The sequence below is a fragment of the Triticum aestivum genome, chromosome 1A (genome assembly GCF_018294505.1).
Source record: "Triticum aestivum cultivar Chinese Spring chromosome 1A, IWGSC CS RefSeq v2.1, whole genome shotgun sequence".
NCBI lineage: Eukaryota > Viridiplantae > Streptophyta > Magnoliopsida > Poales > Poaceae > Triticum > Triticum aestivum.
The window spans coordinates 303587572-303659660 of record NC_057794.1 but is presented as its reverse complement, the minus strand read 5'-3'; the positions used below and the strand labels follow the sequence as shown (position 1 = coordinate 303659660).

Here is a 72089-nt window from a genome sequence, read left to right as displayed (position 1 = left end):
ACATCAACTTCAGAACCATTTCCCACGTGCATCGTCACCTCGTCCTTAGCCAATCTTCGCTTAATCCGTAGCTGTAACGCCCCAAGACCGGAGCTTCAGATGCCTTCCAGGGTTTCCGGGTTTCGTCGTGTGATTTTTTTGGTTCTTTGCATTCATCATTGCATCATGTTGCATTTCATCATGTCATCATGTGCATTGTGTGTTTTTCATACATATTAAGTTGTTGCATGTTCCATGCATGAATCTTGCTTCATCACCTTCTCCTTCCCTCTACTTCCTTATTTTGGCAAGTGTCACGTTCCCTTCTCTTTTAATGTTCATCTTTGCCTCAATATTCTAACACCATGCACCTAGCCTCTATGTCAAATTTCATCTCTATTGAAATTGTTTTGGTTAGGGTTTAAAATGGTTCAAGTTTGAATTTAATTCAAACTTGAATTATTTTTACTTCCTTTAAAAATCTCCAAATCAATTTTGTTAAATAGAGCACATTTTCAGGATCACGAGTACATTTTTATATTTCTCTAGCTCCTCTCCTTTTTCTTGCTCTTTCCTTTTTGTTTTTCTGTCTGAAGAAATAGAAAAGCAGCAGCAGCAGCTACCTGGGCCTCGGCCACCCGGCCGGCCCATTAGCTCAGCCGGCCTATAGGCCCATTCAGCACCGGCCCACCTAACTCCTCCAAACCCTACCCGATCTCATCCTCCCTCTGCTCTCTCCTCGCGCCGCCAGGGAGAGTTTTGGCTCGATCCCATCTCCCTCTCCCTCTCGTCCTCAACCACCGCGCGACCCACCTCTCCCTCTCGCTCCCACATGCATAGCACCAGGGGCCCGATCCCATCTCCCCTGCCCCGCGCTATACCTCCCTCTTCTCCATGTCCGCGGCGCCGCCCAGGGTCTCCTTCGGCATCGGCCTCCTGCGTCGCTGGTCTGCCTCCCCTTCCTTGCCGGAGCAAGCTCGTCGTCCACCACCTCGCGCCCAAGGATGCACTATCCTCGACCTCCTCCTAGCTCCCGCCAACCACCTCTGCTCCATTCCCTCCACTACACCGCGGTCGGCCCTGCCTCCTTGTCGAGCTGCCGGAGCGGTAGTCGCCCGAGCTCTCCCTCGAGCGTGCCTTGCTCCATCGAGTCTTCTGCCCGAGCCCATTTGCCTGCTGTCACGGGATCGTCAAGATGCAGGTCAACCCCGTCCAGATCCCGGCTGGTTTTTGACCCCGGTGGCCCATCCCCGTCGGAGTTGACCTCCACCACAGTCCACCCGCCAAGCCGCAGAAGCAGTGCCGCTGCTACCTTGTTTCTGCATCGTCCACCAAGACCCGAGGCCTTTTTCTTGGTGTTGCTTCATTCTGGATGTGCTAGCCTTTCCGATAATTGTACGACAACACGTTGACGCGTCATGTACCTCTACCTTCGTATTCGGAATCGCCAAGAACGCCAAGTACCTCGACGCCTTATGCCTAGAACGACTACCGTCGCTGAAGACGCATGAACCAAAAACTTCAAGTTCAACTATGTCGCAAGAACGAGACCGGCGGGTCCGAAGACCCCAAGTACCACGACAACCCCGAAGGGATTCGAATACGTCAAGTTCACCTTCAAAACGTGTACCCCTACACCGCAACGAAATGCCGAGTTCCTCTCCAAACGTGTGTGCCCCTACTGTCGACCCCGTGGATGTCAACTTCCTCGTCGCGACCCCGATCCTCTACGGAGTGTGTAGGACTACGACCTGTGTATCTATACTTCCACGATGAAGTGAGTACAACTGCCGTCGACTTGCTTTGCACCAAGTACCACTACCATCGAACCCGAAGGGCTTGGGGTCATCAAGTACCTCTCCGAATGAACGTGGACCACTACTTCCTCTTCGAACTCGAACCGCTCTGAGAATGCTCCTTTGGAAGGTATAACCCCGAGACGACCGCCCGTGAACGAATGCACGTGTGATGTATGAAATGCTCGCATTTGCACCGTGCCTGACATGTTTCTTGCATGTTCCCCATTGTCATGTTGTCGTCTCGTGGGAACCCGATTACCGGGATCACCCCACCTTCTATCGCCTGTCACGCTCCCCTCACTTTTCCTTTTGTACCAGTATCTCCGTGAGCTACCGGAACCGATATGGTGCCGTGACATCATTTTCGGATTCGTCGCCGTGGCACCCTTTCTTTACACCACGGTGACAAATGCTTCATAATGTTCTTATCAACATTTTCATAAAAATTGCATAAACTTGATTCATGCCATCTGCATCATGATAACAACAATTAAAATGCTTAAAATTGTTGTTGCATTAAATTGCTAATGCATATGGGGATTTACCGGATTTGTTGTCTGGTATATCCGGTCCCATTTAAAAAAATTTAAATGGTATAGTTTTGTTATGCTACACCTCTTTCCATGTTAACCAACATTTAATATTGTTGAGTACCTAACCGAGAGAGAACTAAATAATTGATGTGGTGTTCCGTCAATATGCAACTCGTTGCATATTGAGCTCCACTTAACTTGTAGTTTTGTTTGTGCCCCTTGCCATGCCATGCATATTTAAACCGGACATGCATCATACTTGATTGTGCATCATGCCATGTTCATGTGCTTGGTTATTTACTACATTGTTTGCTTCTTTCCAGTGTTGCTTCTTTGGGTTTGGTTCCGATAACGTCGTGTTGTGAGGATCCGTTCGGCTACGTCTGTTTTCCTTCTTCATGGATTCGTTCTTCTTCCTTGCGGGATCTCAGGCAAGATGACATACCCTCGAAATCACTTTTATCTTTGCTTGCTAGTTGCTCGCTCTTTTGCTATGCCTATGCCGTGATACCTACCACTTGCTTATCATGCCTCCCATATTTTGAGCCAAGCCTCTAACCCACCTTGTCCTAGCAAACCGTTGTTTGGCTATGTTACCACTTTGCTCAGCCCCTCTTATAGCGTTGTTAGTTGCAGGTGAAGATTGGAGTTTGTTCCTTGTTGGAACATGGATATTTGTTGGGATATCACAATATCTCTTATTTAATTAATGCATCTATATACTTGGTAAAGGGTGGAAGGCTCGGCCTTATGCCTGGTGTTTTGTTCCACTCTTGCTGCCCTAGTTTCCGTCATATCGGTGTTATGTTCCCGGATTTTGCGTTCCTTACACGGTTGGGTTATAATGGGAACCCCTTGATAGTTCGCCTTGAATAAAACTCCTCCAGCAATGCCCAACATTGGTTTTACCATTCGCCACCTAGCCTTTTCTTTCCCTTGGGTTCTGCAGACTCAAGGGTCATCTTTATTTAAACCCCCCTAGGCCAGTGCTCCTCTGAGTGTTGGTCCGACCGAGTAGATTGTGGGGCCACCTCGGGGCAACTTGAGGGTTGGTTTTACTCGTAGGATGCCTCATCTGAGTGTGCCCTGAGAATGAGATATGTGCAGCTCCTATCGGGATTTGTCGGCACATTCGGGCAGTGTTGCTGGACTTGTTTTACCATCGTCGAGGATGTCTTGTAACCGGGATGCCGAGTCTGATCGGATTGTCTTGGGAGAAGGAATATCCTTCGTTGACCGTGAGAGCTTGTGATGGGCTAAGTTGGGACACCCCTGCAGGGATTGAACTTTCGAAAGCCGTGCCCGCGGTTATGGGCAGATGGGAATTTGTTAATGTCCTGTTGTAGAAAACCTAAAGTTGATCTTAATTAAAATACATCAACCGCGTGTGTAACTGTGATGGTCTCTTTCCGCCGGAGTCCGGGAAGTGAACACGGTGTTGGAGTAATGCTTGACGTAGGTTGTTCTAGGATCACTTCTTGATCACAGTTTCTCCACCGTGCTTTTGCCTTCTCTTCTCGCTCTCATTTGCATATGTTAGCCACCAAATATGCTAGTCGCTTGCTGCAGCTCCACCTCATACCTTTTACCCTCCTATAAGCTTAAATAGTCTTGATCGCGAGGGTGTGAGATTGCTGAGTCCCCGTGACTCACAGATACTTCCAAAACCAGTTTGCAGGTGCTGATGATACCGTGCAGACGACACAACCTGAGCTCATGGAGGAGTTCGATGAAGATCGTGTTTGTTATGTTGTTCCGTTTCCAGTTGATCAGTAGTGGAGCCCAGTTGGGACGATCGGGGATCTGTGTAGCATTTGGGGTAGTCTTCTTTTATTTTGGTTCCGTAGTCGGACCTTGATTGTATCTAGATGATGTAATGTTTTATTCATGTATTGTGTGAAGTGGCGATTGTAAGCCAACTACGTATCTCTTTCCTTATGTATTACATGGGTTGTGTGAAGATTACCTCACTTGCGACATTGCTTTCAATGCGGTTATGCCTCTAAGTCGTGCTTCGACACGTGGGAGATATAGCCGCATCGAGGGCGTTACAGTAGCCCATGTTTCGAGTTGCAAATATGAGCAACAAAACTAGTATCAAATACCAAGGCGCTATTGCGAGCATTAGTAAGGTACACATCAATAACATGTATATCAAATATACCTTTCACTTTTTCATCCTTCTTATCCACCAAATACTTGGGGCAGTTCCGCTTCCAGTGACCAGTCCCTTTGTAGTAGAAGCACTCAGTCTCAGGCTTAGGTCCAGACATGGGCCTCTTCACTTGAGCAGCAACTTGCTTTCCATTCCCTTCTTGCCTTTGCCCTTCTTCTTGAAACTAGTGGTCTTGTTGATCATCAACACTTGATGCTCCTTCTTGATTTCTACCTCCGTAGCGTTTAGCATTGCGAAGAGCTCGGGAATTGTCTTATCCATCCCTTGCATATTATAGTTCATCACAAAGCTTTTGTAGCTTGGTGGCCGTGATTGAAGAACTTTGTCAATGACACTATCATCAGGAAGATTAACTCTCAGTTGAGTCAAGTGGTTGTGGTACCCAGACATTCTGAGTATATGTTCACTGACAGAACTATTCTCCTCCATCTTGCAGCTATATAACTTATTGGAGACTTCATATCTCTCAATTCGGGCATTTGCTTGAAATATTAACTTCAACTCCTAGAACATCTCATATGCTCCATGACATTCCAAACATCGTTGAAGTCCCGATTCTAAGCCGTAAAGCATGGCACACTGAACTATCGAGTAGTCACCAGCTTTGCTCTGCCAGACATTCATAACATCTGGTGTTGCTCCTGCAGCGGGCTTTGCAGCTAGAGGTGCTTCTAGGACGTAATTCTTCTATGTAGCAATGAGGATAATCCTCAAGTTACGGACCCATCCGTGTAGTTTCTACCATCATCTTTCAACTTAGCTTTCTCTAGGAACGCATTAAAATTCAAAGGAACAGTAACACGGGCCATTTATCTACAACAACATAGACATGCAAAATACTATCAGGTACTAAGTTCATGATAAATTAAAGTTCAATTAATGATATTACTTAAGAACTCCCACTTAGATAGACATCCCTCTAATCATCTAAGTGATCACGTCATCCATATCAACTAAACCATGTCCGATCATCACGTGAGATGGAGTAGTTTTCAATGGTGAACATCACTATGTTGATCATATGTACTATACGATTCGCACTCAACCTTTCGGTCTCAGTGTTCCGAGGCCATAGTTGCATATGCTAGGCTCATCAAGTTTAACCCGAGTATTCTGCGTGTGCAAAACTGGCTTGCACCTGTTGTATGTGAACGTAGAGCTTATCACACCCGACCATCACGTGGTGTCTCGGCACGACGAACTGTAGCAACGGTGCATACTCAGGGAGAACACTTATACCTTGAAATTTAGTGAGAGATCATCTTATAATGCTACCGCCGTACTAAGCAAAATAAGATGCATAAAGGATAAACATCACATGCAATCAAAATAAGTGATATGATATGGCCATCATCATCTTGTGCCTTTGATCTTCATCTCCAAAGCACCGTCATGATCACCATCGTCACCGTCTTGACACCTTGATCTCCATCGTACCATCATTGTCGTCTCGCCGACTATTGCCTCTATGACTATCGCTACCGCATAGTGATAAAGTAAATCAATTACATGGCGATTGCATTTCATATAATAAAGCGACAACCATATGGCTCCTGCCAGTTGGCGATAACTGTTAGAAAACATGATCATTTCATACAACAATTTATATCATCACATCTTGACCATATCACATCACAACATGCCCTGCAAAAACAAGTTAGACGTCCTCTCCTTTGTTGTTGCAAGTTTTACGTGGCTACTATGGGCTTCTAGCAAGAACCGTTCTTACCTACGCATCAAAACCACAACGATTTTTCATCAAGTGTGTTGTTTTAACCTTCAACAAGGACCGGGCGTAGTCAAACTCGATTCAACTAAAGTTGGAGAAATAGACACCCACTAGCCACCTGTGTGTGAAGCACGTCGGTAGAACCAGTCTCATGAACATGTTCATGTAATGTCGGTCTGGGCCGCTTCATCCAACAATACCGCTGAATCAAAGTAAGACATGCTGGTAAGCAGTATGACTATTGTCACCCACAAGTCATTGTGTTCTACTCGTGCATATAACATCTATGCATAGACCTGGCTCAGATGCCACTGTTGGGGAACACAGTATTTCTAAATTTTACCTACGATCACGCAAGATCTATCTAGGAGATGCATAGCAACGAGAGGGAAGAGTGAGTCTACGTACCCTCATAGTCCGAAAGCGGAAGTGTTTAGTAACGTAGTTGATGTAGTCAAACGTCTTCACGATCCAACCGATCCAAGTACCGAACGCACGGCACCTCCGCGATCAGCACATGTTCAGCTTGATGATGTCCCTCGAACTCTTGATCCAGTTGAGGCCAAGGGAGAGTTCCGTCAGCAGATGGCGTGATGACAGTGATGATGAAGTTACCGACGCAGGGCTTCGCCTAAGCACTACAACAATATGACCGAGGTGTGTAACTGTGGAGGGGCGCACCGCACACGGCTAAAGGATCAACTTGTGTGTCTTTGGGGTGCCCCCTTGATACGTCTCCGCCGTATCTACTTTTCCAAACACTTTTGCCCTTGTTTTGGACTCTAACTTGCATGATTTGAATGGAACTAACCCGGACTGACGTTGTTTTCAGCAGAATTGCCATAGTGTTATTTTTGTAAAGAAATAGAAGTTCTCGGAATGACCTGAAAATCAACAGAGATTATTTTTGGAATATATAAAAAATATTGGAGAAAGAATCAAGGCCAGGGGGCCCACACCCTGTCCACGAGGGTGGGGGCGCGCCTGTTGGGGAACGTAGTAATTTCAAAAAAATTCCTACGCACACGCAGGATCATGGTGATGCATATCAACTAGAGGGGAGAGTGTCGTCCATGTACCCTCGTAGACCGTTAAGCGGAAGCGTTATGACAACACGGTTGATGTAGTCGTATGTCTTCATGATCGACCAATCCTCAGTACCGAACGTACGGCACCTCCGCGTTCAGCACACGTTCAGCTCGGTGATGTCCCGTGAACTCACGATCTAGTAGAGCTCAGGGAAGAGTTTCATCAGCACGACGACATGGTGACGATGTTGATGAAGCTACCACAGCAGGGCTTCGCCTAAACACCGCTACAGTATGACCGAGGTGGCTTATGGTGGAGGGGGGCACCGCACACGGCTGGGAGAGATCTTTGTGATCAACTTGTGTGTCTAGAGGTGCCCCCCTGCCCCTATATATAAAGGAGCAAGGGGGAGGGCGGCCGGCCCTTGTTGGCGCTCCAGGAGGAGGAACCCTCCTCCTAGTTGGAGTAGGATTCCTCCCTTTCATACCTCCTACTAGGAGGGGGAAAGGAAGGGAGAGAAAGAGAAGGAAAGGGGGGCGCCCCCCCCCCTCTCCTAGTCAAATTCGGACCAGAGGGAGGGGGCGCGCTGCCTGCCCTAGGCTGGCCCCTCTCTCTTTCCCTTATGGCCCAACAAGGCCCATCAGCTCCCGGGGGGTTCCGGTAACACCTCCGGTACTCCGGTAAAATCCCATTTTACCCGGAACTCTTCCGATGTCCAAATGTAGGCTTCCAATATATCAATCTTTATGTCTTGACCATTTAGAGACTCCTCGTCATGTCCGTGATCATATCTGGGACTCCGAACTACCTTCGGTACATCAAAACATATAAACTCATAAAACCGATCATCACAAAACTTTAAGCGTGCGGACCCTATGGGTTCGAGAACTATGTAGACATGACCGAGACATGTCTCCGGTCAATAACCAATAGCGGAACCTGGATGCTCATATTGGTTCCTGCATATTCTACGAAGATCTTTATCGGTCAAACCACATAACACTATACGGTGTTCTCTTTGTCATCGATATGTTACTTGCCCGAGATTCGATCGTCGGTATCCCAATACCTACTCCAATCTCGTTACCGGCAAGTCTCTTTACTCATTTCGTAATGCACTATCCCATAACTAACTCATTAGTTGCATTGCTTGCAAGGCTTATAGTGACGTGCATTACCGAGAGGGCCCAGCGATACCTCTCCGACAATCGTTGTGACAAATCCTAATCTTGATCTATGCCAACTCAACAAGTACCATCGGAGACACCTATAGAGCACCTTTATAATTACCCAGTTACGTTGTGACGTTTGGTAGAACACAAAGTGTTCCTTCGGTATTCGGGAGTGGCATAATCTCATAGTCATAAGAACATGTATAAGTCATGAAGAAAGCAATAGCAGTAAACAGAAACGATCAAGTGCTAAGCTAACGGAATGGGTCAAGTCAATCACATCATTCTCCTAATGATGTGATCCCATTGATCAAATAACAACTCATGTCTATGGTTTGGAAACTTAACCATCTTTGATCAATGAGCTAGTCAAGTAGAGGCATACTAGTGACACTATGTTTGTCTATGTATTCACACATGTATTATGTTTCCGGTTAATACAATTCTAGCATGAATAATAAACATTTATCATGAAATAACGAAAATAAATAATAACTTTATTATTGCCTCTAGGGCATATTTCCTTCAGTCTCGCACTTGCACTAGAGTCAATAATCTAGATTAAACAATAATGATTTTAACACCCATGGAGCCTTGGTGCTGATCATGTTTTGCTCGTGGAAGAGGCTTAGTCAACGGGTCTACAACATTCAGATCCGTATGTATCTTGCAAATCTCTATGTCTCCCACCTGGACTTGATCCCAGATGGAGTTGAAGCATCTCTTGATGTGCTTGGTTTTCTTGTGAAATCTGGATTCCTTTGCCAAGGCAATTGCACCAGTTTTGTCACAAAAGATTTTCATTGGACCCGATGCACTAGGTATGACACCTAGATCGGATATGAACTCCTTCATCCAGACTCCTTCATTTGCTGCTTCCGAAGCAGCAATGTACTCCGCTTCACATGTAGATCCCTCCATGACGCTCTGTTTAGAACTGCTCCAATTGACAGCTCCACCGTTCAATGTTAACACGTATCCGGTTTGCGATTTAGAATCATCTGGGTCAGTGTCAAAGCTTGCATCAACGTAACCATTTATGATGAGCTCTTTGTCACCTCCATAAACGAGAAACATATCCTTGGTCCTTTTCAGGTACTTCAGGATGTTCTTGACCGATGTCCAGTGAACCACTCCTGGATTACTTTGGTACCTCCCTGCTAGGCTAATAGCAAGGCACACATCTGGTCTGGTACACAGCATTGCATACATGATAGAGCCTATGGCTGAAGCATAGGGAACACTTTTCATTTTCTCTCTATCTTCTGCAATGGTCGGGCATTGAGTCTTACTCAACTTCACACCTTGTAACACAGGCAAGAACCCTTTCTTAGCTTGATCCATTCTGAACTTCTTCAAAACTTTATCAAGGTATGTGCTTTGTGAAAGTCCAATTAAGCGTCTTGATCTATCTCTATAGATCTTGATGCCCAATATATAAGCAGCTTCACCGAGGTCTTTCATTGGAAAACTCTTATTCAAGTATCCTTTTATGCTATCCAGAAATTCTATATCATTTCCAATCAACAATATGTCATCCACATATAATATTAGAAATGCTACAGAGCTCCCACTCCCTTTCTTGTAAATACAGGCTTCTCCAAAAGTCTGTATAAAACCATATGCTTTGATCACACTATCAAAACGTTTATTCCAACTCCGAGAGGCTTGCACCAGTCCATAAATGGATCGCTAGAGCTTGCACACTTTGTTAGCTCCCTTTGGATCGATAAAACCTTCAGGTTGCATCATATACAACTCTTCTTCCAGAAATCCATTCAGGAATGCAGTCTTTACATCCATTTGCCAAATTTCATAATCATAAAATGCGACAATTGCTAACATGATTCGGACGGACTTAAGCATCGCTATGGGTGAGAAGGTCTCATCGTAGTCAACTCCTTGAACTTGTAGAAAAGAAAACCTTTCACAACAAGTCGAGCTTTGTAGGCAGTAACATTACCGTCAGCGTCTGTCTTTTTCTTGAAGATCCATTTATTCTCGATGGCTTGCCGATCATCGGGCAAGTCAACCAAAGTCCACACTTTGTTCTCATACATGTATCCCATCTCAGATTTCATGGCCTCAAGCCATTTTGCGGAATCTGGGCTCATCATCGCTTCCTCATAGTTCGTAGGTTCGTCATGGTCAAGTAACATGACTTCCAGAAGAGGATTACCATACCACTCTGGTGCGGATCTTGCTCTGGTTGACCTACGAGGTTCGGTAGTAACTTGATCTAAAATTTCATGATCATCATAATTAGCTTCCTCACTAATTGGTGTAGGTGTCACAGGAACTGGTTTCTGTGATGAACTACTTTCCAATAAGGGAGCAGGTACAATTACCTCATCAAGTTCTACTTTCCTCCCACTCACTTCTTTCAAGAGAAACTCCTTCTCTAGAAAGGATCCATTCTTAGCAACGAATGTCTTGCCTTCGGATTTGTGATAGAAGGTGTACCCAACAGTTTCCTTTGGGTATCCTATGAAGACACATTTCTCTGATTTGGGTTCGAGTTTATCAGGTTGAAGCTTTTTCACATAAGCATCGCAGCCCCAAACTTTAAGAAACGACAACTTTGGTTTCTTGCCAAACCATAGTTCATAAGGCGTCGTTTCAATGGATTTTGATGGTGCCCTATTTAACGTGAATGCAGCTGTATCTAAAGCATAACCCCCAAATGATAGCGGTAAATCAGTAAGAGACATCATAGATCGCACCATATCTAGTAAAGTACGATTACGACGTTTGGACACACCATTACGCTGTGGTGTTCCGGGTGGCGTGAGTTGTGAAACTATTCCGCATTGTTTCAAATGTAGACCAAACTCATAACTCAAATATTCTCCTCCACGATCAGATCATAGAAACTTTATTTTCTTGTTACGATGATTTTCCACTTCACTCTGAAATTCTTTGAACTTTTCAAATGTTTGAGACTTATGTTTCATTAAGTAGATACACCCATATCTGCTTAAATCATCTGTGAAGGTGAGAAAATAACGATACCCACCGCGAGCCTCAATATTCATCGGTCCACATACATCAGTATGCATGATTTGCAACAAGTCTATTGCTCGCTCCATAGTTCCCGAGAACGGCATTTTAGTCATCTTGCCCATAAGGCATGGTTCGCAAGTACCAAGTGATTCATAATCAAGTGATTCCAAAAGTCCATCGGTATGGAGTTTCTTCATGCGCTTTATACCAATATGACCCAAAAGGCAGTGCCACAAATAAGTTGCACTATCATTATCAACTCTGCATCTTTTGGCTTCAACATTATGAATATGTGTATCACTACTATCAAGATTCAACAAAAATAGACCACTCTTTAAGGGTGCGACCATAAAAGATATTACTCATATAAATAGAACAACCATTATTCTCAGATTTAAATGAATAACCGTCTCGCATCAAACAAGATCCAGATATAGTGTTCATGCTTAACGCTGACACCAAATAACAATTATTTACGTCTAAAACTAATCCCGAAGGTAGATGTAGAGGTAGTGTGCCGACGACGATCACATCAACTTTGGAACCATTTCCCACGCGCATCGTCACCTCGTCCTTAGCCAGTCTTCGCTTAATCCATAGTCCCTATTTCAAGTTGGAAATATTAGCAACAGAACCAGTATCAAATACCCAGGTGCTACTGCGAGCCCTGGTAAGGTACACATCAATAACATGCATATCACATATACCTTTGTTCACCTTGCCATCCTGCTTATCCGCCAAATACTTGGGGCAGTTCCGCTTCCAGTGACCAGTATGTTTGCAGTAGAAGCACTCAGTCTCAGGCTTAGGTCCAGACTTGGGTTTCTTCTCCTGAACAGCAACTTGTTTTCTATTCTTCTTGAAGTTCCCCTTCTTCTTCCCTTTCCCCTTTTGTTGAAACTGGTGGTCTTGTTGACCATCAACACTTGATGCTCCTTCTTGATTTCTACCTCCGCAGCTTTTAGCATCACGAAGAGCTCGAGAATTGTCTTATTCATTCCTTGCATATTATAGTTCATCATGAAGCTTTTGTACCTTGGTGGCAGTGATTGAAGAACTCTGTCAATGACACTATCAACAGGAAGATTAACTCCCAGTTGAGTTAAGAGATTATGATACCTAGACATTTTGAGTATATGCTCACTGACAGAACTATTCTCCTCCATCTTGCAGCTATAGAACTTATTGGAGACTTCATATCTCTCAATCTGGGCATTTGCTTGAAATATTAACTTCAACTCCTGGAACATCGCATATGCTCCATGACGTTCAAAATGTTGTTGAAGTCCCGGTTCCAAGCCGTAAAGCATGGCACACTGAACTATCGAGTAGTCATCAGCTTTGCTCTGCCAGATGTTCATAACATCTGGTGTTGCTCCTGTAGCAGGTTTGGCACTTAGCGGTGCTTCCAGGACGTAATTCTTCTGTGTAGCAATGAGGATAATCCTCAAGTTACGGACCTAGTCCGTGTAATTGCTACCATCATCTTTCAACTTTGCTTTCTCAAGGAACGCATTAAAATTCAATGGAACAACAGCACGGGCCATCTATCTACAACAACAAAGATAAGCAAAATACTATCAGGTACTAAGTTCATGATACATTTAAGTTTAATTAATCATATTACGTAAGAACTCCCACTTAGATAGACAGCCCTCTAATCATCTAAGTGATCACGTGATCCATATCAACTAAACCATAACCGATCATCACGTGAAATGGAGTAGTTTTCAATGGTGAACATCACTATGTTGATCATATCTACTATATGATTCATGCTCGACCTTTCGGTCTCAGTGTTCCGAGGCCATATCTGCATATGCTAGGCTCGTCAAGTTTAACCCGAGTATTCTGCGTGAGCAAAACTGGCTTGCACCCGTTGTAGATGGACGTAGAGCTTATCACACCCGATCATCACGTGGTGTCTCGGCACAATGAACTTTGGCAATGGTGCATACTCAGGGAGAACACTTTTATCTTAAAATTTAGTGAGAGATCATCTTATAATGCTACTGTCAAACAAAGCAGAATAAGATGCATAAAGGATAAACATCACATGCAATCAATATAAGTGATATGATATGGCCATCATCATCTTGTGCTTGTGATCTCCATCTCTCAAGCACCGTCATGATCACCATCGTCACCGGCGCGACACCTTGATCTCCATCGTAGCATCGTTGTCGTCTCGCCAACTATTGCTTCTACGACCATCGCTACCGCTTAGTGATAAAGTAAAGCAATTACAGGGCGATTGCATTGCATACAATAAAGCGACAACCATATGGCTCCTGCAAATTGCCGATAACTCCATTAAAAACATGATCATCTCATACAATAAATATAGCATCATGTCTCGACCATATTACATCACAACATGCCCTACAAAAACAAGTTAGACATCCTCTACTTTGTTGTTGCAAGTTTTACGTGGCTGCTACGGGCTGAGCAAGAACCGTTCTTACCTACGCATCAAAACCACAATGATAGTTCGTCAAGTTAGTGTTCTTTTAACCTTCTCAAGGACCGAGCGTAGCCACACTCGGTTCAACTAAAGTTGGAGAAACTGACACCCGCCAGCCACCTATGTGTAAAGCACGTCGGTAGAACCAGTCTCGCGTAAGCGTACGCGTAATGTCGGTCCGGGCCGCTTTATCCAACAATACCGCTGAACCAAAGTATGACATGCTGGTAAGCAGTATGACTTGTATCGCCCACAACTCACTTGTGTTCTACTCGTGCATATAACATCTACGCATAAAACCAGGCTCGGATGCCACTGTTGGGGAACATAGTAATTTCAAAAAAAATCCTACGCACACGCAGGATCATGATGATGCATAGTGCTACCTCTTGAGCACTGCGTTGGTTTTCCCTGAAGAGGAAGGGATGATGCAGCAAAGTAGCGTAAGTATTTCCCTCAGTTTTTGAGAACCAAGGTATCAATCCAGTAGGAGGCTACGCGCGAGTCCCTCGTACCTACACAAAACAAATAAATCCTCGCAACCAACGCGGATAGGGGTTGTCAATCCCTACACGGCCACTTACGAGAGTGAGATCTGATAGATATGATAAGATATTATTTTTGGTATTTTTGTGATAAAGATGCAAAGTAAAATAAAGGCAAAGTAAAAAAGCAAAGGAAATAACTAAGTAGTAGGAGATTAATATGATCAAGATAGACCCGGGGCCCATAGGTTTCACTAGTGGCTTCTCTCGAGAGCATAAGTATTCTACGGTGGGTGAACAAATTATTGTTGAGCAATTGACAGAATTGAGCATAGTTATGAGAATATCTAGGTATGATCATGTATATAGGCATCACGTCCAAGACAAGTAGACCGACTCCTGCCTGCATCTACTACTATTACTCCACTCATCGACCGCTATCCAGCATGCATCTAGAGTATTAAGTTAAAAACAGAGTAACGCCTTAAGTAAGATGACATGATGTATAGGGATAGACTCATGCAATATGAAGACAACCCCATCTTGTTATCCTCGATGGCAACAATCCAATACATGCCTTGCTGCCCCTACTGTCACTGGGAAAGGACACCGCAAGATTGAACCCAAAGCTAAGCACTTCTCCCATTGCAAGAAAGATCAATTTAGTAGGCCAAACCAAACTGATAATTCGAAGAGACTTGCAAAGATAACCAATCATACATAAAAGAATTCAGAGAAGATTCAAATATTGTTCATAGATAAACTTGATTATAAACCCACAACTCATCATTCTCAACAAACACACCGCAAAAAGAAGATTACATCGAATAGTTCTCCACAAGAGAGGGGGAGAACATTGTATTGAGATCCAAAAAGAGAGAAGAAGCCATCTAGCTACTAACTATGGACCCGTAGGTCTGAGGTGAACTACTCACACTTCATCGGAGGGGCTATGGTGTTGATGTAGAAGCCCTCCGTGATCGATGCCCCCTCCGGCGGAGCTCCGGAACAGGCCCCAAGATGGGATCTCGTGGATACAGAAAGTTGCGGCGGTGGAATTAGGGTTTTGGCTCCGTATCTGATCGTTTGGGGGTATGTAGGTATCTATAGGAGGAAGGAGTATGTCGGTGGAGCAACAGGGGGCCCACGAGGGTGGAGGGCGCGCTTGGGAGGGGTAGGCACGCCCCCCTACCTCGTGGCCTCCTCTTTTGTGTCTTGACATAGGGTCCAAGTCTCGCGGGTCTTGTTTGTTGAGAAAATCACGTTCCCGAAGGTTTCATTCCGTTTGGACTCCGTTTGATATTCCTTTTCTTCAAAACCCTAAAACAGGCAAAAAAAACAGCAATTCTGGGTTGGGCCTCCGGTTAGTAGGTTAGTCCCAAAAATAATATAAAAGTGGATAATAAAGCCCAATAATGTCCAAAACAGTAGATAATATAGCATGGAGCAATCAAAAATTATAGATACGTTGGAGACGTATCAAGCATCCCCAAGCTTAATTCCTGCTCGTCCTCGAGTAGGTAAATGATAAAAATAGAATTGTTGATGTGGAGTGCTACTTGGCATAATTTTAATGTAATTCTTCTTAATTGTGGTATGAATATTTAGATCCGAAAGATTCTAGACGAAAGTTCATATTGACATAAAAATAATAATACTTCAAGCATACTAACTAAGCAATTATGTCTTCTCAAAATAACATGGCCAAAGAAAGTTCATCCCTACAAAATCATATAGTTTAGTCATGTTTCATTTTCATCACACAAGAATGCTCTCATCATGCACAACCCCGATGACAAGCCAAGCAATTGTTTCATACTTTAGTAATCTCAAAGCTATAAACTTTCACGCAATATATGAGCGCGGGCCATGGACATAGCACTATGGGTGGAATAGAATATAATGAGGGGGGTTATGTGGAGAAGACAAAAAAGAAGAAAGTCTCATATCAACGAGGCTAATCAATGGGCTATGGAGGTGCCCATCGATTGATGTTATTGCAAGGAGTAGGGATTGCCATGCAACGGATGCACTAGAGCTATAAATGTATGAAAGCTCAACAAAATAAAACTAAGTGGGTGTGCATCCAACTTGCTTGCTCACAAAGACCTAGGGCACTTGAGGAGGCCCATTGTTGGAATATGCAAGCCAAGTTCTATAATGAAAAATTCCCACTAGTATATGAAAGTGACAAAACAAGAGACTCTCTATCATGAAGATTAAGGTGCTACTTTGAAGCACAAGTGTGGCAAAGGATAGTAACATTGTCCCTTCTCTCTTTTTCTCTCATTTTTTGGGGGCCTTCTCTTTTTTTTATGGCCTTTCTATCCCTTTTTTATATATATTCCTCACTTGGGAAAATGCTCTATAAAATGATGATCATCACACTTCTATTTATTTACAACCCAATGATTACAACTCGATGCTAGAACAAAGATGACTCTATATGAATGCCTCCGACGGTTTACCGGGATATGCAATGAACCAAGAGTGACATGTATGAAAGAATTATGAACGGTGGCTTTGCCACAAATACTATGTCAACTACATGACCATGCTAAGCAATATGACAATGATGAATGTGTCATGATGAACGGAATGGTGGAAAGTTGCATGGCAATATATCTCGGAATGGCTATGGAAATGCCATAATAGGTAGGTATGGTGGTTGTTTTGAGGAAGATATAAGGAGGTTTATGTGTGAAATAGTGTATCATATCACGGGGTTTGGATCACCGGTGAAGTTTGCGCCAACTCTCAATGTGAGAAAGGGCAATGCATGGTACCGAAGAGGCTAGCAAGGATGGAAGGGTGAGAGTGCGTATAATCCATGGACTCAACATTAGTCATAAAGAACTCACATAATTATTGCAAAAATCTACAAGTCATCAAAAACCTCGGTACTACGTGCATGCTCCTAGGGGGATAGATTGGTAGGAAAAGACCATCGCTCGTCCCCGACCGCCACTCATAAGGAAGACAATCAAATAACACCTCATGTTTCAGATTTGTTACATGACGTTTACCATACGTGCATGCTACGGGACTTGCAAACTTCAACACAAGTATTTCTCAATTTCACAACTACTCAACTAGCACGACTTTGATATTATCACCTCCATATCTCAAAACAATCATCAAGAATCAAACTTCTCTTAGTATTCAAAACACTCTTAAGAAAATTTTACTAATCTTGAATACCTAGCATATTAGGATTTTAAGCAAATTACCATGCTATTAAGACTCTCAAAATAATCTAAGTGAAGTATGAGAGATCAATAGTTTCTATAAAATAAATCCACCACCGTGCTCTAAAAGATATAAGTGAAGTACTAGATCAAAACTACATAACTCAAAAGATATAAGCGAAGCACATAGAGTATTCTAACAAATTCCAAATCATGTATGGCTCTCTCAAAAGGTGTGTACATCAAGGATGATTGTGGTAAACTACAAAGCAAATACTCAACTAATACAAGACGCTCCAAACAAAACACATATCATGTGGTGAATAAAAATATAGCTCCAAGTAAAGTTACCGATAGAAGTAGACGAAAGAGGGGATGCCTTCCGGGGCATCCCCAAACTTTGGGTTTTAGGTGTCCTTAGATTATCTTGGGGGTGCCATGGGCACCCCCAAGCTTAGGCTATTTCCACTCCTTGTTCCATAATCCATCAAATCTTTACCCAAAACTTGAAAACTTCACAACACAAAACTTAAAGTAGAAAATCTTGTGAGCTCCGTTAGCGAAAGAAAATAAAAGACCACTTCAAGATACTGTAATGAACTCATTATTTATTTATATTTGTGTTATACCTACTGTATTACAACTTCTCTATGGTTTATTAACTATTTTACTAGCCATAGATTCATCAAAATAAGCAAACAACACACGAAAAACAGAATCTGTCAAAAACAGAATAGTCTGTAGTAATCTATAGCTAGCGCAAGATCTGGAACCCCAAAAATTCTAAAATATATTTCTGAACGTGAGGAATTTGTCTATTAATAATCTGCAAAAATAATTAACTAAATATCACTTTCCAAATAAAAATGACAGCAGTTCTCGTGAGCGGTAAAGTTTCTGTTTTTTACAGCAAGTTCAACAAGACTTTCCCCAAGTCTTCCCAACGGTTCTACTTGGCACAAACACTAATTAAACACGAAAAACACAACCAAAACAGAGGCTAGATAAATTATTTATTACTAAACAGGAGCAAAAATCAAGGAATAAAAATAAAATTGGGTTGCCTCCCAACAAGCGCCATCGTTTAACGCCCCTAGCTAGGCATAACAAGCAAGAATAGATCTAGGTATTGCCATCTTTGGTAGGCAATCCATAAGTGGCTCTCATAATAGATTCATAAGGTAATTTAATTTTATTTCTAGTAAAGTGTTACATGCCTTTCCTTAATGGAAATTGGAATCTAATATTTCCTTCCTTCATATCAATAATTGCACCAATCGTTCTAAGGAAAGGTCTACCAAGAATAATAGGACATGAAGGATTGTAATCTATGTCAAGAACAATAAAATCTATGGGCACATAATTCCTATTTGCAACAATAAGAACATCATTAATCTTCCCATAGGTTTCTTAATAGTGGAATCCGCAAGGTGCAAGTTTAGAGAGCAATCATCAAAATCACGGAAACCTAACAAATCACACAAAGTCTTTGGAATCGTGGAAACACTAGCACCCAAATCACATAAAGCATAGCATTCATGATATTTAATTTTAATTCTAATAGTTGGTTCCCACTCATCATAAAGTTTTCTAGGGATAGAAACTTCCAATTCAAGTTTTTCTTCATAAGATTGCATCAAGGCATCAACGATATGTTTAGTAAACGCTTTATTTTGACTATAAGCGTGAGGAGAATTTAGCACGGATTGCAACAAAGAAATACAATCAATCAAAGAGCAATTTTCATAGTTAAATTCCTTGAAATCCAAAATAGTGGGTTTAGCAACATCTAGGGTTTTAATTTCTTCAATCCCACTTTTATCAATTTTAGCATCAAGATCAACAAATTCCGAATTCTTGGAACACCTTCTAGGTAAAGGTGATCATATTCAGTCCCATCATTATCAAGATTCATATTGCAAAACAAAGACTTAATAGGGGACACATCAATAACTTTTAGATCTTCATCTTTATTTTCATAGGAACTAGAAGAACACGCTCTTATAAAGGCATCTTTCATGACAAGATTCAGCAAAGCAGTATTAATTTCACAAGATTCAGCATCGGTAAGAGGAGCAATCGGCGTGCTAATAAAATCATTGTTGTTGGTATTGGTGAAGTCACACAATTTAGTATTATCTTGAGCCATCATGACAAGCAAGCAAACTAACACACAAGCAAACAAAAAGCAAGCGGGCAAAAAGAGGCAAACGGGAAAGAGAGGGAGGAAAGAGAGAGAGAGGGCGAATAAAACGGCAAGGGTGAAGTGGGGGAGAGGAAAACGAGAGGCAAATGGAAAATAATGTAATGCGGGAGATAAGGGTATGTGATGGGTACTTGGTATGTTGACTTTTGCGTAGACCTCCCCGGCAACGGCGCCAGAAATCCTTCTTGCTACCTCTTGAGCACTGTGTTGGTTTTCCCCGAAGAGGAAGGGATGATGCAGCAAAGTAGCATAAGTATTTCCCTCAGTTTTTGAGAACCAAGGTATCAATCCAGTAGGAGGCTATGCGTGAGTCCCTCGTACCTGCACAAAACAAATAAATCCTCGCAACCAACGCGAATAGGGGTTGTCAATCCCTACACAGCCACTTACGAGAGTGAGATCTGATCGATATGATAAGATATTATTTTTGGTATTTTTGTGATAAAGATGCAAAGTAAAATAAAGGCAAAGTAAAAAAGCAAAGGAAATAACTAACTAGTAGGAGATTAATATGATGAAGATAGACCCGGGGGCCATAGGTTTCACTAGTGGCTTCTCTCGAGAGCATAAGTATTCTACGGCGGGTGAACAAATTACTGTTGAGCAATTGACAGAATTTAGCATAGTTATGAGAATATCTAGGTATGATCATGTATATAGGTATCACATCCGAGACAAGTAGACCGACTCCTGCCTGCATCTACTCCTATTACTCCACTCATCGACCGCTATCCAGCATGCATCTGGAGTATAAGTTAAAAACAGAGTAACGCCTTAAGCAAGATGACATGATGTAGAGGGATAGACTCATGCAATATGAAGAAAACCCCATCTTGTTCTTCTCGATGGCAACAATACAATACGTGCCTTGCTGCCCCTACTGTCACTTGGAAAGGACACCGCAAGATTGAACCCAAAGCTAAGCACTTCTCCCATTGCAAGAAAGATCAATCTAGTAGGCCAAACCAAACTAATAATTCGAAGAGACTTGCCAAGATAACCAATCATACATAAAAGAATTCAGAGAAGATCCAAATATTGTTCATAGATAAACTTGATCATAAACCCACAATTCATCGGTCTCAACAAACACACCGCAAAAAGAAGATTACATCGAATAGTTCTCCACAAGAGAGGGGGAGAACATTGTATTGAGATCCAAAAAGAGAGAAGAATCCATCTAGCTACTAACTATGGACCCGTAGGTCTGAGGAACTACTCACACTTCATCAGAGGGGCTATGGTGTTGATGTAGAAGCCCTCCGTGATCGATGCCCCCTCCGGCGGAGCTCCGGAACAGGCCCCAAGATGGGATCTCGTGGATACATAAAGTTGCGGCGGTGGAATTAGGGTTTTGGCTCCGTATCTGATCGTTTGGGGTACGTAGGTATATATAGGAGGAAGGAGTACGTCGGTGGAGTAACAGGGGGCCCACGAGGGTGGAGGGCGCGCCTGGGAGGGGTAGGCGCGCCCCCCTACCTCGTGGCCTCGTCTTTTGTGTCTTGACGTAGGGTCCAAGTCTCGCGGGTCTTGTTTGTTGAGAAAATCACGTTCCCGAAGGTTTCATTCCGTTTGGACTCCGTTTGATATTCCTTTTCTTCGAAACCCTAAAAATGGCAAAAAAACAGCAATTCTGGGTTGGGCCTCCAGTTAGTAGGTTAGTCCCAAAAATAATATAAAAGTGGCTAATAAAGCCCAATAATGTCCAAAACAGTAGATAATATAGCAAGGAGCAATCAAAAATTATAGATACATTGGAGACGTATCACATAGCAACGAGAGGGGGAGTGTCGTCCACGTACCCTCGTAGACCATTAAGCGGAAGCGTTATGACAACACGGTTGATGTAGTCGTACGTCTTCACGATCAGTCGATCCTCGGTACCGAACGTACGGCACCTTCGCATTCAGCACACGTTCAGCTCGGTGACATCCTGCAAACTCACGATCCAGTAGAGCTCGGGGAAGAGTTTCGTCAGCATGACGGCATGGTGACGATGTTGATGAAGCTACCGCAGAAGGGCTTCGCCTAAACACAGCTACAGTATGACTGAGGTGGATTATGGTGGAGGGGGGCACCACACACGGCTGGGAGAGATCTTTGTGATCAACTTGTGTGTCTAGAGGTGCCCCCAGCCCCTGTATATAAAGGAGCAAGGGGGAGGCCGGCCGGCCCTTGTTGGTGCGCCAGGAGGAGGAATCCTCCTCCTAGTAGGAGTAGGATTCCTCCCTTTCCTACTCCTACTAGGAGGGGGAAAGGAAGGGAGAGAAAGAGAAGGAAAGGGGGCGCCCCCCCTCTCCTAGTCCAATTCGGACTAGAGGGAGGGGGCGTGCTGCTTGCCCTAGGCCGGCCCCTCTCTCTTTCCCTTATGGCCCAACAAGGCCCATTAGCCCCCGGGGGGTTCCGGTAACCCCTCCGGTACTCCGGTACAATCCCGATTTTACCCGAAACTCTTCTGATGTCCAAATGTAGGCTTCCAATATATCAATCTTTATGTCTCGGCCATTTCGAGACTCCTCGTCATGTCTGTGATCATATCCCGGACTCCGAACTACCTTCAGTACATCAAAACATATAAACTCATAAAATCGATCGTCACAGAACTTTAAGCGTGCGGACCCTACGGGTTCGAGAATTATGTAGACATGACCGAGACATGTCTCCGATCAATAACCAATAGCGGAACTTGGATGCTCATATTGGTTCCTACATATTCTACGAAGATCTTTATTGGTCAAACCGCATAACACTATACGTTGTTCTCTTTGTCATCGGTATGTTACTTGCCCGAGATTCGATCGTCGATATCCCAATACCTAGTTCAATCTCGATACCGGCAAGTCTCTTTACTCGTTTCGTAATGCACTATCCCGCAACTAACTCATTAGTTGCATTGCTTGCAAGGCTTATAGTGATGTGCATTACCAAGAGGGCCCAGAGATACCTCTCCGACAATCGGAGTGACAAATCCTAATCTTGATCTATGCCAACTCAACAAGTACCATCGGAGACACCTGTAGAGCACCTTTATAATCACCCAGTTACGTTGTGACATTTGGTAGCACACAAAGTGTTCCTCCGGTATTCGGGAGTTGCATAATCTCATAGTCATAAGAACATGTATAAGTCATGAAGAAAGCAATAGTAGTAAACAGAAACGATCAAGTGCTAAGCTGACGGAATGGGTCAAGTCAATCACATCATTCTCCTAATGATGTGATCCCATTGATCAAATAACAACTCATGTCTATGGTTTGGAAACTTAACCATCTTTGATCAATGAGCTATTCAAGTAGAGGCATACTAGTGACACTATGCTTGTCTATGTATTCACACATGTATTATGTTTCAGGTTAATACAATTCTAGCATGAACAATAAACATTTATCATGAAATAAGGAAATAAATAATAACTTTATTATTGCCTCTAGGACATATTTCCTTCAGCGCCTACCCCCCTGGGCGCGCCCCCTGCCTCGTGGCCCCCGTGGTGCTCCTTCGGCCTCAACTCCAACTCTATATATTCGTGTTCGGGGAGAAAAAAATCAGAGAGAAGGATTCATCGCGTTTTATGATACGGAGCCGCCGCCAAGCCCTAAACTCTCTCGGGAGGGCTGATCTGGAGTCCGTTCGGGGCTCCGGAGAGGGGAATCCGTCGCCATCGTCATCATCAACCTTCCTCCATCACCAATTTCATGATGCTCACTGCCATGCGTGAGTAATTCCATTGTAAGCTTGCTGGACGGTGATGGGTTGGATGAGATTTATCATGTAATCGAGTTAGTTTTGTTAGGGTTTGATCCCTAGTATCCACTATATTCTGAGATTGATGTTGCTATGACTTTGCTATGCTTAATGCTTGTCACTAGGGCCCGAGTGCCATGATTTTAGATCTGAACCTATTACGTTTTCATGAATATATGTGAGTTCTTGATCCTATCTTGCAAGTCTATAGTCACCTATTATGTGTTATGATCCGTTAACCCCGAAGTGACAATAATCGGGATACTTACCGGTGATGACCGTAGTTTGAGGAGTTCATGTATTCACTATGTGTTAATGCTTTGGTCCGGCACTCTGTTAAAAGGAGGCCTTAATATCCCTTAGTTTCCAATAGGACCCCGCTGCCACGCGAGGGTAGGACAAAAGATGTCATGCAAGTTCTTTTTCATAAGCATGTATGACTATATTCGGAATACATGCCTACATTACATTGATGAACTGGAGCTAGTTCTGTGTCACCCTATGTTATAACTGTTGCATGATTGATCGCATCTGACATAATTATCCATCACTGATCCATTGCCTACGAGCTTTTCATATATTGTTCTTCTCTTATTTACTTTTCCATTGCTACTGTTACAATCACTATAAAAACGAAAATATTACTTTTGCCATCGTTACCACTACTATCATATTACTTTGCTGCGGTTTCCAGGTGTGGTTGAATTGACAACTCAGCTGCTAATACTTGAGAATATTTTTTGGCTCCCCTTGTGTCGAATCAATAAATTTGGGTTGAGTACTCTGTCCTCGAAAACAGTTGCGATCCCCTATACTTGTGGGTTATCACCCCTCCCCATGTATGTAAAGGGGGGAGGAGAGGAGGTCAACCCTAAGAGGGGGCGCGCCATGGGGGAGTCCTACTTGGACTCCTAGTCCAAGTAGGATTCGCCCCCCCCTTCCTAGCCCAAGTAGGAGAAGAAGGGAAAGAGGAGAGAAGAGAAGGAAGGAGGGGGCGCCGCCCCCTCCCCTTGTCCAATTTAAACTGGGCAAGGGGGCGCCACCTCCGGCCAGCCCTCTCTCTTCTCCACTAAGGCCCATTGTGGCCCATTAATCCCCCGGGGGGTTCCGGTAACCCCCCGGTACTCCGGAAAATACCCGAACCTATCCGAAACCTTTCCGGTATCCAAACATAACCTTCCAATATATCAATCTTTATATCTCGACCATTTCGAGACTCCTCGTCATGTCCGTGACCTCATCTGGGACTCCTAACAAACTTCGGTTCATCAAAACACGAAACTCATAATACAAATCGTCATCGAATGGTAAGCATGCGGACCCTATGGGTTCGACAACTATGTAGACATGACTGAGACATATCTTCGATCAATAACCAATAGCGGAACCTAGATGCTCATATTGGATCCTACATATTCTACGAAGATCTGAAGGAAATATGCCCTAGAGGCAATAATAAAGTTATTATTTATTTCCTTATATCATGATAAATGTTTATTATTCATGCTAGAATTGTATTAACCGAAAACATAATACATGTGTGAATACATAGACAAACAGAGTGTCACTAGTATGCCTCTACTTGACTAGCTTGTTGATCAAAGATGGTTAAGTTTCCTAGCCATTGACATGAGTTGTCATTTGATTAACGGGATCACATCATTAGGAGAATGATGTGATTGACTTGACCCATTCCGTTAGCTTAGCACTCGATCGTTTAGTATGTTGCTATTGCTTTCTTCATGACTTATACATGTTCCTATGACTATGAGATTATGCAACACCCGTTTACCGGAGGAACAGTTTGTGTGCTACCAAACATCACAATGTAACTGGGTGATTATAAAGGTGCTCTACAGGTGTCTCCGAAGGTACTTGTTGGGTTGGCGTATTTTGAGATTAGGATTTATCACTCCGATTGTCGGAGATGTATCTCCGGGCCCTCTCGGTAATGCACATCACTTAAGCCTTGCAAGCATTGCAACTAATGAGTTAGTTGCGGGATGATGTATTACGGAACGAGTAAAGAGACTTGCCGGTAACGAGATTGAACTAGGTATTGAGATACCGACGATCGAATCTCGGGCAAGTAACATACCGATGACAAAGAGAACAACGTATGTTTTTATGCGGTTTGACCGATAAATATCTTCGTAGAATATGTAGGAACCAATATGAGCATCCAGGTTCCGCTATTGGTTATTGACCGGAGACATGTCTCGGTCATGTCTACATAGTTCTCGAACTCGTAGGGTCCACACGCTTAAAGTTTCGGTGACGATTTGTATTATGAGTTATGTGATTTGATGTACCTAAAGTAGTTCGGAGTCCTGGATGAGATCGGGGACATGACGAGGAGTCTCGAAATGGTCGAGACGTAAAGATTGATATATTGGACGACTATATTTGAACATCGGAAAGGTTCTGAGTGATTCGGGTATTTTTCGGAGTCCCGGGGAGTTACGGGAATACGGGGAAGGAGTATTGGGCCTTAATGGGCCTTAGTGGGAAGGAGAGGCAGCAGCCAGGAGGTGGCGCGCGCCCCTCCCAAGCCCAGTCCGAATTGGACAAGGGGTTTGGGGTGCGGCCCCCCTCTCCCTTCCTTCTCCACTCCCCTCCTTCCCCCCCTTCTCCTAGTTGGACTAGGAAAGGAGGAAACCTACTCCTACTAGGAGTAAGAATCCTACTCCCTTGGCGCGCCCCTTCTAGGGCCGGCCTCCTCCTCCCTTGCTCCTTTATATACGGGGGCAGTGGGCACCCCAAGACACAACAAATTGATGGTTTGATCTTTTAGCCATGTGCGGTGCCCCCCTCCACCATACTCCAGTTTGATAATACTGTAGCGGTGCTTAGGCGAAGCCCTGCGTCGGTAGAACATCATCATCGTGACCACGCCGTCGTGCCGACGAAACTCTCCCTCAACACTCGGCTAGATCGGAGTTCGAGGGACGTCATCAGGCTGAACGTGTGCTAAACTCGGAGGTGTCGTACAATCGATACTTGATCGGTTGGATCGTGAAGACGTACGACTACATCAACCGCGTTGTGCTAACGCTTCCGCTTTCGGTCTATGAGGGTACGTGGACAACACTCTCCCCTCTCGTTGCTATGCATCACCATGATCTTGCGTGTGCGTAGAATTTTTTTTGAAATTACTACGTTCCCCAACAGTGGTATCAGGGCCAGGTTTTATGCGTAGATGTCATATGCACGAGTAGAACACAAGTGAGTTGTGGGCGATATAAGTCATACTGCTTACCAGCATGTCATACTTTGGCTCAGTGGTATTGTTGGATGAAGCGGCCCGGACCGACATTACGCGTACGCTTATGCGAGACTGGTTCTACCGACGTGCTTTGCACACAGGTGGCTGGCGGGTGTCAGTTTCTCCAACTTTAGTTGAACTGAGTGTGGCTACGCCCGGTCCTTGCGAAGGTTAAAATAGCACCAATTTGACAAATTATCATTGTGGTTTTGATGCGTAGGTAAGAACGGTTCTTGCTAAGCCCGTAGCAGCCACGTAAAATTTGCAACAGCAAAGTAGAGGACGTCTAACTTGTTTTTGCAGGGCATGTTGTGATGTGATATGGTCAAGACATGATGCTAAATTTTATTATATGAGATGATCATGTTTTGTAACCGAGTTTTCGACAACTGGTAGGAGCCATATGGTTGTCGCTTTATTGTATGCAATGCAATCGCCCTATAATGCTTTGCTTTATCACTAAGCGATAGCGATAGTCGTAGAAGCATAAGATTGGCGAGACGACAACGATGCTACGATGGAGATCAAAGTGTCGCGCCGGTGACGATGGAGATCATAACGATGCTTTGGAGATGGAGATCAAAGGCATAAGATGATGATGGCCATATCATGTCACATTTTTTGATTGCATGTGGTGTTTATCTTTTATACATCTTATTTTGCTTAGTTCGACGGTAGCTTTATAAGATGATCTCTCACTAATTATCAAGGTACAAGTGTTCTCCCTGAGTATGCACCGTTGCGAAAGTTCTTCGTGCTGAGACACCACGTGATGATCGGGTGTGATAGGCTCTACATTCAAATACAACGGGTGCAAAACAGATGCACATGCGGAATACTCAGGTTAAACTTGACGAGCCTAGCATATAACAGATATGGCCTCGGAACACTGAGACCGAAAGGTCGAGCGTGAATCATATAGTAGATATGATCAACATAGTGTTCACCATTGAAACTACTCCATCTCACGTGATGATCGGACATGGTTTAGTTGATATGGATCACGTGATCACTTAGAGGATTAGAGGGATGTCTATCTAAGTGGGAGTTTTTAAGTAATATGATTAATTGAACTTAAATTTATCATGGACTTAGTCCTGGTAGTATTAGCATATCTATGTTGTAGATCAATAGCTCGCGTTTAGCTCCCCTGTTTTATTTTTGATATGTTCCTAGAGAAAATTAAGTTGAAAGATGTTAGTAGCAATGATGCGGATTGGATCCGTGATCTGAGGTTTATCCTCATTGCTGCACAGAAGAATTATGTCCTTGATGCTCCGCTAGGTGACAGACCTATTGCAGGAGCAGATGCAGACGTTATGAATGTTTGGCTAGCTCAATATGATGACTACTTGATAGTTTAGTGCACCATGCTTAACAGCTTAGAATCGGGGCTTCAAAGACGTTTTGAACACCATGGAGCATATAAGATGTTCCAAGAGTTGAAATTGGTATTTCATACTCATGCCCGTGTCGAGAGGTATGAGACCTCTGACAGTACTTTGCCTACAAGATGGAGGAGAATAGCTCAACTAGTGAGCATGTGCTCAGATTGTCTGAGTACTACAATTGCTTGAATCAAGTGGGAGTTAATCTTCCAGATAAGAGAGTAATTGACAAAGTTCTCTAGTCACTATCACCGAGTTACTAGAACTTAGTGATGAACTATAATATGCAAGGGATGACAAAAGTAATTCCCAAGCTCTTCGTGATGCTGAAATCGACAAAGGTAGAAATCAAGAAAAGCATCAAGTGTTGATGGTTGACAAAGACCACTAGTTTCATGAAAAGGGCAAAGGGAAGAAGGGGAACTTCAAGAAGAACGGCAAGCAAGTTGCTGCTCAAGTGAAGAAGCCCAAGTCTGGACCTAAGCCTGAGACAGAGTGCTTCTACTGCAAAGGGACTGGTCACTAGAAGCGGAACTGCCCCAAGTATTTGGCGGATAAGAAGGATGGCGAGGTGAACAAAGGTATATTAGATATACATGTTATTGATGTGTACTTTACTAGTGTTTATAGCAACCCCTCGGTATTTGATACTATTTTAGTTGCTAAGAATAGTAACTCGAAACGGGAGTTGCAGAATGAACAGAGACTAGTTAAGGGTGAAGTGACAATGTGTATTGGAAATGGTTCCAAGATTGATATGATCATCATCGCACACTCCCTATACTTTCGAGATTAGTGTTAAACCTAAAATAAATATTATTTAGTGTTTGCGTTGAGCATGAATATGATTGGATCATGTTTATTGCAATACGGTTATTCATGTAAGTTAGAGAATAATTGTTGTTCTGTTTACATGAATAAAACCTTCTATGGTCATACACCCAATGAAAATGGTTTGTTGGATCTCGATCGTGGTGATACATATTTTCATAATATTAAAGCCAAAAGATGCAAAGTTAATAATGATAGTGCAAATTATTTGTGGCACTGCCGTTTAGGTCATATCGGTATAAAGCGCATGAGGAAACTCCATACTGATGGACTTTTGGAACCACTTGATTATGAATCATTTGGTACTTGTGAACTGTGCCTCATGGGCAAGATGACTAAAACGCCGTTCTCCGGAACTATGGAACGAGCAACAGATTTGTTGGAAATCATACATACAGATGTGTGTGGTCCGATGAATATTGAGGCTCGCGGCAGGTATCATTATTTTCTGATCTTCACAGATGATTTGAGCAGATATGAGTATATCTACTTGATGAAACACAAGTCTGAAACATTTGAAAAGTTCAAAGAATTTCAGAGTGAAGTGGAGAATCATTGTAACAAAAATAAAAGTTTCTACAATATGATCGTAGAAGAAAAATATTTGAGTTACGAGTTTGGCCTTCAGTTAAAACAATGTGAAATAGTTTCACTACTCACGCCACCAGGAACACCACAGTGTAATGGTGTGTCCGAACGTCGTAACCGTACTTTATTAGATATGGTGCGATCTATGATGTCTCTTACCAATTTACCACTATCATTTTGGGGTTATGCATTAGAGACAACTACATTCACGTTAAATAGGGCACCATCTAAATCCATTGAGACGACACCGTATGAACTGTGGTTTGGCAAGAAACCAAAGTTGTCGTTTCTTAAAGTTTGGGGTTGCGATGCTTATGTGAAAAAGTTTCATCTTGATAAGCTCAAACCCAAGTCGGAGAAGTGCATCTTCATAGGATACCCAAAAGTAACTGTTGGGTACACCTTCTATCACAGATCCGAAGGCAAGATATTTGTTGCTGAGAATGGATCCTTTCTAGAGAAGGAGTTTCTCTCGAAAGAAGTAAGTGGGAGGAAAGTAGAACTTGATGAGGTAACTGTACCTGCTCCCTTATTGGAAAGTAGTTCATCATAGAAATATGTTCCTGTGACTACTACACCAATTAGTGAGGAAGCTAATGATGATGATCATGTAACTTTAGATCAAGTTACTATCGAACCTCGAAGGTAAACCAGAGTGAAATATGCACCAGAGTGGTACGGTAATCCTGTTCTGGATGTCATGTTACTTGACCATGACGAACCTACAAACTATGAGGAAGCGATGATGAGCCCAGATTCCGCGAATGGCTTGAGGCCATGAAATCTGAGATGAGATCCATGTATAAGAACAAAGTATGGACTTTGATTGACTTGCCCAAAGATCGGTGAGCCATTGAGATTAAACGGATCTTCAATAGGAAGACGGACGATGATAGTAGTGTTACTATCTACAAAGCTAGAATTGTCGCAAAAGGTTTTCAACAAGTTCAAGGTGTTGACTACGATGAGAGTTTCTCACTCGTATCTATGCTTAAGTTTGTCCGAATCACGTTAGAAATTGCCACATTTTATGAAATCTGGCAAATGGATAAACAAAAACTACATTCCTTAATGGATTTATTAAAGAAGAGTTGTATATGATGCAACAAGAAAGTTTTGTCAGTCCTAAAGGTGCTAACAAAATATGCAAGCTCCAGCGATCCATCTATGGACTGGTGCAAGCATCTCGGAGTTGGAATATACGCTTTGATAAGTTGATCAAAGCATATAGTTTTATGCAGACTTATAGTGAAGCCTGTATTTACAAGAAAGTGAGTGGGAGCACTGCAACATTTCTGATAAGTATATGCGAATGACATATTGTTGATCGGATATAATGTAGAATTATTCTGCAAATCATAAAGGAGTGTTGAAAGGAGTTTTTTAAAGAAAGACCTTAGTGAAGCTGCTTACATATTGAGCATCAACATCTATAGAGATAGATCAAGACGCTTCATAAGTTTTTCAATGAGTACATACCTTGACAAGATTTTGAAGTAGTTCAAAATGGAACAGTCAAAGAAAGAGTTCTTGCCTGTGTTACAAGGTGTGAAACTGAGTAAGACTCAAAGCCCGGCCACGGCAGAAGATAGAAAGAGAATGAAAGTCATTCCCTATGCCTTGGCCATAGGTTCTATAAAATATGCCATGCTGTGTACTAGATCTACTGTATACCCTACACTCTTCTTGGCAAGGGAGTACAATAGTGATCTAGGAGTAGATCATTGGACAGCGGTCAAAATTATCCTTAGTGGAATAAGGATATGTTTCTCGATTATGGAGGTGACAAAAAAGGTTCGTCATAAAGGGTTACGTCGATGCAAATTTTGACACTGATCCAGATGACTCTAAATCTCAATCTGGATACATATTGAAAGTGGGAGCAATTAGCTAGAGTAGCTCCGTGCAGAGCATTGTTGACATAGAAATTTGCAAAATACTTACGGATCTGAATGTGGCACACCCATTGACTAAACTTCTCTCACAAGCAAAACATGATCACACCTTAGTACTCTTTGGGTGTTAATCACATAGCGATGTGAACTAGATTATTGACTCTAGTAAACCCTTTGGGTGTTGGTCACATGTTGATGTGAACTATGGGTGTTAATCACATGGTGATGTGAACTATTGGTATTAAATCACATGGCGATGTGAACTAGATTATTGACTCTAGTGCAAGTGGGAGACTGAAGGAAACATGCCCTAGAGGCAATAATAAAGTTATTATTTATTTCCTTATATCATGATAAATGTTTATTATTCATGCTAGAATTGTATTAACCGGAAACATAATACATGCGTGAATACATAGACAAACAGAATGTCACTAGTATGCCTCTACTTGACTAGCTCGTTGATCAAAGATGGTTAAGTTTCCTAGCCATTGACATGGGTTGTCATTTGATTAACGGGATCACATCATTAGGAGAATGATGTGATTGACTTGACCCATTCCGTTAGCTTAGCACCCAATCGTTTAGTATGTTGCTATTGCTTTCTTCATGACTTATACATGTTCCTATGACTATGAGATTATGCAACTCCCGTTTATCAGAGGAACACTTTGTGTGCTACAAAACATCACAACGTAACTGGGTGATTATAAAGGTGCTCTACAGGTGTCTTCAAAGGTACTTGTTGGGTTGGCGTATTTCGAGATTAGGATTTGTCACTCCGATTGTCGGAGATGTATCTCTGGGCCCTCTCGGTAATGCACATCACTTAAGCCTTGCAAGCATTGCAACTAATGAGTTAGTTGTGGGATGATGTATTACGAAACGAGTAAAGAGACTTACCGGCAACGAGATTGAACTAGGTATTGAGATACCGACGATCGAATCTCGGGCAAGTAACATACCGATGACAAAGGGAACAACGTATGTTGTTATGCGGTTTGACCGATAAAGATCTTCGTAGAATATGTAGGAACCAATATGAGCATCCAGGTTCCGCTATTGGTTATTGACTGGAGACATGTCTCGGTCATGTCTACATAGTTCTCGAACCCGTAGGGTCTGCACGCTTAAAGTTTCGGTGACGATTTGTATTATGAGTTATGTGATTTGATGTACCGAAGGTAGTTCGGAGTCCCGGATGAGATCGGGGACATGATGAGGAGTCTCAAAATGGTCGAGACATAAAGATCAATATATTGGACGATTATATTTGGACATCAGAAAGGTTCCGTGTGATTCGGGTATTTTTCGGAGTCCCGGGGAGTTACGGGAATACGGGGAAGTAGTATTGGGCCTTAATGGGCCTTAGGTGGAAGGAGAGGCAGCAGCCAAGAGGTGGCGCGCGCCCCTCCCAAGCCCAGTCTGAATTGGACAAGGGGTTTGGGGCGCGGCCCCCCTCTCCCTTCCTTCTCCACTCCCCTCCTTTCCCCCCTTATCCTAGTTGGACTAGGAAAGGAGGAAACCTACTCCTACTAGGAGTAGGAATCCTACTCCCTTGGCGCGCCCCTCCTAAGGCCGGCCTCCTCCCTTACTCCTTTATATACAGGGGCAGGGGCACCCCAAGACACAATAATTGATCGTTTGATCTTTTAGCCATGTGCGGTGCCCCCCTCCACCATAGTCCACCTCGATAATACTGTAGCGGTGCTTAGGCGAAGCCCTGCGTCGGTAGAACATCATCATCGTCACCACGCCGTCGTGCTGACGAAACTCTCCCTCAACACTCGGCTAGATCGGAGTTCGAGGGACGTCATCGGGCTGAACGTGTGCTGAACTCGGAGGTGTCGTACGTTCGGTACTTGATCGGTCGGATCGTGAAGACGTACGACTACATCAACCGCGTTCTGCTAATGCTTCTGCTTTCGGTCTACGAGGGTACGTGGACAACACTCTCCCCTCTTGTTGCTATGCATCACCATGATCTTGCGTGTGCGTAGGAATTTTTTTGAAATTTCTACGTTCCCCAACAAGATCTTTATCGGTCAAACCGCATAACAACATACGTTGTTCCCTTTGTCATCGGTATGTTACTTGCCCGAGATTTGATCGTCGGTATCATCATACCTAGCTCAATCTCGTCATCGGCAAGTCTATTTACTCATTCCGCAATGCATCATCCCATGGCTAACTCATTAGACACATTGCTTGCAAGGGTCATAGTGATGTGCATTATAGAGAGGGCCCAAAGATACCTCTCCGATACACGGAGTGACAAATCCTAATCTTGATCTATGCCAACTCAACAAACATCATCGGAGACACCTGTAGAGCATCTTTATAATCACCCAGTTACGTTGTGAGGTTTGATAGCACACAAGGTGTTCCTTCAGTATTCGAGAGTTGCATGATCTCATAGTCTGAGGAACATGTATAAGTCATGAAGAAAGCAATAGCAGAAAAACTAACGATCATTATGCTAAGCTAACGGATGGGTCTTGTCCATCATATCATTCTCTAATGATGTGATCCCGTTCATCAAATGACAACACATGTCTATGGCTAGGAAACTTAACCACATTTGATTAACGATCTAGTCAAGTAGAGGCATACTAGGGACACTCTGTTTGTCTATGTATTCACACATGTACTAAGTTTCTGGTTAATACAATTCTAGCATGAATAATGAACATTTATCATGATATAAGGAAATATAAATAACAACTTTATTATTGCCTCTAGGGCATATTTATTTCAATGGCCTATGGATTTGACACTCTTTCTTTGTCATGTAAGGGCCCCACGACAACATCAGCACGCTTCATCAATCACAGTTGTTTGCAAAGACTTTATAATGAGAATGCTTTTGAGGGCAACTACGCCATCAATGGGAATGACTACACCATGGGTACTACCTTACCGATGATATCTATCCTCAAAGAGATATATATATATCCTCACAGGGGTACAATTACGAAGACTGTCTCTGATCCAGAAGGTAAAAGTTATGTCTTTTCCTAAATGCAAGAAGGTGCTAAGAAGGATGTGGAGGTGCATTTGGATTTCTCCAAGCTCAATGAGCTATTGTTGATGAATGATGTCTACTACACAACCTTCTTATTGTAGGCTCGTGTTGGGCCTCCAAGCGCAGAGTTTTGTAGGACAGTAGCAAATTTTTATCAAGTGGATGACCTAAGATTTATCAATCCGTGGGGGCGTAGGATGAAGATGGTCTCTCTCAAACAACCCTGCAATCAAATAACAAAGAGTCTCTTGTGTCCTCAACACACCCAATACAATGGTAAATTGTATAGGTGCACTAGTTCGGCGAAGAGATGATGATACGAGCGTAATATGGATGGTAGATATAGGTTTTTGTAATCTGAAAATATAAAAACAGCAAGGTAACTAGTAATAAAAGTGAGCAAAAATGGTATTGCAATGCTTGGAAACAAGGCCTAGGGTTCATAGTTTCACTAGTGCAAGTTCTCTCAACAATGATAACATAACTAAATCATATGGCAATCCCTCAATGTGCGACAAAGAATCACTCCAAAAAATTTATCGCGGAGAACAGAAGATGAAATTTCTTGTAGGGTATGAAACCACCTCAAAGTTATTTTTTCCGATCAATCCATTGAGCTATTCCTATAAGTGTCACAAACAGCCCTAGAGTTCGTAGTAAAATAACACCATATGACACACATCAATCAACCCTAATGTCACCTAGATACTCCAATGTCACCACAAGTATCCATGAGTCAATTATACGATATGCATCAAACAACCTCATATTCATAATATTCAATCCAACACAAAGAACCTCAAAGAGTGCCCCCATATTCCTACCAGAGAAACAAGGACGAAAACGTGCATCAACCCCTATGCATGGATTATCCCAATGTCACCTCGGGAATCCGCGAGTTGAGTGCCAAAACATACATCAAGTGAATCAATAGAACACCCCATTGTCACCGCGGGTATCCCACGCAAGACATACATCAAGTGTTCTCAAATCCATAATAGTATTCAATCCGATAATAGTGAAACCTCAAAGTTAAAAATCAATTCATCACAAGAAGGTAGAGGGGAAGAAACACCATATGATTCAACTATAGTAACAAAGCTCGAGATACATCAAGATCGTGCCAAATCAAGAACAGGAGAGAGATAGATCAAACAAATAGCTACTGGTACATACCCTCAGCCCCGAGGGTGAACTACTCCCTCCTCGTCATGGAGACCGCCGGGATGATGAAGATGGCCTTTGGTGATGGTTCCCCCTCCGGCAGGGTGCCGGAACGGGCTCCCGATTGGTTTTTCGTGGCTACAGAGGCTTGCGGCGGCGGAACTCCCGATCTAGATTTCTTTCTAGGGGTTTCGTGATTTATAGGATTTTTTGGCGTCGGTCTCACGTCAGAGGGGGGTTCCCGAGGGACCCATAAGGCAGGGGGTGCGCCCTGGGGGGCGCCTTCCACCCTTGTGGTTGCCTCGGGACTCCTCTGATCCATCTCCGACACTCCGCGGGCTTCTTCTAGTCCATAAAAAATCAACGTAAATTTTCAGCTTGTTTGGACTCCGTTTGATATTCCTTTTCTGTAAAACTCAAAAACAAGGAAAAAAAACAGAAACTGGCACAGGGCTCTAGGTTAATAGGATGGGGACGAAGCACTTCATCTATATGCTTTGCTTATTGAAGTTGAATGGGAAAATCAATTGGCTCGTTGCTATTTCCAATTCCGTCAAGACCGCAATGCTCCACAAAGAAAAAGGTGTTGATCCAACTATTCCAACACAAAACGGGCTTCCTTCAGCCAACATGGTGGTTAGGAACCAGTGAAGAAGTGGGAGGAGAAGGAGAAGCGAGAAGCCAAGATGATGAAAAAGTTTGAGGTCATCATGACAACGAAGGTGGAGGCATGTGTCATGTGCAATGAGGTGAAAGAGAGAAAGAAAGCGAAGAGGTTTGTCACCTTCATGGAGATGCAAGACAAGTTAAAGCTCCAAGAGAAAATGTTTGAGATCAAGGCCTCTTCGGCGGACTCCAAAATGGTGTTCATGAAGACGCCGGACATGGATCCTGACGTGGCGAAGATTGTCCAAGCCTACCTCGCGGGCATATTGAAGCGCTTGGCGAAACCGGAAGAGGCCGGACAAGCCGAAGAGTGAGGTCTTTTCACAGACAACCTAACTGTGAGCCGAGAAGGAGGTCTTTGGAACTAACAACCTTATTGGCAACTTTTATGAACGACTTGTATTAAAAACTAATTGAACATCTGATGCTTTTTTCGTGATTGCACATGTTTGGAATTATAATATTTGTACTTAAATTGATATTGATCTAAATGTGTATGTCAAATGGAGGAGACCGGGCCTGGGGGACATTTTCTTTAACACGGTACAATCATAGATTCTCATACACACGCACATATGCTCACCCCTATGGGTGTACGCATACACATTCTATCCCCATATTCACCTTTAAGACACGACATCGCATTTTTAGATTGACGAAGTTATCACGGGCGCCTGACGGACATTTGATGTATGTCGTTGAATGGTCTCCGCCCCTATCCGTGACAATTTGTTTCAGAAAAGCATCAGACCTATTATAAAAGTTCATCGAAAGTATAAAGCATCTTAAATATAATAAAAATTACATTGAGATTCCGAAACCATGGATGGTCACTATTGCCATCAGAACGAGCTGCTGACGCGCCACTATCGCTGCTCCACTACCAGGGCCGACTTGACCTTGCAATGACAGTCAGGAAGTCTTCGTGCACGTGCCCCTAAGGACCAATGCCCTGTAGCCGCAGTCGTCGCCGTTGAACCCTTGCATTGATCTGAAACAGCTGACACAAAATCTCACCACATGACGAGTAACCGTAACCTCAGTATCCCAAGAAGACGACAGGAATCTACGTCGGACCTCTATTAACTACGTCTAGACAGACGAACTCGAGAAGGATCGAAGCCTGAAAAACAAACTCGAAAAAGAAGTGCTTCTTCTCGAGCGCCGCACCTGCGAGGACTAAAAACCCTAACCTAAACTACTAATCGTAGCGGAGGTGCCGAGATTCTTCTCCCCTTCCCCGGCCGCTGGAGCGGCAGGCAGATGGGAGGCGAATTCATAGATTAACCGATGAAGTCTGGAGAGGAGAGTTTGTCCTGACTGTCTAGGGTCTGGAAAGAAAAACAAGAGGAAGTCAAACAACCACAACGCGACTTGTGAATGCACTCAACTTCTGGGATTATGATTTTGTCTATCCGTGACATTTGGTGAGGTTCATTTTAGTTGCATTGGAGTTGCCCTAAGAGATATACACACAACTAGTACTACTGTTTCACACTTTAGCGTTTTGGGATTATTTATTTTTCATTAGATGCCTATAATGCGCCGAGACTGAGGGAGTACTTTGTTGATACATGACACATCTCATTCTCTCACACGGGGTCTAGAAGCATGTGTTGCAGCCCGCTGTAAATCAATAGCCCATTTTTCCTTTTTTTAACTTATTAAAGATATACAATATTTAAAATCTTACATCCTCGCTACATCATCTTATTATACTTTTCTACACACGTTCGAGAGTGTAGCGGAAAGAATTGCCTAGCCAGTACGAGAGTATTGGAGCTTTGCGTACCTAACGAGAGCGACTGCGTAACCAGATACACGATCCCAGACACGGCTGTATTCTACACACTGGTACGGAGCATCTGCCCGCAACGCAGGTAGTAAATCCAATCCGGCCGGAGAGGCGGTTAAGCGATAGCGATAACACATCGACCCGATCGAGCGGCACCTCACGTTGTTCCTCCGCAGCCTTGTCGTCGGTTCCCTGTACACGCGCCTCTTACCACGGGCCCGGCTCCACCTCCCTCACGCTTCCCGACGCATCCACACCCGCCGCGCCACACGTGTCGCCGCCCCGCCCCCGCCCCGGCGCGCGCTCCTCCTCCCTCCTCCCCCCAGTCCGCGCATCCGGCACGCACGCACGGCACACTCGCCTCCCCATTCCTTCCCCCCTCCCCCCTCCCCCCTCTCCTCCTCTTCAAAGACCACCACTCCTCCCTCCCTCCCCCGACGCCCACCCCGAGGCCAGGCCAGGGATCCCGAATGCAATCGCGGGCCGCAGTCGCCTAGCCGCCGCGAGGGCTCCACAGCGCGATCGAGGAGGGAGGGGGCTCCGCAGGCGAGGGCTAGCTGCGTGGCGCGTGCGCCGGGGTTGGATGAGAAGGGCGAGGGCGGCGGCGGAGGAGGAGGATGCGGAAGGCGTACAGGGACTCCCTCAAGGTGCTCGAAGCTGACATCCAGCACGCCAACACCCTGTAAGCGCCCCCGATTCCGACGCCCCGTCTCCGAATTTCGCCCCAAATTTGCCTGCTCGCCGCCCGCTCTCCCCTTCCTCGGTGAGAGGGATCGGCCCATGGGTTTCCGTGGGGCTCGTGGGACGCCTCGAGCGTCCGCCGCGACCGAGCAATGCGGCCTGCGAGATCGATCGACCGACCGACCGATCGGTGGGTGGGTGGGTGGGTGAACCGCGCGTCGGCGCCTCCGGTTCCTCAGGCGGAATTCATAGCGGGGGTTGGTCTGGCATGGCAGTCATTTAGACTGGCATTATTATCATTATCCGTGTGCCCACGGGCGGTGGAATGGTGGCAGATCAGCAGCGGGAGGAGGAAGAGATCACATGTGTTCCCCATGTCATATTAAAACACTCTGCCCCATGTGTTTGCGTTCTAAATTATGCTAATCCTTTAGACGAAAAGGGGGAGGATAAGGCAGCTAGTGCGATTCAGGGCAAGGGAGTGGGATCTCTGACCTCAAGTGATCTATCTGACGTGCAGGGCGACTGAATTTCCGCGGGAGTACGATGGGGCGTGCCTGCAGATGCGGCTGTCGTTTAGCCCCGCCGCGCACATATTCCTCTTCCTGGTGCAGTGGACGGACTGCAGCCTCGCTGGGGCTCTCGGATTGATGAGGATCCTCATATACAAGGTTCCGTTGCTTGTTCAACCTCATCATGGCTGTTGGTTCGCTGCTCGTGCTTTAATGAGATTGTAGCTCGTCCTGCAGGTCTACGTCGATGGCACAACCACCATGTCGACCCATGAGAGGAAAGCCAGCATCAAGGAATTCTATGGTATGAGATGAGTTCCTTGTTACTTTAGCCGAAGGTCTGACTATGCTGCTTGTATACTGATTGTACTGTTTTATTGACTGGAATTGTTATACAGCTGTAATATTTCCTTCTTTGCTGCAACTGCAAAGAGGGATCACTGATATGGAGGACAAGAAGCAGAAGGCCGTGTGTATGGAGAGGTACAGAAGGAGAGATGAAGACGAAACAAGCAGCTTATCTGATGTTGATGCTGAGAGGGAGGAGGAATGTGGGATCTGCATGGAGATGAACAGCAAAGTTGTGTTGCCCAACTGCACACATGCGATGTGTCTCAGATGCTATCAGGACTGGTATGCACAAACTTTCAGCTTCTCCCCATGCGTTTCGTGTGATTGCATTTCAGTGGCGTATAACCCTCCCACACCCTACCAAACATTGAGGCGTTGATAATGTGGCTTTATAGATAGGTTTTCGCCTCTCTCTAGTGCCTCGTGTTATGTATGTTGGCTACACTCCCTATTATCCTTCTGTCGCATGGATGTCTCTTGAGAATAATGGAAGTTTACACCCCACAAAACCAAATGTGGAGCTGTTTATAGCGTTGACTTGTGGATAAGCTTATGCCTCATTTTCAGGTTGCTTCTCCACATTCCTGTTCTTATAGCCTTATACACAATATCAAGCCTTCTAAATATGGCATCATTTTGATTTCGAGTGGCTAAACAGAACAGGAATAGTACTTTCTGAATGATGCAGCAATTTTTGTTATGTATCTCCATTACTATGGGTTCCATCATACATTCCTGAAATGAGCAACACCCTACAAAGTGGACGTCCAATTTGCAAACTGCGGATAGTCTAAAAATGCATTGACTGACGACTTGAGACTTCCCTGAACTGTATTCTGTTGTTCTTTGCTCTGAACAACATAACTATGTATTTTATTGAGCACTGACTGTTCTATTAGTTTTTGGTCCAGTTTGTGTACATGCTTTTTGTGCACCATCTGTGTAATCCAGACAGTGTGCTTTGTCAATTAATTAGGGATATGATAGTGTAGGCTTAGGTCGTACTTACATTTACTTTAGCTGGCCATTCACTAGTTAGACGCTGTGTGGGTTCTGCAGATCAACGTAGTTTCATGTTTTTGAAAACGCTTATAGTGCCATGTGGTGATTCATGTGTTTACTGTATCAGTTGTTTAACAACTTCCACGTGGTGTTCCTACAATAGATATGATCTATTTTCTTTTCTTGCAGCCCATGAACAGCTTATCTGGCAGCATAACATGGAATGTTCTCCTATACTTCTGGAGCTGCCATGTAGTTACGACCGTTACAACGTCTGTTTGTTGTTCCAAAACAATGTTTTAACAGAAAAATTATTGTATATTGCAGGAACTCGAGGTCACAGTCCTGCCCATTCTGCCGCGACAACTTGAAGAAGACTGACCCTGGTGACTTGTGGATTTACGTCGAGGACGACGACGTGGTCGACATGGAGACGGTATCAAGAGAGAACCTCAGACGGCTGTTCATGTACATAAACAAGCTCCCTCTGATCGTGCCTGATGTCATCTTCAGTGTCTACGATTCCCACATAAAATGAATGGTGCGGCACTCCCCTTATCAAGGTCCTCAGCCAAGTGCCCAGCTCCTTTTAATCTATTTGGGAAGCTCCCCCAAGCTCTCTGGTTTCCATGCCTGTACCCAAGCCCTTCGAAGTGCCTGAACTGTCGCATTTGTAGTCGCAAACCTTTTGTTTGTGCTTTAGATCTTATTTAGTGCGTACCTGCATGCTTAAGCTAAGCATATCCAGCCAGTTTGTATATATCTCACATGGCTCTGTTAATAGAGAACTGTAGCTGGCCCCAAATGGAGGCGGTGCTGTTTAATATCCTTCCATGTTTCCCCCCTTTGTATAACTGTCTTCAGGTTTGAGCACTGAAGCTGGTACTTGTTTCTTAAGATTTTTCTTCGCAGTTTGCATCTGTAATTTTCATGCTATAAAATTATATTACTAAAGTTGTACTACTCCCTCCGTCACGGTTTAGAAGGCGCGCTTGAAAATTCTCTAGGACCTAGTTGCTTATCTATTGGTTGTGAAATGGACTAAAAAATAGCATTCTTACTATGCGTGCATATAAAAGTAGTACTAAATAGCTACTAGAAATAAATGCAATGCGCCCTAAACATTGTTTATTGTGAAAACGTACGCAAATTTAACTGTGTTTTAAACTGTGACGGAGGGAGTACTAAAGCTGTGACAATTAATATGGACAGGAGAGAGTACTAATTAATGCTTGTGAAATTGACATACTCCCTCCTTTCTGGTTTATAGGGCTTATTATTTAAAATTTTAATTTCTCCATTTCATAAGGCTTAATTTGGTTGTTTCTCATCACATATTCAGATTCTAAGGTGCATTAAATCATTGCATGTAAGAATTAAGAGAAAATTGATCAATGCATGTACTTTATGCATGCATGCATTGCAATTAATGCATTCATAAACATAATTTTTTAGAAAAACAAGAGTATTAGTTAGGTACTTTTGCAAACTACAAAAAGTATTTCACCACTCATCATCTACCTTGGTTTGTGAAATTTTTAAATTGAGCCCTATAAATCGAAAAAAAGAGAGTAACAATAAGGAGTTGCATTAAATCATATTCTCTTGCTGCAAAGTGATAATACTACAGTGAAGTTGGCCGACTACTTCCAATGCATTGGCACTTACATAAAGTGCTAAACATATTGAAAACTTTAACAACTAAAACCCCCAATACATAGGCGCTTAACTTGTTGGTGCTAAGCATCCATTTAATAATTTTGCAAATAAAATTCTTCATTCATTGATGGGATTGTTTCATTTAAGTCTATTGCCTAGGTTTTTCGCGCTTAGCATTGTTTCTTTCTGGATCGCCATCCTCATCTCTCTCGTCTTAATTACCTTGTCACATCAGTTTTTTTTGCCTACATAGCAGTCTTAGCACCTATACAGGATGGAACATTAGGAGGGACCTTAGCAACAATATTTGCATTTGGTAATGTCTGTTAGTCTGAAACTGCAACATCATAAATGAGTAATACATCCGCAGATTTTTACCGAGATACTGTTATTTGGGGCCATTTGAAGCGCAGACATTTCACAGTAAATAAGTTCAACTCTCATGTAAATTCAGAAGAAGAAGAAAACAATTTGAACTCAACAACAGCACAATCGGCGGAGTGAAGAAGCCTTGATGCTCCGATCCTGATGATTTCTAGAGATCCATGTACATCCGGTAAGCATTCCTCTGTGCGGAGTAGTAGCCCTCGATGGTGGCGTCCACCTGGAACCCGGCCTTCCGGTAAAGCGCCACCGCGGCCGTCCTCGCCGGGTCGACGTGGAGGGACACCCGCTGGACCCGCCTCCTCCGGCACTTCTCGACGGCGGCCTGCAGGAGCGCCTCGCCGAGGCCCTGCCTCCGGCAGCTCTCCTTCACTGCACGCACGCACGCGCCAAAAGTTCAGACCAAAAGCTTGCGGCGACTCTGAGTACGGAGTTTCGACCGGGCGGGGTGATAAAAGTCAGTGCGGGAGGCTCACCGGCGAGTTTGGTGATGGAGGCGCAGAGGGAGGTGGCGCAGGTGTACATGGCGTAGCCGGCGACCTCCTCGTCGTCGCCGACGCCGGACGTCGAGTAGATCAGGCCGGTGTTCCGGCGCTTGAGCTCGTCGTGGAACGAGCGCGCCAGCGACTCGTGCTTCGGGAAGATCCTCTTCTCCAGCCGCACGATGTCGTCGATGACGCGGCCGGCGCGCTCGTGTGAAGGGTCCAACTCGAGGATCGTGGCCGCGGCCGCCATGGCTCTTCACGGACGGGGCGAGCGAACGTGGAGCTCTCTTTTGCAATTCCCCCCTGCTTCTTCCCCGATTAGAAAATCAGTAGACCTAGCACCAAAAAGGGTAATTGCTTGGACAGACTATATCAGTAATTTTGACAAGCAACTTCTGAACTTTTTTGTTTTTGAAAAACTTCAGAACATTGTTCATGTGTACCTCGTGGGTGAATTTGCAAAATCCCTGCGAGGTGTACCCACCAGTTGGATCATCATTGTGACCTTCTTCTCCATTTTTTTCATGGAAATGATATTTATTCATCAAGGCATAAGGTTATGACAATCGGCAGCCACGATGCTAGTGATTTCCTCCGGTGTATTACACAACCAACAAGCAGTGCGCTCTTTTTTTTTTAGCATCAATACAGACACAAGCGCTCATATACATGTGCATGCGCTCATCCCTATGAACGCACACACGCACACCCTACCCATATAAGCAGCTCCGAGAGACTGAGCCGGCATATCATCTTGAGATTTACGAAGTTACCGTAGGCGCCTCGTCGTCGACGGGAACGTCTCCTCCCACTGAAAGCGCATCGTCGGAAATCCTGAAATAAATCCAAGAATAATGCAAGCACCAGGATTTAAACCTTAGTGGGTTGGGGATACCACTGTCCACCTAACCAACTCCACAGGTTGATTCGCTCTTGCAATGTACCCGGAGAGGCAATGCTATGACCGGCTACATTACCTTCACGCTTAACCTTTTCTAACCGACAACAGTGATCTAATCTCCAGAACATGATGTGCAATTGTGCATGCATCGACCGGTCCTTTCTCGGCTTCTCGATCATCTAGATCGGTTCAGCACAATCATTTTTTACCATGAAGTTGAGCTCCGTCCAGCTCAAGGCGAGGTAGATTCCTTCCCGGATTGCAGCAAGCTCGGCCTCAAGTGTATTGTTACAAAAACTCGACGACCTGATTGCTGCAAAAATAACCACGCAAGCATGGTCTCTGCATGTGATCTTCTTTTGAGGGAAATCATGCTTATCTCATTTTAGGAAATCATTATGATTTTCTTTTAGCAAAACTGGTGCAGATTCAACACGTTGTTTTATATGCTAAGTATTGTTTTTTATTTTCCAATGAGTGGTATGAAAGGAATTTGGCGGGACTGGATTCTGAAAAAAAACATATTTCTTTGGCAGGTGGCCAAGAATCGGATATCGAGTGGTAACTAGGTTATTATGTCTTATCAGGCACGGGGCAGATGATGGAAATGTGTGTGGTGTGGCCTTGACTAAAACTGCGACCACATTCTCTTATGTATTGTGGCTAGAATTGCATGGAGTGTGCTGAGGGAGGCTGTTGGTTGTGGTTGGAATCCGTCTGGTTTCATGGCTTCTATTGCCTTGTCCAGGGATCAAGAGGGAAGGATCGTATGTTGGTTTGGGTGAAGTTCGGCGCGCTAGCTTGGATGGTACAGACAACTCATAATAAAGCGCTTATAGAAGGAAAGTTGCTTCCGCATTTGGTGGACTTGATGTACAAGTTGGTGGTGCTTTTGCAGCTATGGAAGTTGTTGGCGATACCCAAGGATCAGACGCAGGTGGATCAACTTATCACCAGGCTGCGTGCAAGATGCATTGAGTTAAAACGACCTACGAGGAGGGACATCGCCAACTAGGGAGCCGCCTACCCGCCCGTCGCTCGCTTTGAGTGGTTGTATATCTATCTTCGTCGCTTTGCGGGCACTGTGTCACTATGCTTGGTCCTCGTGGCCATGTGTCGTACTATCTATTTTTTCTTTTTCTATGTTCCTCGAACATTTGCTGAACTTATAAGGGCCGCATTTTAAGGCCGGACATGTGCCTCTCTAAAAAGGTATACAAATATACACCTTCACTTTGAAATTATAATTTTGCCCTAAGTCACTCTTCTTGAAGTTTGATAAAGTAACATTGAAATATATTTGCATCCACATCAATGTAGTTTTGTTAGTTTTGGAATAAAACATGATATCATAGATATTAACATTTTATTTTTACATATTTGACCAAATACGGAGGAACTTTACAAGACAAAACTATACCTTATATATTTTTTGAATGGTGGAAGTATGTGTGAGATCTTAATTGATCATAATTTTTATCTCATGCTAAGACATCGAACTATACACGTGTTTATGAATATCCGAAGTAAGGATATAGCAGAAAACGAATGCATATATAATGCCCAACAAGACTACGTTGTGAATGTGCATTGAATTGTATCCTTTCAAACAACTAGCATCAAATGACCACCTTTTTCTTGAATGGTATATGAGTTCTCTGGACCGGGAGCTTCACTAAGAAAAACGTTGGTGATAGTACGAAGCTCAAACAAGAAAAGAAAATAACATCTCAGGCCATGTCATTTGCATGCCGGGGGGGTGTCCTAAACAGAGAACGAAAAAATACGAACGAGTCCAAAACACAGCTCTGGCGCAAATCCAGCCCTGCCGCCACAGGATGACACTACTTAGAACTACAGCACTGCCACTACTGCATCTCCAATGACCGAGCTTGCCGAAGATAGAATTAGTGGCCTCTACAACATTGATGCAATGCCTCCCTTTAAGCATAGTGGTCGGGAGGAAGAAAAGGAGTCGCCTCATAGATCCACCAGACCTTCCTTCGGTCAGAATATTCGCCAGAGGGGCGATGGAAATCAACATGCGACTGACAAGCGGGCGTTGTTGCTCCACCACAAACATCGGAGAAGTAACATCAATCTCCAATCGACTAGAGCATAAACTCATCGTCTTCCCTTCTCTGTCCCCAACACCTTGATGGCGACCCAGGAACAAGACATGAGAAGGAAAACCTCCATATGAGGTATGCACGTGAGCTTATTTTTGGGGAACGTTGTTGTATCAGCCAACTCCTTCAATCTCGTGGCCGCGGAGCACCGCAAGCCATCACACAATCTTGAATATTGCGGTGACACGCTCTAAGCTGGCATAACGCCAAATGTCTCGAAGACAAACGACCTAGACCTAGTACTATATATATGGAATCTCCCCCAATCACCTCTCTGCTCCTACTCCGGTCGGCAACGTCTAGGGAGAAGAAAGGGGATCCGGGCGAGGCCTTGCACATGAGACAATTTCAAAGGGATAAGCGTGGAAGATAAATGTGTGTGGGTGTGTGTGGGTGTGGGGGGGGTCCCGTTTGGGCATCTTGAATAGTAGCTTACATCTTAGCTTGTTGTGTTCCATCAGTATTGTTATGACTGCATAGACTTCACAAAGAACTCCTTCCTCCACTTATCGCGGTCATTACCGACTTTGCTATGCCATTGCTTCTATGTCTTGCTAGTTGTACGTCCAACCTGTCACTCGGTCAGGATGGTGAGGTCCATCATCGACCGTCCGTGAGCATCGAGCCTAGGTATCCGTACTTTACAAGCAAGGGATGTATGATAAACCCGACAAAGAAAAGGAGAAACATACTCACTTGTGGCAGGGCCAAAGGTGGTGCATCATAAAGTGAAAGTGCTAGTGATCGACTAGAGGGGGGGGGTGAATAGGCGATTTTTATGAAAGTCTTCTAAACAGGGAAGTTTCGAAGACAAACGATAGAAGTAAACCTATTACCACGCAGCGGAAGGTAGACTACACTAGGCAAACCTTAGTCAGGTAATCAACGAAGTGAAAGCACAATAATAAGAGCAGCTAGGCAGTAGGGATCAGGTAGGAAGATATTGTGAAGCCAATCAGAACAAGCAGTCACCCAGTGAAGACAAAAGATAATGCAATCATGCAGTGACTTCACAAGGACCAACAGTAAGTAAAGGGAAGGGAAGGATGAAACCAGTGACTCGTTGAAGACAATGATTTGTTGGACCAGTTCCAGTTGTTATGACAACTGTACGTCTGGTTAGGGCAGCTAGGTATTTAAACATGAGGACACACAGTCCCGGACACCCAGTCCTGAACACGCAGCTCAGAACCCTTAGTCCTCACCATATTCCCCTTGAGCTAAGGTCACGCAGACCTCGCCCAATCACTCTGGTAAGTCTTCAAGGTAGACTCCCAAACCTTCACAGACTTCGTTCACCGGCGATCCACAATGACTCTTGGATGCTCAGAACGCGACGCCTAACCGGCTGGAGGATTCACAGTCCTCAAGTGTAATAAGTCTTCAGATCACACAGACATGACGACTTAAGTGATGCCTAACACTCTTTGGCTCTGGGTGGTTAGGACTTTATCCTCGCAAGGAATTCTCTCTCAAAGGCTTCGAGGTGGGTTGCTTTCAAACGACAACAGCCGTACTTTAACTCTGAGTAGCCAACCGTTTATGGTTGTAGGGGGTGGGCTATTTATAGCCACTAGGCAACCCGACCTGATTTGTCCGAAATGACCCTGAGTCACTAAGGAACTGACGCATATTCCAACGGTCAGATATCAAACACACACGGCAACTTTACTTGGGCTACAAGAAAAGCTGACTTGTCCAACTCTGGACAAGATTCGCTCTCATAGTCTTCACTCGAAGACATAGAATTTTGGTTAAGCATCACTTCAGTCATTCTGACTGGTTCTCTTGGACCCCACTTAACAGTACGGTGGTTCCTATGACTCAACAAAGAAGAAAAAGAACTACGAAAGATCTAAGTCTTCGCGCTCCATAGTCTTCATGCGATGTATTCTCTTGTCATAGTCTTCAATGTGAATGTCTTCACATACCACCTTTGACTTCAATGTCTTCATACATTTTTAGGGGTCATCTCTGGTAGGAAAACCGAATCAATGAGGGACTTCTACCTGTGTTATCCTGCAATTCTCACAAACACATTAGTCCCTCAACTAGGTTTGTCGTCAATACTCCAAAACCAACTAGGGGTGGCACTAGATGCACTTATAATCTCCCCATTTTTGGTGATTGATGACAAACTAGTTGAAGTTTTCAACGGGGAATATAATATGTGAAATTGTGAAGGATAAGGAATTGTCTTCATAAGTTGTAAGGGCTCCCCCTGAAGATGTGCATATAAGTAATTTGCTTTTGGAATGCAAATGCACATGGCAGGTTGTACTTGTGGAGATCCTCTTCAACTTATGATGACAATTCATCATGCATGAAAAGTATGTGAAGATAATGACATGCATAATGGAAAATGGAGGTCTGCAAAATGATCTAAGTGCGGAATTTATCGTCGCACATGCGGAATTTATCATCACATCACAAAGTAGCAAATAAGTAGCAGACGACCATCGAGTTTAAGTGTTACAACTCAAAGAACCAAATGTATCAAAACGAGAGTTGTAAACACTAGGCAAAACATGAAGTAACCGCCCATTCGGACCCGCTTGAAGACTATCAAACTCATATGCTTCGCCCCCTTTTGTTAGTAAGGACCAAAAAGGTTTGAAGACATAGAGTATCTACTCGTTCCCATGAGGAGTAGGTGAAGTAGCAAGGTCGTCGGTGTTGTTAGGCGGTGCAGACAAGCTCGGGGTAGTGTCGACGCGTGCTGAAGGAGGGGGCGGTGAAGTAGCATCGTCTTCGTCCTCGATCACTCTGGCATTCACAGTTGCCGCAGAGGAAGAGAACTCAGAGTCTTTAAGTGAGGGAGTTCGTCGCAGCACAGCCCTTCGGGGAGGTGTGGAGTCAAACTTGAAACGTTTAGAGAAGCCATCCTCTTGAAGATCATCCTCAGAGCACATAAGTGTCAGCCCTTTCCATGTACGCCGACAAGTTTCATGGGCAACAAAAGCATTCTTGGTGGCAAGGTTGCGAATGCGGTTGACATCCACCAAGAGGTTGTGCATTTGGCGCTTCAACCAGTCATGATGCCTATCTTGTTTCTGATGAAGAGCAACCAGAAGCTCTCGGTCATTGAGAACACGAGATCGCTTCTTGGGCCGTTGGGCAATAGTGCTTTCAGTGGCTTCAGTGAGGACACGATGAGGTGCGCGTGTAGTGCCAGCCAGAGGATAAACACGAGTGACTGCTTCAACTCCTTCAATGTTTTGAGAGAAACTTTGATGATCCGCATTCTGAAGACTAAGAGGCTCCTTGGCAGGCTCTGGATAGAGGGCTTCAACGGACATATCCACGTCAGGCATAAAGATCCGATGATTGCGAGCAGAGGGCTGATATGAGATAGCTGAGTGGAGTTTGATCAGCTGCATTATCCATGGAGCGTAGAACTTCAAGACAAAAAGATCAGATCCTGAAGCAGCAAGTTGGCGGATGAAGAAGTCTTGTGCGTTGAAGCATTTTCCGTGAAGAATATAGAAGACCAAAATCTTCATTGCACCTTCCAGCTTTGCATATGGGGAATGTCCTTTGATGGGCCAGAGAGTTCACCTTAAAATGTGATAGATGGTCCTTAGCAGATACTCCAGGTCTTCAACAAGGAACTCCTTAGGATATGCATCGTCTTGTGGCAAAGACTTCATCATACTGAGCATCTGACTCATGTTCGGTTCAGACTTCTGAAAGATGCTCTCCATAGCTTCACTGTGAAGTTGACATCCAGGTTCATAGAGATCTCCAGGAGTGGGCAGACCAGTGAGCTCAATGATATCAAAGGCTTTGGCTTCGTGATGAACATTTCCTGTCATCCACTCAAGGACCCAAGTCTTCGGATCTCTGTTGTAACCACGTATGTGAAGTGTGGCATAAAATTGGAGCAGCAACTCTCCATTCCAGTGCTCTTGGTCGGTGACGAAAGGCAACAATCCAACCTCTTTGAAGCAGTCTAGAGCTTCTTCCAAATAGGACAGACCAGCTATTGCTTCGGTGTCAAGGCGCATATGTGGGAAGATGCGACCTTGATTGTACAGAATGCAGGAGTAATAGCTTCACTGCGGATAGCTCCAGAACCGATCAGAAGATATTCGTTCCCTCGAGTAGGGGTTCTTAGAGCTATTGAAGAAGGTGTTGTCTGCTTTGAAGCCGTTGACATTGAAGGATCCAGGTGCTGATGCAGGACCTGGAAACCTGGGCAACCTTGGCATTGGCTTCTGTACCTGAGGCCTATGCTCAATGTGATAGTCAAACTAAATACCAGCAACAGGCGCAAGAATAGAAGCAGTAGCATCATTGTCTTCGCTGACATCTGGTTCATGGGTTGGTGAAGGCTCCACATGTGCTTCAGCCATGACGACGTCAGTGTCTTCATTCGTGTCGGTGGTGGCAGCCTCAAGATTTTCTACCTCCACTTGATGAGCTGGAGGGTCGGGCACAGACATGTTCTCCTCGAGAACAGCTTCTTCAGTAGTTGGGGAGTGGGGACACGTTCTTCTTCTTGGGTGTCATCGGCTGATGCAGCCGGAATGTCTTCAGCAGCTTTAGCTTCAGACTCGGAGACTGGAGGCATTGGTCCTTTGCGAAGCCTGCGTAACGCTGGCGACGCCTTTGGAGATGGAGTTGGCTGGGCCTCAAGGTCATCTTCTTCTTGTTGTTGTGGGTGATCAGCCCATGATGCATCCTGAGCAGTTGGCGTCAGAGGACGACCAATGCTGATGAGTTCGCTGTGTGTAAGCACAGGCGATGATACCTGTTGGTGCTCGATCTGAGGAAGAACTACATCATATTCAACATGGTCATGGTGACCAATGTCTTCAGCTGCGGTGGGATCGGCTGCTGGAATGTCTTCAGCTTCATGAGCCTCTATGAAAGCAGGCTCATGGACAGTCAGTTGGCGCTCTTGATGTTCAGCAGCAGGGAGAACCATGGAGATAGGTTCAACAACTAGGGGCTCTGTGGGAGCAGCCCTTTCCTTCTTGGTCTTCCGCTTTTTCTTGGAGGGAGCAGCAGCAGAGGCTTCAGGATGTTTCCTCTTTCTGGCTTCAGCCTCAGCAGTCCTCGTCTTCTTTAGTTCTGAAGCGGTAGACCTGGCTTTTGGCTTCGAGCCAGTCATGCTGGTTGGGAAGACAATGGGATGTGCTTCCTGCTTTGGTGCGTCGGGTTCGGCCATAGCGGGCTTCTTCTTCTTCTGCTTTGCAGCCATCCTGGGGTCGATGCCAGGACGCCCAAGGGCCTTGCGCTTCTCAGCCTCATTGTAGGCTTGCACACACTTGTCAGTCAGGCTCTTCATGCGCTCACGAGAACCTTGAGCTTCTTCATGCTTCTTGAGAAAGGCTTCTTTGAGCTCGTGCAGCATGATCTTGAAGTTCTTGACCTCTTGCATGCTGAGCTTGGTCATATGCTTCTTGAACTGAGCTTTCTTAAAGTCAATCTTCTGCTTCAGTTCAACGATGCGTTGGGCTATAGCTAACTCTGAAGCAATGGCGCCATGGAAGGCAACACTGAGGTCAATGGGAAGTTGCAGATCTTCAAATCTGAGGTTGGGCGTGTCAAACCACTCATCGATGAAGTCGTGGATGATTGCCACGTCAAAGAGAGGCAAATTGTTGAAGATTTCTGCTTCTTCTTTGCTCTTGATCAGTTGCTCAAGAGCGTCATCTGCAAGATCTTCATCACTGGACAGATCAATGGCATCGTTACATAGAATAGCAGCAGCAGTCAGTTCTTGGCTGGTGTGTGGCAGAGGCATCTTGACTTTCTGGGGCTTGGAGATGCGTGACAGATCTTCAGACTGCACACTGTCTTTAGGAGGTGCAGTAGCCAGTGGCTTCGCCCGTGAGATTTTTGGTGCTGAGGCAGGCTTTGAAGCTTTAGGCTGCTTCAGTTTCTTTGGCTTCGGCGCTGCAAGCGCTTCATCAGATTCAGTGTCATCTGCAAGCTCATCCACGGCTGTCCCTTGAACCACGATATGAGTGATGAGACCTTCCAGGTTGTAGAAGGGCCCAACAAGATTGGGTTCAGCTTCGCGGGTGCCATCGGCACGGGGAGCAGAGGGACCAGGGTTGAAGTCTAGTCCCAATGACTTCTGATTCTGCTTCGCCGAATTCTGGGCAAATTGGAAGTTGCGCTTGAAAAGATTGTCGTCACGACACCATAGTAGTGACGATGGGTCAGCATCCGCAGGCTGTGGTCCACGGACCATGCAGGGATAGAAGCCTTGTTCAATGGCTTCATCTCTGGACCTGGGTTGAAGATTTCTGTATAGGATGTCTCCCCATGGTCGCTTGATGGCATTCTTCTCAGCATATTCCTTTGTCACAAACCTGTACTTGAACCACTGTTCTGCCCAATATCGTCGAATCCATTGGATTCGTGTCTTGCGCTGATTGCAGTCCTCTTCAGGATCTGTCTTGTACAGCTCTGAGAGGTTATCGGGCAGATCTCTTGATGTTTCTCCTCGACACTTTCTGCCACCCTTCCTTGCTGATTTCTCTGCAGCCATGAACTTTAAACTGAATGGCTTCAATACGTTCAAAGGCTTCAAAGGCTTTCGCTTGCTAGACAAACAGGAACTGGCTTCGGGAGAATTTATATGATGCTGTAAGAATTCTGCAAATGAATGCAGACTATGAGAACCAAGGAATTCTCCCACGGACATGTACCTGTGACAGCATTAAGGTGCGGGGAAGGGGAAGAGGTCATATGCATTCTCAGAAGATTTTGAAGATAAATCAGTTTAGAAGACATTGACCTCATCGTGCGAAGACATTCACTCATAGATAAGGAGTTGGTTCCAGATTTGTATGAATCCACGGATCAGTACAAGTGAGGAATCTAACTACTTTGTGAAGCATAAGTGAATATACTAGGCATATTATGAGATGCAGTACGAAATAGATCCAACTTGTGTGAATAGAAACTGCTTGTGGTAGAAAGTGACGAATCTATAGGATCAAAGGGGCCGTAAAAAGGAAGTTTTATTTACCACACGAAGAATTGCTAGACGGAGTGGAAGAGGAGGCCGAGCAGTTTGATTGTCCGTGCCCTAACTTGGCGACGGAGGACACCTACAGCGACGGCGGAGAAGACGATGTCCGCGGTCGGCGTGAAGACGGCGTCGGAGAGGTTGCGGCAGCTAAGCGCTTCGTCGCCGGCGTCATCGAGGGCTAGCGGTGGAGCTAGGGTACGTGCGAGAGTGGAAGAAAGGATAATGACTAAGGTGAGGCGTGTATTTATAGGGACAGGGACAGCTCAGTGTTATTACACAGGTGCCCCTAGCGATTCACATCTGAGGAACACGTGGCCATCATGCAGCATATCGGAGGTTGTTCCACGTTCCCACGCACGCCTGGATTGTCGGATGGTCGTTCCCACTTCTCCGGGTTTCAGGTGAAGGAATTAGCATTGAAAACGGACTTAATGTTTGTCTCTGTATCTTCTGCTGACAAGGACGCAGAGAAGACATTCGACAGTTTCAATAGAATGCATATGATTTGGAGAGATAGAGTTTGAGATAGAAAGCATAGAGAGGTTAGGGTCCTATCACATTCACTTAGTTCAAAAGATTCAACAAGAAGACATAGCTATAAGTGAATGTTGTAGAGGACAGAACACTAGTGTATATATATATATGATCAACATAATGAAGATAATCATGAAGGCATGTTGAGATTGAAGCCAAACCAAATGTGAAGACATAGCAAATGTAACGCCATGAGTGAAATACTTCAAACAGAGCATTTGGTGGTGGCGTTCCCACCGTATAGGAAGTATTAGACCCGGACACGGCGCACAATTATCGTGGCGCTCCGAAGTCAAATTCCTCATCAATGTATTCACACTTAGAATGTATGTCTTCATTGATTGAAGATATACTTTACTTCGTGTGTTGCACATCTAAGTCATCAATATGCATAAGTGTTAGGATGTGTGCTTGATCACAGGACATTTGAGGATTCCAAGATATTTAGCTCACATCGTAACTTGCGAAATCTCTTCTCATCCAAGGGCTTGGTGAAGATATCTGCCAATTGCTCTTCAATGTTGACGTGTATGATATCAATATCTTCCTTCACAACATGATCTTCGAGAAAGTGATGACGAATCTCAATGTGCTTTGTCTTCGAGTGCTGAACTGGGTTGTTGGCAATCTTGATGGCGCTTTCGTTGTCGCAGTAGAGTGGCACTTGCTTTAGATGAATGCCATAGTCTTTGAGTATTTGCTTCATCCACAGAAGTTGAGCGCAGCAAGATCCAGCAGCAATGTATTCAGATTCAGCAGTGAAGAGAGATACACAGTTCTGCTTCTTTGAAGACCAACATACAAGTGATCGTCCCAGAAAATGACATGTGCCTGATGTAGACTTGCGATCCATCTTGTCACCAGCATAATCAGCATCCGAGAATCCAACCAGATCAAACTCTGAGCCCTTTGGATACCATAATCCTAGAGTTGGGGTGTAAGCCAAATATCGAAGAATTCGCTTCACAGCTAAGTGATGCGATTCCTTTGGTGCCGCTTGGAATCGAGCACACATGCAAACACTAAGCATAATATCTGGCCTAGATGCACATAGATAAAGTAAAGAACCAATTATGGAGCGGTATACCTTTTGATCGAACTCTTTACCATTATCGTCGGGACCCAGATGATCTTTGGCTGGCATCGGTGTCGTGAAGCCTTTGCAGTCTTGCATACCAAACTTCTTCATGCAATCTTTGACATACTTCTCTTGAGATATAAAGATGCCGTTGCGTTGCTGATGTATTTGAAGACCAAGGAAGAACTTCAGCTCACCCATCATGGACATCTGATATTGCTCTTGCATCATATATCCAAACTCTTCACTATATTTCTGATTGGTGCAGCCGAAGATAATGTCATCCACATATATTTGGCACACAAACAGTTCACCATCATATGTCTTCGTGAAAAGAGTGGGGTCGAGGGAACCAGATTTGAAGCCTTTGCTCTTCAGGAAGTCTTTGAGTGTGTCATACCAAGCCCGATGAGCTTGTTTGAGGCCATATAGTGCCTTGTTGAGCTTGTATACCATGTCAGGATGTTTTGGATCTTCAAAGCCAGGCGGTTGTGCAACATACACTTCTTCTTCAATCTTGCCATTGAGAAAAGCGCTCTTCACATCCATTTGATATGGAAGTATGTTTTGATGATTTGCATTGGCCAGCAGTATGCGTATGGCTTCAAGTCGAGCCACAGGAGCAAATGTTTCATCGAAGTCAATCCCTTCAACTTGAGTGTATCCTTGAGCAACGAGACGAGCTTTGTTTCTGACAATTTGACCATGCTCATCTTGCTTGTTGCGATATATCCGTTTGGTGCCTATTATATTGTGCTTCCGAGGATCAGGACGCTTAACCAGTTCCCATACATTATTCAGCTCAAACTGTTGAAACTCTTCTTGCATAGCTTGAATTCATTCAGGTTCCATGAAGGCTTCTTCTACTTTCTTGGGTTCTGTTATTGAGACGAATGCGAAGTACCCACAGAAATTTGCTAGCTGTGTTGCCCTTGAACGAGTGAGTGGACCTGGTGCATTGATGCTATCGATTATTCTCTCAATCTGCACTTCATTTGCAACACGAGGATGTACAGGACGAAGATTTTGCTCTTGCTGATCATTGTCATTGTTAGAGGAATTGTCTTCAAGCTGAGCATTGTCTTGAAGGAAATATGCCCTAGAGGCAATAATAAAGTTATTATTTATTTCCTTATATCATGATAAATGTTTATTATTCATGCTAGAATTGTATTAACCGAAAACATAATACATGTGTGAATACATAGACAAACAAAGTGTCACTAGTATGCCTCTACTTGACTAGCTCGTTAATCAAAGATGGTTATGTTTCCTAACCATGGACAAAGAGTTGTCATTTGATTAACGGGATCACATCATTAGTTGAATGATCTGATTGACATGACCCATTCCATTAGCTTAGCACCCAATCGTTTAGTATGTTGCTATTGCTTTCTTCATGACTTATACATGTTCCTATGACTATGAGATTATGCAACTCCCGTTTGCTGGAGGAACACTTTGTGTGCTACCAAACGTCACAACGTAACTGGGTGATTATAAAGGAGCTCTACAGGTGTCTCCAAACATACATGTTGGGTTGGCGTATTTCGATATTAGGATTTGTCACTCCGATTGTCGGAGAGGTATCTCTGGGCCCTCTCGGTAATGCACATCACTGAAGCCTTGCAAGCATTGCAACTAATGAGTTAGTTGCGGGATGATGTATTACGGAACGAGTAAAGAGACTTGCCGGTAACGAGATTGAACTAGGTATGGGATACCGATGATCGAATCTCGGGCAAGTAACATACCGATGACAAAGGGAACAACGTATGTTGTTATGCGGTCTGACCGATAAAAGATCTTCGTAGAATATGTAGGAGCCAATATGAGCATCCAGGTTCCGCTATTGGTTATTGACCAGAGACGTGTCATGGTCATGTCTACATTGTTCTCGAACCCGTAGGGTCCGCACGCTTAAGGTTACGATGATAGTTATATTATGAGTTTATGCATTTTGATGTACCGAAGTTTGTTTGGAGTCCCAGATGTGATCACGGACATGACGAGGAGTCTCGAAATGGTCGAGACATAAAGATTGATATATTGGAAGCCTATGTTTGGATATCGGAAGTGTTCCGGGTGAAATCGGGATTTTACCGGAGTACCGGGAGGTTACCGGAACCCCCCGGGAGGTATATGGGCCTTAGTGGGCCTTAGTGGAAGAGAGGAGAGGTGGCCAGATATGGGCCGCGCGCCCCTCCCCCCCCCCTTGGTCCGAATAGGACAAGGAGAAGGGGCCGACCCCCCTTCCTCCTCTCTCTCTCCTCTCTCTCTCCTCTTTTCCCCCTCCGCGAATCCTATTCCAACTAGAAAAGGGGGGGAGTCCTACTCCCGGAGGGAGTAGGACTCCTCCTGGCGCGCCTCCTCTTGGCCGCCCCCCCCCCTTTGAGCCTTTATATACGGAGGCAAGGGGCACCCCTAGAGACACAAGTTGATCCACGTGATCATATTCTTAGCCGTGTGCGGTGCCCCCTTCCACCATAGTCCTCGATAATATTGTAGCGGTGCTTAGGTGAAGCCCTGCGACGGTAGTACATCAAGATCGTCACCACGCCGTCGTGCTGACGGAACTCTTCCCCGACACTTTGCTGGATCGGAGTCCGGGGATCGTCATCGAGCTGAACGTGTGCTAGAACTCGGAGGTGCCGTAGTTTCGGTGCTTGATCGGTCGGGCCGTGGAGACGTACGACTACATCAACCGAGTTAATGCTTCCGTTGTCGATCTACAAGGGTACGTAGATCACACTCTCCCCCTCTCGTTGCTATGCATCACCATGATCTTGCGTGTGCGTAGGATTTTTTTTGAAATTACTACGAAACCCAACAGTGGCATCCGAGCCTAGGTTTTATGTGTTGATGTTATATGCACGAGTAGAACACAAGTGAGTTGTGGGCGATATAAGTCATATTGCTTACCAGCATGTCATACTTTGGTTCGGCGGTATTGTTGGACGAAGCGGCCCGGACCGACATTACGCGTACGCTTACGCGAGACCGGTTCTCCCGACGTGCTTTGCACAAAGGTGGCTAGCGGGTGACAGTTTCTCCAACTTTAGTTGAACCGAGTGTGGCTACGCCCGGTCCTTGCGAAGGTTAAAACAGCACCAACTTGACAAACTATCGTTGTGGTTTTGATGCGTAGGTAAGATTGGTTCTTGCTTAAGCCCGTAGCAGCCACGCAAAACTTGCAACAACAAAGTAGAGGACGTCTAACTTGTTTTTGTAGGGCATGTTGTGATGTGATATGGTCAAGACATGATGCTAAATTTTATTGTATGAGATGATCATGTTTTGTAACCGAGTTATCGGCAACTGGGAGGAGCCATACGGTTGTCGCTTTATTGTATGCAATGCAATCGCGTTGTAATGCTTTACTTTATCACTAAGCGGTAGCGATAGTCGTGGAAGCATAAGATTGGCAAGACGACAATGATGCTGCGATGGAGATCAAGGTGTCGCACCGGTGACGATGGAGATCATAACGATGCTTTGGAGATGGAGATCAAAGGCATAAGATGATGATGGCCATATCATATCACTTATATTGATTGCATGTGATGTTTATCTTTTATGCATGTTATCTTGCTTTGATTGACGGTAGCATTATAAGATGATCTCTCACTAATTATCAAGAAGTGTTCTCCCTGAGTATGCACCGTTGAGAAAGTTCTTCGTGCTGAGACACCACGTGATGATCGGGTGTGATAGGCTCTACGTTCAAATACAACGGGTGCAAAACAGTTGCACACGCGGAATACTCAGGTTATACTTGACGAGCCAAGCATATACAGATATGGCCTCGGAACACGGAGACCGAAAGGTCGAGCGTGAATCATATAGTAGATATGATCAACATAGTGATGTTCACCAACGAAACTACTCCATCTCACGTGATGATCGGACATGGTTTAGTTGACTTGGATCACGTAATCACTTAGAGGATTAGAGAGATGTCTATCTAAGTGGGAGTTCTTTAAGTAATATGATTAATTGAACCTAAATTTATCATGAACTTAGTACCTGATAGTATCTTGCTTATGTATGTTTGATTGTAGATAGATGGCCCGTGCTGTTGTTTCGTTGAATTTTAATGCGTTCCTTGAGAAAGCAAAGTTGAAAGATGATGGTAGCAATTACACGGACTGGGTCCGTAACTTGAGGATTATCCTCATTGCTGCATAGAAGAATTACGTCCTGGAAGCACCGCTGGGTGCCAGGCCTGCTGCTGGAGCAACACCAGATGTTATGAACGTCTGGTAGAGCAAAGCTGATGACTACTCGATAGTTCAATGTGCCATGCTTTACGGCTTAGAACCGGGACTTCAACGACGTTTTGAATGTCATGGGGCATATGAGATGTTCCAGGAGTTGAAGTTAATATTTCAATCAAATGCCCGGATTGAGAGATATGAAGTCTCCAATAAGTTCTATAGCTGCAAGATGGAGGAGAACAGTTCTGTCAGTGAGCATATACTCAAGATGTCTGGGTATTGTAATCACTTGATTCAACTGGGAGTTAATCTTCCGGATGATAGCGTCATTGACAGAATTCTCCAATCACTTCCACCAAGCTACAGGAGCTTCGTGATGAACTATAATATGCAAGGGATGAATAAGACTATTCCCGAGCTCTTCGCAATGCTGAAAGCTGCGGAGGTAGAAATCAAGAAGGAGCATCAAGTGTTGATGGTCAACAAGACCACTAGTTTCAAGAAAAAGGGCAAAGGGAAGAAGAAGGGGAACTTCAAGAAGAACATCAAGCAAGTTGCTGCTCGAGAGAAGAAACCCAAGTCTGGACCTAAGCCTGAAACTGAGTGCTTCTACTGCAAGCAGACTGGTCACTGGAAGCGGAACTGCCCCAAGTATTTCGCGGATAAGAAGGATGGCAAGGTGAACAAAGGTATATGTGATATACATGTTATTGATGTGTACCTTACTAATGCTTGCAGTAGCACCTGGGTATTTGATACTGGTTCTGTTGCTAATATTTGCAACTCGAAACAGGGACTACGGATTAAGCGAAGATTGGCTAAGGACGAGGTGACGATGCGCGTGGGAAACGGTTCCAAAGTCGATGTGATCGCGGTCGGCGCGCTACCTCTACATCTACCTTCAGGATTAATATTAGACCTAAATAATTGTTATTTGGTGCCAGCGTTAAGCACGAACATTATATCTGGATCTTGTTTTATGCGAGACGGTTATTCATTTAAATCAGAGAATAATGGTTGTTCTATTTATATGAGTAATATCTTTTATGGTCATGCACCCTTGAAGAATGGTCTATTCTTACTGAATCTCGATAGTAGTGACACACATATTCATAATGTTGAAGCCAAAAGATGCAGAGTTGATAATGATAGTGCAACTTATTTGTGGCACTGCCGTTTAGGTCATATCGGTGTAAAGCGCATGAAGAAACTCCATACTGATGGACTTTTGGAACCACTTGATTATGAATCACTTGGTACTTGCGAACCGTGCCTCATGGGCAAGATGACTAAAACGCCATTCTCCGGTACTATGGAGAGAGCAACAGATTTGTTGGAAATCATACATACAAATATATGTGGTCCGATGAATATTGAGGCTCGTGGCGGATATCATTATTTTCTCACCTTCACAGATGACTTAAGCAGATATGGGTATATCTACTTAATGAAACATAAGTCTGAAACGTTTGAAAAGTTCAAAGAATTTCAGAGTGAAGTTGAAAATCATCGTAACAAGAAAATAAAGTTTCTACGATCTGATCGTGGAGGCGAATATTTGAGTTACGAGTTTGGTGTACATCTGAAACAATACGGAATAGTTTCGCAACTCACGCCACCCGGAACACCACAGCGTAATGGTGTGTCCGAACATCGTAATCGTACTTTACTAGATATGGTGCGATCTATGATGTCTCTTACTGATTTACCGCTATTGTTTTGGGGTTATGCTTTGGAGACGGCCGCATTCACGTTAAATAGGGCACCATCAAAATCCGTTGAGACGACGCCTTATGAACTATGGTTTGGCAAGAAACCAAAGTTGTCGTTTCTGAAAGTTTGGGGCTGCGATGCTTATGTGAAAAAGCTTCAACCTGATAAGCTCGAACCAAAATCGGAGAAATGTGTCTTCATAGGATATCCAAAGGAGACTATTGGATACACCTTCTATCACAGATCCGAAGGCAAGACTTTTGTTGCTAAGTTCGGAAACTTTCTGGAGAAGGAGTTTCTCTCGAAAGAAGTGAGTGGGAGGAAAGTAGAACTTGATGAGGTAACTATACCTGCTCCCTTATTGGAAAGTAGTGCATCACAGAAAACTATTTCTGTGACACCTACACCAATTAGTGAGGAAGCTAATGATAATGATCATGAAACTTCAGAACAAGATACTACTGAAACTCGTAGATCAACCAGAGTGAGATCCGCGCCAGAGTGGTACGGTAATCCTGTTCTGGAAGTCATGCTACTAGATCATGATGAACCTACGAACTATGAAGAAGCGATGGTGAGCCCAGATTCCGCAAAATGGCTTGAAGCCATGAAATCTGAGATGGGATCCATGTATGAGAACAAAGTGTGGACTTTGGTTGACTTGCCCAATGATCGGCAAGCAATTGAGAATAAATGGATCTTCAAGAAGAAGACTGACGTCGACGGTAATATTACTGTCTACAAAGCTCGACTTGTCGCAAAAGGGTTTCGGCAAGTTCAAGGGATTGACTACGATGTGACCTTCTCACCCGTAGCGATGCTTAAGTCTGTCCGAATCATGTTAGCAATTGCCGCATTTTATGATTATGAAATTTGGCAGATGGATGTCAAAACTGCATTCCTGAATGGATTTCTAGAAGAAAAGTTGTATATGATGCAACCAGAAGGTTTTGTCGATCCAAAGGGAGCTAACAAAGTGTGCAAGCTCCAACGATCCATTTATGGACTGGTGCAAGCCTCTCGGAGTTGGAATAAACGCTTTGATAGTGTGATCAAAGCATTTGGTTTTATACAGACTTTTGGAGAAGCCTGTATTTACAAGAAAGTGAGTGGGAGCTCTGTAGCATTTCTGATATTATATGTGGATGACATATTACTGATTGGAAATGATATAGAATTTCTGGATAGCATAAAGGGATACTTGAATAAGAGTTTTTCAATGAAAGACCTCAGTGAAGCTGCTTACATATTAGGCATTAAGATCTATAGAGATAGATCAAGACGCTTAATTGGACTTTCACAAAGCACATACCTTGACAAAGTTTTGAAGAAGTTCAAAATGGATCAAGCAAAGAAAGGGTTCTTGCCTGTGTTACAAGGTGTAAAGTTGAGTCAGACTCAATGCCCGACCACTGCAGAAGATAGAGAGAAAATGAAAGATGTTCCCTATGCTTCAGCCATAGGCTCTATCATGTATGCAATGCTGTGTACCAGACCTAAAGTGTGCCTTGCTATAAGTCTGGCAGGGAGGTACCAAAGTAATCCAGGAGTGTATCACTGGACAGCGGTCAAGAACATCCTGAAGTACCTGAAAAGGACTAAGGATATGTTTCTCGTATATGGAGGTGACAAAGAGCTCATCGTAAACGATTATGTTGATGCAAGCTTTGACACTGATCCGGACGATTCTAAATCGCAAACCGGATACGTGTTTACATTAAACGGTGGAGCTGTCAGTTGGTGCAGTTCTAAACAAAGCGTCGTGGCGGGATCTACATGTGAAGCGGAGTACATAGCTGCTTCGGAAGCAGCAAAGGAAGGAGTCTGGATGAAGGAGTTCATATCCGATCTAGGTGTCATACCTAGTGCTTCGGGTCCAATGAAAATCTTTTGTGACAATACTGGTGCAATTGCCTTGGCGAAGGAATCCAGATTTCACAAGAGAACCAAGCACATCAAGAGACGCTTCAATTCCATCCGGGATCTAGTCCACGTGGGAGACATAGAGGTTTGCAAGATACATACGGATCTGAATGTAGCAGACCGTTGACTAAGCCTCTTCCACGAGCAAAACATGATCAGCACCAAGGCTCCATGGGTGTTAGAATCATTACTGTGTAATCTAGATTATTGACTCTAGTGCAAGTGGGAGACTGAAGGAAATATGCCCTAGAGGCAATAATAAAGTTATTATTTATTTCCTTATATCATGATAAATGTTTATTATTCATGCTAGAATTGTATTAACCGGAAACATAATACATGTGTGAATACATAGACAAACAGAGTCACTAGTATGCCTCTACTTGACTAGCTCGTTAATCAAAGATGGTTATGTTTCCTAACCATGGACAAAGAGTTGTCATTTGATTAACAGGATCACATCATTAGTTGAATGATCTGATTGACATGACCCATTCCATTAGCTTAGCACCCGATCGTTTAGTATGTTGCTATTGCTTTCTTCATGACTTATACATGTTCCTATGACTATGAGATTATGCAACTCCCGTTTGCCGGAGGAACACTTTGTGTGCTACCAAACGTCACAACGTAACTGGGTGAGTACAAAGGAGCTCTACAGGTGTCTCCAAACATACATGTTGGGTTGGCGTATTTCGATATTAGGATTTGTCACTCCGATTGTCGGAGAGGTATCTCTGGGCCCTCTCGGTAATGCACATCACTGAAGCCTTGCAAGCATTGCAACTAATGAGTTAGTTGCGGGATGATGTATTACGGAACGAGTAAAGAGACTTGCCGGTAACGAGATTGAACTAGGTATGGGATACCGATGATCGAATCTCGGGCAAGTAACATACCGATGACAAAGGGAACAACGTATGTTGTTATGCGGTCTGACCGATAAAAGATCTTCGTAGAATATGTAGGAGCCAATATGAGCATCCAGGTTCCGCTATTGGTTATTGACCAGAGACGTGTCATGGTCATGTCTACATTGTTCTCGAACCCGTAGGGTCCGCACGCTTAAGGTTACGATGATAGTTATATTATGAGTTTATGCATTTTGATGTACCGAAGTTTGTTTGGAGTCCCGGATGTGATCACGGACATGACGAGGAGTCTCGAAATGGTCGAGACATAAAGATTGATATATTGGAAGCCTATGTTTGGATATCGAAAGTGTTCCGGGTGAAATCGGGATTTTACCGGAGTACCGGGAGGTTACCGGAACCCCCGGGAGGTATATGGGACTTAGTGGGCCTTAGTGGAAGAGAGGAGAGGTGGCCAGAGATGGGCCACGCGCCCCTCCCCCCTTGGTCCGAATAGGACAAGGAGAAGGGGCCGACCCCCCTTCCTCCTCTCTCTCTCCTCTTTTCCCCCTCCGCGAATCCTATTCCAACTAGAAAAGGGGGGGAGTCCTACTCCCGGAGGGAGTAGAGACTCCTCCTGGCGCGCCTCCTCTTGGCCGGCCGGCCCCCCCTTTGAGCCTTTATATACGGAGGCAAGGGGCACCCCTAGAGACACAAGTTGATCCACGTGATCATATTCTTAGCCGTGTGCGGTGCCCCCTTCCACCATAGTCCTCGATAATATTATAGCGGTGCTTAGGCGAAGCCCTGCGACGGTAGTACATCAAGATCGTCACCACGCTGTCGTGCTGACGGAACTCTTCCCTGACACTTTGCTGGATCGGAGTCTGGGGATCGTCATCGAGCTAAACGTGTGCTAGAACTCGGAGGTGCCGTAGTTTCGGTGCTTGATCGGTCGGGCCGTGGAGACGTACGACTACATCAACCAAGTTAACGCTTCCATTGTCGATCTACAAGGGTACGTAGATCACACTCTCCCCCTCTCGTTGCTATGCATCACCATGATCTTGCGTGTGCGTAGGAATTTTTTTGAAATTACTATGAAACCCAACATGTCTTCAGGTTGATCAGGTGCGGAGATGATAAGTTCCTCTTCAGGTTGAGCTTCAGAAGGTATGATTTCTCCAGTTCCCATGAGTTTGATTGATTCACTGGATGTAACTTCATCTAGCACATTTGGCAGGTGCTCTCTTTGTGAGCCGTTAGTTTCATCGAACCACACATCCACTGTTTCAACCACTTTGTAATGAAAGAGATTGAAGACTCTGTAGGAGTGCAAATCCTTTCCATATCCAAGCATAAAACCCTCATGTGCTTTTGGTGCAAATTTTGAAGTATGATGTGGATCCTTGATCCAGCACTTGGCGCCAAAAAGTCTGAAGTAACTGACATTTGGCTTCTTGCCAGTAAGGAGCTCATAAGATGTCTTGTTCAGAAGCTTGTGAAGATAAACACGGTTGATTGTATGGCATGCAGTATCAATGGCTTCAGGCCGGAATTTTCTTGGAGTCTTGTATTCATCAAGCATCGTTCGGGCCATCTCAATAAGTGTTCTGTTCTTGCGTTCGACGATGCCATTCTGCTGTGGCGTGTACGGAGCTGAGAATTCATGTGTGATGCCCAAAGTATCAAGCTATGTATCAAGGCCAGTGTTCTTGAATTCAGTGCCATTGTCACTTCTGATGTGCTTTATCTTGGCGCCATAGTTGTTCATTGCTCGATTGGCGAAGCATCTGAAGACATCCTGCACTTCAGTCTTGTAGAGGATTATATGCATCCAAGTATATCTAGAATAATCATTAACAATGACAAAGCCATAGAGACAAGCAGTAGTAGTAAGAGTTGAGTAATGAATGGGACCGAAAAGATCCATGTGGAGCAGTTCGAAGGGTCGAGTCGTTGTCATGATTGTCTTCGAGGGATGCTTGGCCCTCGTCATCTTTCCTGCTTCACAGGCACCACATAAGTGATCTTTCTTGAACTTGACGCCCTCGATGCCTATGACATGCTTCTTTTTTGCAAGGGTGTGCAGGTTCCTCATGCCAGCATGCCCTAGCCTCCGATGCCAGAGCCAGCATTCTGAAGCTTTTGCTAGAAGACATACGGCAAGTTGTGGTCCTGCTGAGAAATCTACCACGTACAAATCATCTTTCCGATACCCTTCAAACACTAGAGACTTGTCAGATTCCATTAGAACAAGGCAACGATATTTTCCAAACATCACAATCATGTTTAAATCGCAAAGCATTGAGACAGACATTAAGTTGAAGCCAAGGGATTCAACAAGCATGACTTTATCCATGTGTTGATCCTTTGAGATTGCAACTTTACCTAGACCCAATACCTTACTTTTACCTGTGTCAGCAAGTGTGATGTGATTTTTGTCGGATGGACGTAAGGTTGAGTCCATAAGAAGGCTTCTCTTGCCAGTCATGTGATTGGTACACCCACTATCAATAATCCATTCTGAAGCTGCTGGTGTCATACCCTACAGTGCAGTTAGGGGGATAGGCTTCACGAAGAGAGTTGTGAAGCAAAAACATTTGACGAACCAGTGGGTTATGAAAGCTTAAATCGAGATTTGGACTGATAGGGCGAGTAGCAAGCGATTCAGGAACAAAGTACATAATAAGACCATTTGGGCATTTGATCTTGCGCCCTACAAGATGTTTAAGGTCCCCAACAATAGTGTCAGACGATTTTGGTTTTCTGCTGGAGACCTTTCCCTGCAAAAGAGAGTTAAGCTTTCTTAGCCACCCACATCTTCAAGGGTGTCTTTGAAGCAATGAGTCTAAGTGCAGCATCTGAGAACTTTGGCTTTGGAGCCCTAGCAAAAAGTCTTGCAGGTGGACAATAGTACTCATAAGAATAAGCAGAATAGTTCTTGGTCTTATGAACATGGCGGTTTGATGAACCGCGCTCATATTCATAGGCCTGAGTATGGCTTCCCTGCAAAACATTTGCGTTAGTGCGACTCCGGTGAGTCCTCTGTCTGTATGAAGCCTTTGGACCATATGAAGCCTGTGGTCTGGGGTTTGTCTTCTTCACCTGTGGTGTCATGATGACATTCACAGGAAGATTCTCCAAACACCTTTTCGGCACCCATATCTTCTTCATAGGCGGTCCATTCCTGCAGTTAGTACCAATATACCTGGCAAACACTTCACCATTCTGATTCTTAAACAGTTTGTAGTTCGCATCAAAGGATTCATCAATAACAATGGGATTAGCACAAGTGAAGCCAGATAGGGTGGATGGATCCACTGAAGGTTCCTTTGCAGCAACCCATGTGGTTTTGGGGTACTGCTCAGGTTTCCAGTAAGAGCCATAGGCATTCATTTTCCTTTCGAATCCAGTACCCTCTTTCCTAGGGTTTCGGTTCAGGATCTGCCTTTTAAGGACATCACATAGTGTCTGATGCCCTTTGAGACTTTTGTACATCCCTGTTTCAAGTAGTGTCTTCAACCTAGCATTCTCATCAGCAATAGCAGTGGTATCCTCAGGAGAGGGGTTAATTACCACATCAACAGGTGAAGATATTGCAATAGTAGCAGCAGTAGAACATTCAACAACAGAAGTAGCGTTATCACGCTCAATGCATTTAAGACATGATGGTTCAAATCCTTCCTGAGCTGAACTGATCTGTTTGGCGCGAAGTGACTCGTTTTCCTTTTGAAGATCTTCATGAGCCGCTCTCAATTTCTCAAGGTCTTGCTTCCTTTGAAGATAATCATAGGAAAGCCTTTCATAAGTTGTTGAGAGCGTTTCATGACGACTTTCAAGTTCCTCATACTTAACGTGAAGATTTTTTATGTCTTCAATTAAGGACTGCAATCGAGTCATTTCAGCATCTAACAGATCATCGCTTTTGTCTAACAGTTTTTGAATATGTTCCATAGCTTTCTGTTGTTCAGTTGCAATTTTAGCAAGTGTTTTGTAGCTAGGTTTGGAATCACAATCAGTTTCATCGTCACTGGATGTTTGATAGTGAGTAGTGCGTGTGTTTACCTTGGCACCGAGTGCTATGAAGCAGTAGGAAGGAGCGGAGTAGTCCTTGTCATTCGCATCGGTGTCGGTGATGAAGTCATTGTCTTCAGTGTTGAAGATGGACTTGGCAACGTATGCTGTAGCCAGACTCGCAACGCCAGAATCGGAGTCCTCCTCAAACTCCACCTCCGCCTCCTCAGAAGTAGACTCCTCCTCAGAATCCATTTCCTTGCCAACAAATGCACGTGTCTTGCCAGATGAGTTCTTCTTGTGTGATGAAGATTTTGAGGAAGACTTGGAAGAAGACTTTGAGTATTTCTTCTTCTTCTGGTCGTCAGAATCATACTCTTTGCTCTTCTTCTTCTTGTTGTTCTCATTGTCCCACTGTGGTCACTCAGAGATGTAGTGGCCAGGTTTCTTGCACTTGTGACATGTTCTCTTCTTGTAGTCATGAGCAGAACCTTCATCATTCCTTGAGCTTGATCGTGAAGACTTTCTGAACCCTTTCTTCTTGGTGAATTTTTGGAACTTCTTCACAAGCATAGCGAGCTCCTTTCCAATGTCTTCATGATCATCAGAACTGCTGTCAGATTCTTCGTCAGATGAGGAGACAGCTTTTGCCTTCAAGGCACGAGTTCGCCCATAGTTGGGACCGTAGATGTCTCTTTTCTCAAAAAGTTGAAACTCGTGTGTGTTGAGCCTCTCAAGTATGTCAGACGGATCGAGTGTCTTGAAATCAGGGCGTTCTTGAATCATCAGGGCTAGGGTGTCAAACGAACTGTCAAGTGATCTCAGGAGTGTCTTGACGACTTCATGCTTGGTGATCTCAGTGGCTCCGAGGGCTTGAAGCTCATTTATGATGTCAGTGAGTCGATCAAACGTGAGCTGGACATTCTCATTGTCATTTCTCTTGAAGCGGTTGAAGAGGTTGCGAAGGACACTGATTCTCTGATCTCTTTGGGTGGACACGCCTTCGTTGACCTTGGAGAGCCAGTCCCAGACTAGCTTGGAAGTCTCCAACGCACTCACACGGCCATACTGTCCTTTGGTCAGATGACCACGAATGATATTCTTGGCAGTAGAGTCCAGTTGAACGAACTTCTTGACATCAGCAGCAGTGACACCTTCTCCAGCCTTGGAAACGCCGTTCTTGACGACATACCATAGGTCGAAATCAATGGCTTCAAGATGCATGCGCATCTTATTCTTCTAGTAGGGATATTCAGTTCCATCGAAGACGGGGCACGTAGCGGAGACTTTGATTATCCCTGCAGTCGACATAGCTAAAACTCCAGGTGGTTAAACCGAATCACACAGAACAAGGAAGTACCTTGCTCTGATACCAATTGAAAGTGCTAGTGATCGACTAGAGGGAGGTGAATAGGCGATTTTTATGAAAGTCTTCTAAACAAGGAAGTTTTGAAGACAAACGATAGAAGTAAACCTATTACCACGCAGCGGAAGGTAGACTACACTAGGCAAACCTTAGTCAGGTAATCAACGAAGTGAAAGCACAATGACTAAGAGCAGCTAGGCAGTAGGGATCAGGTAGGAAGATATTGTGAAGCCAATCAGAACAAGCAGTCACTCAGTGAAGACAAAAGATAATGCAATCATGCAATGACTTCACAAGGACCAACAGTAAGTAAAAGGAAGGGCAGGATGAAACCAGTGACTCGTTGAAGACAATAATTTGTTGGACCAGTTCCAGTTGCTGTGACAATTGTACGTCTGTTTAGGGCGGCTAGGTATTTAAATCTGAGGACACACAGTCCCGGACACCCAGTCCTGAACACGCAGCTCAGAACCCTTAGTCCTCACCGTATTCCCCTTGAGCTAAGGTCACGCAGACCTCGCCCAATCACTCTGGCAAGTCTTCAAGGTAGACTCCCAAACCTTCACAGACTTCGTTCACCGGCGATCCACAATGACTCTTGGATGCTCAGAACGCGACGCCTAACCGGCTGAACGATTCACAGTCCTCAAGTGTAATAAGTCTTCAGATCACACGGACAGGACGACTTAAGTGATGCCTAACACTCTTTGACTCTGGGTGGTTAGGACTTTATCCTCGCAAGGAATTCTCTCTCAAGGCTTCGAGGTGGGTTGCTCTCAAACGACAACAGCTGTACTTTAACTCTGAGCAGCCAACCATTTATGATTGTAGGGGGTGGGCTATTTATAGCCACTAGGAAACCCGACCTGATTTGTCCGAAATGACCCTGGGTCACTAAGGAACTGACACGTGTTGCAACGGTCAGATTTCAAACACACACGACAACTTTACTTGGGCTACAAGCAAAGCTGACTTGTCCAACTCTGGACAAGATTCGCTCTCATAGTCTTCACTCGAAGACATAGGATTTTGGTTAAGCATCACTTCAGTCATTCTGACTGGTTCTCTTGGACCCCACTTAACAGTACGGTGGTTCCTATGACTCAACAAAGAAGAAAAAGAACTACGAAAGATCTAAGTCTTCGCGCTCCATAGTCTTCATGCGATGTATTCTCTTGTCATAGTCTTCAATGTGAATGTCTTTACATACCACCTTTGACTTCAATGTCTTCATATATTTTTAGGGGTCATCTCTGGTAGGAAAACCGAATCAATGAGGGACTTCTACCTGTGTTATCCTGCAATTCTCACAAACACATTAGTCCCTCAACTAGGTTTGTCGTCAATACTCCAAAACCAACTAGGGGTGGCACTAGATGCACTTACATAAAGTATCCTTCCAATTTAAAACTCATTACCTTCACTAGGTCAAATACCAATTCAAATCAATCAAATATAACCAAACCAACTTGAGCTTTCTTATTTTATAAAAATGTTGAATGGCTTGGATATAACAGTCCAACGTCAATTAGTAAATTGCGCAAAATCACCACATTTAGGACCAAGATTACACCAAACCACCATTTTTTCAGAAAAATTGTTTTCCCCTATTTTCTATAACTGTAGCCCCAAATGACAAATAGAGTGGTCTTGCGCAATTTACTAAAAGTCTTGAGACTTGAAAAGACAAAAACACACAAAAAAACTATAAGGCAAACCTAGCCAAGTGGGTCGTGGGCCTGTGAGCACGCATGCTCGGCTCGTCACGGGCCTAGCCCGACACATGCCTAAATTGGTTGTGCCTGGGCTGTGAGGCCAGACCCGCGTGCCAGCACGACGCGACCCGTTTCATATATATATATATATATATATATATATAACATTAGGCCGAAAAGTACACGGCCCACACGAGCCTAACGTTGCGTTATGTGGTTAAATACTATGGCACTTCATTTTTGTCAGCAAGAGGCATTGGTTAGAGTGGCAGACCGGCTAGTAGTACTAGTTTAAGCCACGCCAGGTCTCAAATTCGATTCCCACAAGTCTTTGATTTTTTGGGATTTTTAAACGGCATGTTACGAAAAAAATACGCTTTTTGCTTACTGGGCCGGCCCAGTAGCACCCGGATGCAGCCCAGGATCTTGGATTTGAGCTGCGAGGTCAACAATCTTTGTTTAGGAATACCCTCAGACCGGGATTAAAAAATTTGGTGTGTTAATTTCAAGGATTTGGAATTCAGATTTAATCTAGCTTCCGTTTTTAGGGGTTATCTAGCTTCCATCTACATGTTCGAGGTTTATTTTAGACTTTTTCCTTTACTTTTTTTGAGAAAGCATGCTGATTTAATTATTCACTTAATGTAACAATTACAGGGATGACAGTAGGATTATGAGGGTGCCCCAACCAGAGATGGCGACCCTAATCAAGCCCAAGGGCACGTCTAGCCAGCTCATGCGACTTTATATTAGATAATCTAGACTCAAGAATATAAATACAAGAATTGAAAATAGTTTGCCAAGACCTAATTTCTTTTATCACTCCTCCATAGTTTCCTCCAGATGACTCCTTGATATGCTTCACCACTGTCGAGCAGGCGGATGCGATTACTAGATCTTGGAGTCCCAAGTCTTCCGCCAAAGATAACGCTTCACGACACGCGATTGCCTTCAAGCTCGCCGGATCGATCAGTCCTTTGATAACAAATGTCGAAGAACCCATATATTCGCCGTTGTGGTTCCTGCATACAGCCGCTGCAGTGCCCCGGCCTCGAAATACCGCTGCATCAACATTTATTTTGAATTTTCCCTTCGGCGGAGGTATCCACCTCTTCACCTGTTGGATCGGCTTTTGGGGTGGTGCTCCTCCTCTCTGGACATCGCCCTTATTTTGAATCTCCCCCAACTCTGAAATGAACTGAGATATGAACAGGTGTGTAGACAGCGGGCTTTGATTAATGCCTTCATGAATTAGTTTCCTACATGCAATCCAAATAGCCCACAACGTGACAGAAACTTTGATGAACTTTTCATGCGTCAATCTCTCCAGCATTGCAAACAACCAATTTTTAGCGTTCTACTCAGCGTTATCAATCAGTACATCTAGCAGCTCCTGATCAACTAGGCACCAAACACACCGCGCCATTGTGCATTCCAGTAGGCTATGACGCCAAGA

General features: G+C 44.3%; 2 protein-coding genes and 1 long non-coding RNA gene across 3 annotated transcripts; 1 reads left to right on the top strand and 2 right to left on the bottom strand.

Moving 5' to 3' along the window:
- Nucleotides 1–37096: 37096 nt before the first annotated feature.
- LOC123047241 (uncharacterized) lies at nucleotides 37097–39492 on the bottom strand. The gene is made up of 2 exons (XR_006422857.1): nucleotides 39301–39492; nucleotides 37097–37320 (listed from the first exon to the last, which is right to left on the bottom strand). It is a non-coding gene; the product is annotated as an uncharacterized lncRNA (long non-coding RNA).
- On the top strand, nucleotides 38486–41633 carry LOC123047232 (E3 ubiquitin-protein ligase AIRP2). The gene is made up of 5 exons (XM_044470735.1): nucleotides 38486–38806; nucleotides 39326–39476; nucleotides 39555–39621; nucleotides 39716–39950; nucleotides 40998–41633. Exons 1-5 carry the CDS (start codon nucleotides 38742–38744, stop codon nucleotides 41206–41208), a joined length of 729 nt encoding a protein of 242 aa, XP_044326670.1. The 5' UTR covers nucleotides 38486–38741; the 3' UTR covers nucleotides 41209–41633.
- A 986-nt stretch (nucleotides 41634–42619) lies between these two features.
- On the bottom strand, nucleotides 42620–43521 carry LOC123121450 (putative [ribosomal protein S18]-alanine N-acetyltransferase). Its single transcript, XM_044541467.1, has 2 exons — nucleotides 43190–43521; nucleotides 42620–43085 (listed from the first exon to the last, which is right to left on the bottom strand). Exons 1-2 carry the CDS (start codon nucleotides 43446–43448, stop codon nucleotides 42865–42867), a joined length of 480 nt encoding a protein of 159 aa, XP_044397402.1. The 5' UTR covers nucleotides 43449–43521; the 3' UTR covers nucleotides 42620–42864.
- Nucleotides 43522–72089: the final 28568 nt, after the last annotated feature.

Excerpts from the sequence above, each read along its gene's own strand:
- LOC123121450 (XM_044541467.1), bottom strand. The coding sequence starts at position 43,448 with ATGGCGGCCGCGGCCACGATCCTCGAGTTGGACCCTTCACACGAGCGC. Across the intron at positions 43,086-43,189 it reads CTCCATCACCAAACTCGCCG|TGAAGGAGAGCTGCCGGAGG; the intron begins GTGAGCCTCCCG and ends GCGTGCGTGCAG.
- LOC123047232 (XM_044470735.1), top strand. The coding sequence starts at position 38,742 with ATGCGGAAGGCGTACAGGGACTCCCTCAAGGTGCTCGAAGCTGACATC. Across the intron at positions 39,622-39,715 it reads CAGCATCAAGGAATTCTATG|CTGTAATATTTCCTTCTTTG; the intron begins GTATGAGATGAG and ends ATTGTTATACAG. Across the intron at positions 39,951-40,997 it reads CTCAGATGCTATCAGGACTG|GAACTCGAGGTCACAGTCCT; the intron begins GTATGCACAAAC and ends TGTATATTGCAG.